This window comes from Benincasa hispida, chromosome 2 (genome assembly GCF_027475165.1).
Source record: "Benincasa hispida cultivar pf3 chromosome 2, pf3_genome.v1.1, whole genome shotgun sequence".
Taxonomy (NCBI): Eukaryota; Viridiplantae; Streptophyta; class Magnoliopsida; order Cucurbitales; family Cucurbitaceae; genus Benincasa; species Benincasa hispida.
The window spans coordinates 67,170,566-67,242,654 of NC_143479.1; the positions used below are offsets into that span (position 1 = coordinate 67,170,566).

Below are 72,089 nucleotides of genomic sequence, written 5' to 3' on the forward strand. Positions count from 1 at the left end.
GAATTTGCATGTTTTGGGGCCCAATTTTATAGTTATATAAGATGGCAAGAACTAAGTATGAAACCACCTGTTTGATTCATCTCTTATATTCTTTTGCATATTAAACAACACAACTTTTTGAACAATATATCTGTCAACAATTCTAATTAGCACGAATCAATATAATCGAAAGAGAAAGGTCAATTTGAACAAAAATCAAATGGTCAAAACATTAGTATCTTTCTTTATAGGTTAAAGCTTTAAATTTCACTCTCAAGAAGGGGTACAACAAACACAAAATACATTTGATTCTTCTTTTTCCTTTCAACTTGCAACTTCCTTGTCTCACAGTTTTGAAATTACAAAACTCAAAGGACCAACATATAAACAAATTGGATTATACAAGGAGGGAACCCATTTCACCATACATTTGAAGATTCAACAGAGAAACTTAGGCAACTTGAACTATTGCCTATTTAACAGAGAATCTCTCCCTCTCTCTCTCTCTCTCTTTCTATATACAACAACAAATGGATACAAAAATAGGAAAACAAAAATGAGGAAGAATCAATTCATGAACAAACTCCATCACACAATACTCATTTAGTATTGCCACCCCTTCTCTTCCCCCCCTCAACCGGAACGAACTGTTTGCCCGTCTTAGGCACCTGTTGGGCAACTCCAGCTTGCGGTTTCCGTGACGGTGGAGGAATCAATGATGGAATGAAGCTCCTAGTTTAAAAGATATTCGAATACATCAATCTTGTGTAGCAAACATGGGGATAAAGTATGATTGACTGAGGGTTTAATTTCAATGTGCATTACAAAAGGCATACTTGACTCTTAAATAGCAAATATTCTGATATAAGTGGTAATGAAAAACCACTTTGATGTTTGGTTCTACACATTCCGATAAACACTTGAATCGAACACATTCTGCATTCTGCAAGTGCTTTCTCACAAAGAACTTTTGAGTGCTCGACTTTTTCCAAGGTTACTATAAATCACTACTAAACATGATATTTTGAGTTGAAAGTTCTTTTGCACGGGACTCGGTAGCAGGTTTTGGATAGAAAGAGAAAAATGATCTTCTATGTAGACCAAAGAGCAGTAAGAAATGTAGAGATTGACTAATTACCTGATTTCTGGGCTCTTGGCTGGCTTAGGATTAGCTGTTTTCTTAGTCTTTGATACCAAACCATTTGGAATGGTTGAAGCCTTTGGAATTGGAAGGCTTGACTGCCAAATTACTTCTGGTTCTGATGTTTCACTATTTGTAGCCTCATGATCATCAGAATCATCAGTGCTGGCCATCTCATACTGGTTCCTCTGCACATCAAATTCTTGGTTTTCCTTCTTGTTCACTGAATAATTGTTGAACGGGCTTTCAGGGTACACCTTTGAGGGTTCTACAAGAATATTCTGATGAAATGTCTCAGACAACTTGTTTACATCCCAAGGTCCTGTAAGTTCATTCTTGTTAATGACAACTTTGTCATCCCAATCACTCGAAACAGATTCTTTGTCGTCTTCCCTCGCTTTAGCAAGTGTTGCGCCCAATGGTGGCCATGGAGAATTCCGTAACATGTCTCGGGGATCTAGGCTTCTTCTTTTGAGCTTTTGGTTAGCTTTGTTTTGAGCCTGTTAGCGAAAGAGCATGTATGAGCAAAGATGTGTTTCGGTGACCGATCAAGATTTTTACTAACATCCAAGTGAAAGTGGTTTGAGCTGCATACAATATTGAACTTGAGAAGAGATATGATCCCTACATAAGGATTGTTTATCATTCGCCTTGTCTCTAATTTTGATATAACTTTCATGCTACATATTTTGTTATCAAGTTAAGCTGTCATATCTTTGGTTGAAAAGTAATAGCTTTATTTGTTTTTCAATACAATTCGTACCTCAGCAGCATTACGAACGTCTTCCAATGAGTTTGTTCTGTTAACAGACATCTCTACGACACTTTTATAGCTAGGAAGTGAAGGGGATGACAAGAAGGTTTTCATCCTACTTTTTTCTGGAGTGTTTGATCGAGAATGTTGCTCCGTTTCACCATCCTTCTTCACTAAGGCTGCTTTAAGGCTAGCTATCTGATAATAAGAAACAAAGTTGTCACGTAAAAATATGAGAGACAAGGTATACCATTACTTTTCTTTTTGGTACTGATCAAAAGCATATACAAACATGCAAACAAAAGAACTTTTTAATTGCCTTGTGGAAGAAAAAGACCAACAACTAATGAATCAAGTAGAATTTGCAGTGACAACAGATGAAAAAGTGAAAAACAAGAGACAATAAGCCTAAAGGGTCTTCCAAATCTTATCAACCAAATAATAGACAATAAAAAGAACAAAACCTGTTCCTTGAGCTCTTTCGCATCGGAACCATCTTTGTTAACCCGAGCAGCCCCAAGCTCAACAGTTGAAACCCTTTCGGCAAACTTTAAAGTACTCAATGTTTCTCCAAGAGCTTCAGGCTCTGGACTTATGTGAACAAACATGAGTGTCTTTGCTTGACCTCCTGAAAGCATATTAAAGCAAAATGTGGTTAGCCAGAATATTACAGCCAAAAAGGAGTCCATGGTTTTCAGAGCCACACATACCAAGTGAATCTTGGAGCAATTGTGTGAGTTTACTGTTCCTGTAAGGAACATGTGCATTCTTTTGAGCAAGAGAGGAAATAACATCTCCTAATGCAGAAAGAGACTTGTTGATATGTTGTGCTTCTTTCAATCTATCTCCTATAACCTCAGACTTATCAACCCTTTCACTTCCTGCCAAGTCAACAAGATGCATACACCCACGAAGAATCGCCCCGGATGTCAAATCTCTTCCTTGAACATGAACAGTTAAGCAGCTGCAATTGTTGCAATAATAGTTAATGCACATTAAAAGGAGACTTGTGACCCTCTTTGGAAGGTACGAAAGATGCAAAGCACAAAGCAATGAATAATTAGATTATATGAGATCATGAGTCATGCCTAAATCTTCATACTAAATTGATTTAAGAGTTTGCTTCTCAGTTAATAGCAAATGTACCTATGAGAACGACTGCTCCGATCATTCATGGCAGTAGAGCTCACTGCACGATTCTTTTGACCCAGATTCATCAGATTTATAACATCTGATGTTGATGACACGGGTACAAGACATGCATCCGGTACGTTAATCCCATTTTGAGAACTGTTACGAACTTCTAATGTAATTACTAGTTAAGTATATGAAATATAGTAAGGGCTTCATTATATGAAATAGAATAAAGAAATATAGAAGGAAATCCAGAAGAAAAAAAAGAAAAGGATATCTTCGATTAGTGGAATCTGTCACAAGGAGATCCCTAATTTGGTCATTGTAAATCTCAAGCATCTGAACGGATATGTCATAGGAAATGGTCTGTTTCCTTTGTTGTGAAAGAACAAACAAATCGCTCAATGCCCTGTAGTTTACACCTAAAGTGGCCTCAGTGAGCTCATTTGGTCCTGACTGGATTTTACAAATGAGATATAATCAATAACACCACCGGAAAAAAGCACAAAAACTTATGGAAGTAATCACATAATTTATATATTTGATGCTTAATCCCCTACCATGGTGTAGGTTTTTCCTGATCCAGTTTGGCCATAAGCAAATATGCAAACATTATAACCATCGAGCACGGAACGAATCAGAGGTTGAGTGTCCGAAAATACTTCCCCTGCGTAGAGAGAATGTAGGTGCTCAATATTCATAATGCAGAAAAGTTATATGATAAGACCATGAAAAGCAGTTGAACCTTGGGTCGCAGAAGGCCCAAATACTTTGTTAAAACTGAATGTTTTCCTTCCTTCCTTGCCGTATTTCGATGGTGTCACAATGCTCATATTCCCTTCATCAATGCGATCGACAGTAGAAGGTCGATTTGAGTGCCCACCAAGGAATGGTCGAACTCTACAATATACTCTGATATTTCCTGATAGATGAATGCAATTTATGAACATTATTATATTTAGAAGACTGGTACTACTACAAAGCCAAATTAGAGCCAAAATTTATGAGGAAGTTCAAATTACAATAAGCCACTGCAAATGTTACCTTTCAGGTCTTGAACTTGGTTATATAGTTTTCGATTTTCTTCAAGAACTTTTCGGTATTCTGAAGCAGCATAAGCCACGCCATGCATGTGCTTACCTAATTTAGGCAGCTAGCAATTAGACTGAGAATGCATTTGAAGGTACAAGCTAGAAGAATGATAAAAGAGTTTAAATCAATTAGTAATTTATACCTAGATTGTTGAATTCCTCTTGGTACTTCATTTGCAGACTCTGCATTCCTGCCTTGGTCTCATCAAGAGCACCCTTCAACAGCTACAGAAGAAAACCAACTTTGAAGTTGTATGTACCAGAAAAGCAATTAGCTACTAGCTATTACACTAGAACACCATCTACCTCTATGTTTCTCTGTTGCTCTTCAAGCAGCATCTGTCTTCTCAAGATTTTGCGTTCCAATTCCTCATCACGCTGATCATTAAACTCACAGTTTTCAATTTTTGTTTCGGAACAACTTTCTGTTTCATGGCAACTTTCTGTTTCATGACAACTTTCTGCTTCAGGATAACTGTCTGCCTCAAGACAACTTGTTTCCTCTGCCTCTGGACTATCTTTTGGACTATTTATCTCTTCAGGAAAACTTGTTGCTTCTGGACTACTTATTTCTTCAGGAGAACTAGTTGTTTCCTCTTCCATCTTAATCTCTCAAAAAAATAAAATATATTAGCATCCCATCCAGCTTAAGAAGAAATTGTCTTGAACTATTAACTTTGTGCCAAAATATTTTCATAAGATATAAATTCACAGCTTACCGTTTCATCAGCAGAAGTGATTTGTGGAGGAGATTTCTCAGATACAGATTCTGCCACATCTTCTGCATTAGTTTTCATCTATCAAATGGGCAGAATGGAATGTCATAAGCATAGAACCAATAGAGAAAATACAGAGATGGAGTGATTGTTAAATCACCATCGAATCCAAAAGTTTAAGCTAGCTGATGAGTTACGATAAATTTAATCTTTTATCAATATTTTAGCAGTTCACACTCTCCCTCAATTATTTGAATGGAAATGAGAACTTGAAACATCCAAATCTAGTACCATGTTATATCATCATTAAATGCAAAAGATTAAGTTGATGGGCTATAGTATTTAACTATATTGGTTTAACTATCCATGATCAAGACAATTAGATTAGTTGATAAAAGATTGTTATCAAAACAGAATTCCAGAGGCTAACTCATTCAGTAATCACTCTTGAGGTGAAGGGATAAACCATGTATTTCAGCAACAACTAAATAACGATTCCTAACGTAAAACATAGTGGGAAATAGAAAGTATACCATATTGTTATGAGTTGCTAGCCGATGCTCAAACTCTTCCATGACTTTACCAATCATACATTCCACGATCTATAGATTCATTAGGAAAAAAAGAAAAGAAAAAAAAGTAGAGTACAAGTTATGAAATGAAGGGAGAAGAAAAGAAAACTCATCTCAACATCTACATGTTTCTAAGAAGATGGTCTATATAACTTGAGAATTAAAAGCCAACACTTACACTGGGGATTTCGTCAAGCTGTTTATTAGAAAGAAGTTGAGAAAGTAGCATATGTAAAGGACGGGGCGATCCCTGCAGTTGAAATTTGTAAAAAGCCTGAGATGTCTTAAACCAACTCAATCAACAATGTAACCCAAGAAGCACGAACACTTTAGCTTGGTTAGTGTATTCGTGTCTGACACTTGTTAGACACGTATCAGATACTTGTTAGTGCAACAAATGTGTTAGACAAGCATAGAACCCTTGTTGAGTAGAGTAAAAAAACACATATACGACAATAATAATAAATTTTGAGTGCAAAATACATCAAACTATTTTTTTAAGCATATAAATGCATCAACACATTTACTTTAAATTTTCTTCTAGTATAATGATATATATCTTCTAGAATAAAAATGATATATATTTTTAAAAATATACATTTTAATAAATGTACCATCGCTGTATCGTGTCCTAGATTTAAAAAAATGACATATTGTCGTGCCCCTGTCTCGTATCCGTATCTGTACTTCTTAGAATGTAACCAAAGGTAGAAATGGGAAGAAAATAAAAGAAGGATGAAAAGCTCACTAACTGCTTCATTGCTATTATCACCACTTGAAGACGATTCAAGAGAAAAACTATCACCAGTAGATGAGGTTTTTGAAAAAGACTTCATGAATGGTTCTGAATTTTTTAGCACCACATTTTTCCGTGATGTCGGTGATTTAGCTGTCCCACCATATTTCCACACCCCGTTTCCGCCTCCTTGTTTCCAGGTGCTGTATGACTTGAGTGCCAGAACAGAGTTCACAACCCTTGTAGATTTTCCTCCCTAACATAGCCATAAATTCGCAATAGATCAATACAATCAGAAGAAAGATTAATCTGGTTCACTTCAAGTTACCAAAAAAAGGTCCAAAACTACCAAACTTACCTGTTCTAGATCAGACGCTTCAAAAGTTGGCAACCCCATTTCCTCTATGGCCACCAGAAAATTTCTTACATTCTCAAAGTATTGGTATGCAGATAAGGGTGCCCCATCAGGAATGATTACAGAATCACATGGGCCTTCAACAACCTACACAAGGACAGGAATTGAATGACCATAACATTAGATATACTCAATGATAGAGACAAAAAAGGGAAAAATGTTTACATTCCAACTTTCTAGATATATACACAATCTTTTGAAACCAAAAACTATGAGGGCATCGCCGTAAGATGGAATGGTAACTTAGAATAAGGGGAAAAATTATGAACTATATATACCTTTGACACTGCTCCAGGTTGAACCTTATTGAGGACATTGCAAAGAATAATTCCACTTCTTAATCCAAGCCTAAATTCCTCTTCAGAAGGCTCAGCTGGTAAGTCTTTACCACCAACAACTCCAACAGTTTTCCTTAGCCACCCAGCCGCTTCATACCTTCTCAAGGCTTCAAAGTAAAATGAGGAACATTCAATTTCATTTTCACGTCAACCAAATCCCTTCATTAAACTCACATAGATTTCTGTACTTGAATGGGGTAACATAATCAGAACTTCCCAATTTCCCCTCATCTCATGCTATTAAAATCCAAAATTAATCTGATTTTCTAACTGAAAAATGGGATTGAATTCAAAATAGCTAATATGTTCATATAAATCAAATGAAAAAACAAATAATATGTTTCTTAAGAAATGAGAAAAAGGGAATGGCCATCAAGAGGTGATGTTTCTCAGAATCCAACAAGAAACATGAACATTACCAAACGACTCACGAGCTCACAAAATACATATTACAACACCAGAAATGGGAATCACATCAATCAACAAATCATATCATTCAACAGTCATTATGTAAACAAAAGGAAGAAGAAAAATCGATGGATTGTCAAAATGCAAAGCCCAGAAAACAAGAAAACGAAGAACATACAGTCTTCTTCAGACTTCTTCGAAGCCAAATCGATATTTCGTGGACGAACTCCATGCTGTTGAAGAACATCTTCAACCACAGAAGCAACAGAAAACGGAAAAACTTGCTCTGTCGCCATCATTAAGCCCTCAAGAATCCACAGAAATCAAATAAAAATCCCTAATCTATTCCAAACAATCCCAATTTTCCCAGAAAACAAATTGGGTGTTAGAATAGAAATGATTTTGAAAAAGGGTCGAAAGAAGAGCTCAGGAGAAGGGAATTTTCGATTCTGGGTGAAGGATCATTGCAAAAATTGAAGAAAAACAGGAAGAGGGAGAGAATGTCTTGCCCTTTTATTAGTGGGTCGAGTCGTTTTTCTTCATTATAAGGATTTTTCTCTGTGTTTATCGAAAATCTTTGATGGGTCTTTCAGTTTTATGTGTTCGTCCAAATTTTGTTGGAGAAAATGGGACCGAAGCTAGTTCCGAGCCTCCCGCGAACAAGATGGCTTAACGGTTTGTGTTCAACGGGTGAGAAAATTTAAAACCAAATATATTTGTCCGAATTAGTTAAATCTTTTTTAAATTCAAATTTGTTTTTTTTTTATTTGGCGAAATTATCATTTCACCCTTATAATTATCCTTTTCTTTTCTTTTCTTTTCATTTCTTCTCTATAATTTTTCCTCGTTTCATACGAATCTCAAGAAAACACGTATTTCTAATTCTAAATTCAAAATCAAGTTTTTGAAAATTATAAGTACAAATAGCCTTTACATCTTAATTTTAAAAAATCAAATGGTTAAATAGTCAAAGTCCTCCACTTTATTATTATTTTTTAAAATTTATATTTGTTTTATCCTAATTTTCTATCAGTTTTGTATTTCTTAAAAAGACATTTGAATTTTTATCTAATTTTAAAAAATGAAAACAAATTTTTAAGGTCTTATTTGGTAACCATTTGGTTTTTTGTTTTTGTTTTTGCTTTTAAAGCTTAAACCTATTTCATCCACATTTCTTAGAATAATTTGTATCTTTCTTAACTACAATGGTTGAAGACTTAGCAAAATTCCAAAAACAAAAACAACTTTTTGAAAGTTAATTTTTTTAGTTTTCAAAATTTGGCTTGGTTTTTTAAATAATTGATGAAAAGTAAATAATAAAAGAAGAAATTTAGATGTGAAATTAATGTCTATAAACTTAATTTTCAAAAATAAAAATAAAAATAAAAAACAAAATGGTTATAAAAAAGGCCTAAAAATTAATTTTCTAAAAGTTGGGTTGATTTTTTGAAACAATAATATAAAATATGTATCAAAATAATTTATTGGCTTAAATTTTAAAATCTATATTCCAAAACCAAGTAGACATCACATATAGCCTAAAATAACAACTATGAAATGTTAGGCTCTCTTTTTAATAAAAAGAAAAGAAATTATTTTTATTGTTATTATAAAAATCTAAGTTTTCTCCTTTTCTTTTTCCCATATTTTTCTCTGCCTCTCTCCTATACTATAATTCTTTGGTCCCCAGTTACTTATCATTTCCTTCCTAACTTTATCCTTTAAAAATATTTCAGGTTTAATAGGAGGTTGAGTATAATCTTTACCTTAAAAAGTTATCGTTCTACTTTCTAATTATTTAATTTATATATTTTATGACATTATATATAAAGAGATTTTGAAAAATAGAAAAATGAGAAAACTATTTACACAAAATAACAAAATTTTAATTTTTTTTGATAGAGGTTGAAACTTATTAGTGTCTATAGAAACTTATATAAATCTATCATTAATAAATGTTGATAGATGGTCTATCAATATCTATCTGTATTTCTTTTACTATTTTTGTAAATAGTTTGAATTTCTCTTCTTTATATATATATATTCTAAATTTGAAGCATGTGTCAACTAAATTTGGTGATGTCTACTTGGTTTTGGATCATAGATTTTAGAGTATCTATAAAAAACAGGTTGGTATTGACATAGTTGATCTGTTTTCTCTTTTTTCTTTTTTCTTTTTTTTTTTTGTAGGAAAAAAAAGAAATATGGAAAAAGATATAGTATGATGGTGAGAAGGAATCTAAAAGATTCACTTAAGGAGAAGAAGGAGAAAAGAAAGAAAAAAAGAAAGAAAAAAAGAAAAAAAAAGAAAAAAAAAGAAAAAAAAAAGAAAATAGATGGAAAAAAACAATATTGTAGTTAGATAGTGTTTCCTATTCTAATTTTGGTGTTGATGTAACAAAAAGAAATTGTTATTGGTGTGATCTAATGATCCAAACATCAATGTTTTTTTAGTTAAATAGTTAAAAGTATAGCATCAAGATATATCTACATAAGGTAAGCTTAGAAATCAAGATTTGGTATCCAAACTTTTGAAAGAAAATTTTGATATTGAAATATTTATATTATTATTCATAAGATAGAAAAAAAAAATTGTATTAAATTGAAGGGATGATTTTAGTAGAATAAGTGGGAATATATGAGATTTCAATCTCTAACATTAAGAGAAGGAGTACATATTAATTACGGTTGAATTTTGCTATTTTAATTGACAATAAATGGGTCAATATATAACCGTTTAAATTTTTAAATATGGTTTGAAAGAAAATATAAAATTAACAACTTGAGAGATGATGTAGCTATTTCACTAACATGGAAGACGATAAGTTTTTCTTCCAATAATTTGTATATTTAACCCTTTAATTTTCATAAAATCGAAAAATTAATCACATTTTGAGATATCACATCATCATTTAAAGAAATTAATTCCATGGAATATAGTTTACTTTTTTTTAATCAAAGTACTCATATTTAAGCTACTTACGAATGGATTAAAATAATATTAATTACTAACTTTGAAAATTCTTATAAATAGAAAATTTCAAAAATATTTATCTCTTATAGTAAAATATTTACATATTTGAATATCTCATATATCGATTTTTTTAGTTATATATATATTTTAAAAAAATTGAATTCTAAGAAAAATAATTAGAGTATAGTTGAATTCACATACGAATGTATTAATATATAATTACGAGGTTCACTTACCCCAATTGTACTAATAATAATAATAATAATAATAATAATAATAATAATAATAATAATAATAATAATAATGTGGACAGTTATTATTTGAAAAGTGTTATATTTTGAAGGTTTTTCTCTCTCTCGTCTCTATTCCATTCTTATTTTTGGATCTAGATTTTTGTTTACCGCTATATATTTTCTTCAAATTTTATTTTGTTTTGATTTTTAAACTTTTAATCCATAAAATTGTTCAAGCTTATTTTAAAGTGATTTTATTTTCTGTTTGAGAATTTGAAAAAAAAAAAATCATTTCCATTTATTAGATGATGGAACGTCTTCAATATGTTATTTGACATTTTAAACGATCAAGTACGTCCAGAGATTACCTCCCAAACCTAAGTTGAACTTGGATTTGACATATTTAATTATTTACAATTTATTTACGATTATGACCTTAGGATTTAGAAAAATGCATTATATACACTTCTCTAATCTTAAAGGTGCCACTATTCTATATTCCGTAACATTATCTTTAATAACATTGTTTCTCCTTTGCTCTGTGGACATAATTGACACACAGTTAGTGAATCACATAAATCTGTATATCGATATTCTACTATTTTACATTTTGTGCATTCTTTGTTTGTCGATTTCTAACGGATTAGTTAATATTTATGATTAAAACAAACATTATTGGGAAAGTCATAGGAAAAAAAAAAAAGAACAAACTTAAATTAATTAACTAAAATATATACTTTTGAGGGTATATAGGATTAGTATAGTAATTTTGAAAGCAAATCAATTGAAATGAGAAATAAACCCTTTTAAGACCATAAGTGATAAATTAAAATTTGTCAATTAAAGTATCTAAAAAAAATGTCAATTAAAAAATTGGGCAATAAATAAAACTATTAAATGGTTTTGTTTAAAAGTAATTTAATATGGGCGAAAGAAGGAGAGTGTTAATTATTTTAGGTTCCTCTTTTCCCTTCATAGGTACATCCTCTCATTCATGAAACAATAACAATGATCAGTTAGCTTTTGCTTGAATTCTACACATCATATGTTTGCTTTATTGCCTCAAACAATATAAACATATAACATTTAAATTTAGTTCATTTTATTTTGTTACTTTGTTTGATTTTATTTTTCATTGTTCGTAAATCTAAATGTTAAAAGTGATTTTGATGATAAATTTAAGTTACATGACATAATATTTAATATGGATACTAAAATTGAACAAAATTAAAGTATGGAGACCAAGATGATAACTCTTTTTTTTTAGATGAATTTTTTTTTCTCATTTAAATATTACCAGTTTACAAAACATAAGTTAGCGATCAATACTTTAACCTTCAATCATGATGAAACATGAAAGAAAAAGAAAATACAGGATTAAACATATATTAAAAAAAATAGCCATTAAGAAATTTTTATTGTTTTCTTTTACATACCCCAATTATTTAATTGGTTAGAAATTAAGCTTTTAACCCATTTATTTTATACTTTCTCTCTCTCATGATTAAGCCCACTTAAAATTTTCATTTGTAATTAAGAATGTTATGGCATGCTTTAGCTCGTAGATGCTTAGTTTTAAATAAGTACTGATAATACATATAAGAGGTTCTTTGCAATGGGAACATTTGATCAATTTTTTCTATACATATTTATGTATACATATATATATATATATTAAGAAGTTAACAATATCATATCCCCACAATGGAAGCATCCAAGAACGAAGAACAATATAGAAATATTAGATCGAATATCTAGACGAATCACTTGGAGAGGGCATAAAGCTGATATATGCTTTGTTTTTGTTCAACTTCAAGAGTTTATTTAATAAAAATAAATCAAAATATTAAAGTACAATTTGATTAACTAATTAAATTATTAAGTAGGCGTGAGATAACAAAATCATTTTATACTATGAGCAAAAGTTTATTAGTTTATCCATGGGTTTGATTAGAGGTAATCAGACGTAAATATGATTTTTTTTCCCCCAAAAGTAATACATTGCTGAAAGATAGGGGAACTTAATAGTATAAGGTCAAGCACAAACAAAACACAACAAATGAGAATTGAAAGAAGAAAAAAACTAATAATAAAAGCACAATGCAAAAGCTCACACAACTCAAGAAGGTTTCAAGGCGAAGATGAAGTCCCTTTAGAACCTCATAAGAGAAACTCAATCCACTGAGAATAACAAACAAAAATTTTAGATCGAACCATCAGACTAACCACCGAGGGGGGATGCACGTTGCACCATAGACTCGCAAATTATGCTCGTGCCAAATATTGTAAATAACTGTACACCAATCAATTTTACAAACTTGATGCATCAATCATATCGCTTTCGAGAGTACTAAATTGATAGATCCAAATAAACTATGTATCTCAATGAAAAATCTTTTGGGAACACCAACCCCACAAAAACATGACACTCTAGATAACTTTATTAAAAGAGCAGTAAAAGAATAAATGATCCCCAAAATCAATTCCACCATCACACAGAACATAGTCACTAAGGATATCAAACCACCATCATAAATATGAATCATTATAAATTACGATAGAAGTGATTCAAATCTTAACATATGGTAGCGAAGATATGACTAATTGTTTGAAAATCAAGTCTAGCTAATAACTTAATATGATCCAAATTGAGACATTTAAAAGAATTAATAAAAAACAATATTTACATATAATTTTAAATAACTTTTTTTTCTTCCGCGTATATAATTTTGTCAATTTTTTTTTTTTTTAAATTTTTGAATGTTTCATTTTATCTTTTAAACTTTCTTTTCGTCTTATAATTTTGATTCTTGAATTTATGAAAATTTATCATCATATCTCATGAAAATGACGAACATATAGTAAATATAAATCGATGCTAAATAATCACCTTTTTCACATTTTTATTAACTTTAAAATAAGAATCTCATTGAAAGAATTAAATAAAAAAAAATTTATTTAGTTTTTAAAATATTAGTAAAAATGTTAAAAATGGACTAAAAAAAAAAGAATATATATTAAAACTTAACTATATAATACATAAAAATTTTATTCATTTCTTAAAAAGTATATTTAACCACTTTGAAGATCTTCATAATTACTCAAAGATTTATAGACAATAAAATTATATATGTGTGTATATATATAAATTCACCTTGGATATGATATAATGATTCAATTTGTCAACCACATATGAAAAGGTATAATCATTTTTGCAATTATTTAGTAAATCTTTTATGGGTAATTTTTGTAAGAAATAAGAAAAAAGGGTTAAAATTTCATGGGTGGTCCTAATAAATCTAATGAAGAAAAAAATGAAAAAATCACCTCAATAATTAGACCTAGTGCTTCTATCTTATTCTTATTTTCTCCTTTTTCCTTTTAGTTTTATATTTTCATATACTATAAACTAATACTCAAATACCATTTCCCTTCTTTCACAGATTCATTGGAGAAATTTTATTTGGTCAAACTTCTAAGTTTGTTTCATATTTTGATTCCAAACACTCTGTTTAGTAACACATTTCATTTTTCATTTTTTGTTTTTGAAAATTAAGTCTATTTACTATCTATTTTTACCATGACTTGCATATTTCTTAAATACAATAACTGGATTCTTAGTCAAATTTAAAAAACAAAAACAAATTTTTAAAAGCTATTTTTTAGTTTTCAAATATTGACTTGTTTTTTAAACTATTGTTAAAAAACAGATAACAAAGAAAGAAATTTGAGGGTGAAAAGTAGTATCTATAGGTTTAATTTTCAAAAATAAAAACAAAAAACAAAATTATTATCAAATGAGACTTAAACTTTTAGGTTTGTTCTATTTTATCTTTAAATTTTTAAAATATATATTTAAATATATATTTCAATTTTTAAATTTATTAGAAAATAATCCTTTTGATCTTTGCTATATATACCCACACTATCCACTTGCCAAATGCTTGCCTTTACCTTTATGTGACTTGAAATCATGTTACATTAAGTATGTCATTAAGCCAAAATAAACATAAGAACCAAAATTGTTATTCATTAAGTTTAAAATAGAATATTATAAAAGTAAAGGATAATAAATTTTACAAAAAAAAATTGTTAAGCTTTGGATTTAGTTTTCATTTCGTCCCTAGATATCAAATTGTTACAGTTTTATTCCTTAAATTTTAAGTTTATTCAATTCAATCCCTAAAATTTAAAGATTGATAATTAGTATTTAGTAAAAAATTAAGGTAAAAAGTATAACGTTTTGAAATTCAAAAACTAAATTGAAATTAAACTCAAAACTTAACAATTAAATATGCAACATTTTGAAACTTAAAAACCACATGAAACTGACTCAAAACTTAAGAACTAATAAAATATTTTTCTTCCTCGTTTTTACTAATTTTGAGAGATTTTCAATGTCTTTAACTAATTAATCTATGTTGTCAATAACTTAAATATATCATACAAACATAAAGATGATAAATCGACATAATTATAATAACTTTAAATGTGTCCTAATATGTTAATTTTTTTTAAAAAAATTTGAAATATAAATGGAGTAGGAATTGGAATTATTGTTGAAAGAGTAAGGGTATTAAGGTCAATTAAGAAACCAGGTTTCCCTCCAAGCAGAAACTACTACCCGAGTATTCAAAACGCGCGACTTTGGTTCGGAAACGGACCACGTAGCTTCGGTAACTGTAATTTATTTGTGTATATATTAAGAACATGTAGGACCGCGCCAAAAACACGATTCCGGCCGGCAAGGTAAGTCTAGACGAAGAGGATGTAAGAGCCGCCGCCGGCCGGCCGGCCTGAGAAAATGTTTCAAAAAGGTTTCCAATTCAATAATGGTTAAATTATACAAAGCTACCTCTAAATTTTGTATTTTGTATTAAAAAATGCTCTTAAACTTTTAAATATTTCAGACATACTTTTAAACTTCCAAATCGAGTTCATCCTAAGTTTTTGGAGAAAAACCATGAGGGTTTTGTATAAAAAATAGGCACGAACTTCCAAAAATTTAAAAAATACTCTTAAACTTAAAAAAATTACAAAAATACAATCTTATTGTTAAATGAACAAAAACCATTAAATAGGGTCTTACTTCTCTATTTTTCTCTTTTTTCTCCTCTTCTCCATTATCCTCTTACTCCTCTTTTTGTCAACTATTTGACATTTATTTATTTCAAACAAAAAAAATAAAGAATAAACAAAATTGTCAATTTTAATTAAGGTATATGTGAAAAGATTGAAATTCCTTGTAATGGAAGCAATTGGATGCATCAATCTCTAAATTTTGTTTTACAGAATACGTAGAATTCAGAGTAATGAAAACAATGGAAAAACATAAACCTAAACATGTTTTTTACAGTTCAAATAGAGAGAAAGGAATTAAGAAATTACATATCCTTGAAGACCAAATCTTCACGTTCCTCTCCAATCCAAGTCATCTTTTCCCAATCTCACATACTCGACATCCATTAACTCAACGAACAGTAACAGATACCATCAAGGGGTCTTCCCCGTTATTCTCAGGGATGAGAATCGTATAGAGGTGTAGGCTTGCACTCAATCTTGGCGTGAGGGAAGGAGAAGATAACTGAGAGTTTTTTTATTCTCTATGAAATTCACAGAAAGAAGGAGGACTAGAGAGAGAACCTACTCTCTCTTCCATAATTGTTACAGAGAGAGATTAAGGGGTGAGTGAGTTATAACTCCTTCACCTTTTATTTTTAATAAATACAAATTCAAAAATTTGAATTTAATATCTATATTAACCACTTAATATATATTTAAACTATATGTTATATTACATATAACACATAACCTATATTTAATATTATATCATATATAACATAAACTATAGTTTATCATTCTCTCAAATAACCTGAGGTATTAATATATCAAATTCATATTAATTTTAACCTATAGCTTTTATATGAATCACATTCATATAAATAATAATTCAATCAAATTCAAATTATAACACCTTTCAGTAAAATATATAATTTTAATATGAATCATATTCATATCAACATATAGTTTCTATATGAATCATACTCATATGATTAATATTTGAATCATATTCAAACATTTATTTCTCTCATAAAACTATATAAATTTAATATGAATCATATTCACATTAAATTTTAACATCTAGTTTTTATATGAATCATATTCATATAATTAATATTTGAATCATATTCAAATATTTATTTCTCTCACAAAAATGTATCAAACATACATTATATTATATAATGTATCAATATATATTATTTAACTATATCTTATACAATTAATTCCCTTTAATTAATTTGAACAATTCAAATCACACCAAAATTAATTTGATTCTCATTAGTCCTCGTTGAGTTAATGAAGGGACCTTATGGTCCTATAGATTGAAGCTCCAATAGTACAAGATTAATTGATTAAACTCTTTTAATCAAATTAATCAACATTAATTAACTGTCGGTCACTCCATTAAAGACCAATAATTGAATTCTTCGCACTATAGATATATTCATGTGTCCATTGGATATAACCAATCAGTAGTGAGTTGACTCTTCACAAACTACTTGTAAGCACACCTGGGCGTTTTATCCCTGTAGTTACATCTAACTCCTTAGGTACCGTTGATCCCTCTAATAAACAATTAGTCACAGTTTAACTATGACCAACCCCTTTCGGGCCATGAGAGGGTGAGGTGCCTCATTATTCAAGTCCCAGAATCAGCCCTTAAGGGAGTAATTTATCTTTTTACCTTAACTATCGAAAATGAGTGAATTTCTTCTTGTGCAGCTTGTTAGGGTTGATGCCCTAAAGTCTTGAGTCCTGTAGTTTGTAAACAGTTTGTACGAACGCTTGTGTTGTATAATATATGATATTTACTTCACATCTTGTTTTTTGCTCAGTTGCATGTTTTATTTGCTTTACCACAAACCAATAAACATAAAATCCATGGTTATCTGTATGTAACTTAAGCATGTATATGATGACATACAAGTGGATCATGTCTTGAGTGATAACCAAAATGGTCTGTAGTATATGTATATAGGGGGGAAACCTTATCCTGGTAACATTATGGATGTGGCCCGCTTTGTGGAATGGTCACAAGTGTTGTGACTTGTCCCAGATGGTATGATCCTGATCATTCGTGTTGGGGACATGCGAGCGGGGGCGTCCTATACAAAAAATTTGTATAAGACTTGATCATGAAGTGTTAACGTCTCGTTATATAACACCGTTCATGACAGAGACTTCACTTCACTAGGATGACCATAGGTAACATGACCTCAATCCTGAGTGAGTTGGGAACTTCTGCCATTGAGGGTAGTCCTTTGATTTATATGGGTGTGAGTGGCCAGGTCGCTGATTCAAACTTACTATTTTGGGGATTCGTCTGATTTGAGAGCTGGGAACTCAGCTACACAAAATGGAATTCACTCCTTCCCCAAAATAGGGGCAAGTAGATAGATAATTCCCTTAAGGGCCGATTCCAGGGCTTGAACGATGTGGCGTCACACACCTTCTCTTGGCCCGAGAGGTGTTCACACATAGTTGGCCTATGTTATATTGTTCATTAGAGGAATCAATGGTACTTAAGGAGTGAGAAGTAACTATAGGGCAAAACGGTAAATTGGCCCAGCTGTACTTACGAGCATTTGTGAAGGGTCATCGTACTCATGATTGGTTATATCCGATGGACACAAAAATATATCTGTGATAAGAAGAGTTCAGCTGTTAATCTTTAGTGGAATGTCTGGCAGTTAACAGATGGTGGATCTCGTGGCTAAAGAGTTTAGTCAGCTATTCACGTACCGTTGGAGCTTCGAGCCACAGGTCTATAAGGTCCCCTAGGTAGCTTGGATAAAGTCGAGAATTAGTTTTTGGGTCAGCTTGAAATGTTCAAATTGACAAGAGGGAGTTCGATTATATATGATATAATTGGTCTGGTTAATTATATGATAAGTGATATCAAATTATATGGTAAGAATATAATATGATTATATTCATTAATTATTAAATTGTTTAATTATATGATAATTGACCTAAAATTTCTCTCGGATGTGCGTTAGTGGGAGGAGCCTTATTCGGTTATGGTAACCGGTGAATAAAATGAAAATTTGTTTCATTTTGCAAAAGTTCGAAAAAATTGGCATCGGTGTGGAAACGTAAACGATCGTATAGTCAAGAGCCTATACGATAGTCACTCAGTGCCTAAATGATCGCATAGTGTGTTGTGTTTTCTAAATGATCGTCTACCATTTACTAAATGATCGCTTAGTAAAACCTACACGATCATGTAGCTTCTTCTAAACGATAAGCACTTAGCTATACGATAGCTCATTTTCTTTCCCACTTACTTATCGTCTACATGATTAGTTCTTTCTTCAACCTTTACCAAACTTGCCAAAGACCACACTTTGGATTCTCACTCTGAGAATACCAATGGCTCCATTTTGATGGTGTCGTCCCCGCTGCATTCACTTGTTCATGACTGATCGTGCTGTTGTAGCCGACGCATTTGCTGGGCGATAGAGTTCGTGTAGAGGTCTTCCGTTGCGTATGAGTTCCAAAGCTTGAAGAGCGTCTTCAACTGGTATGAGAACTATTCTCTTGTATTTTTATTGTTCGAAGCATGCCTTTAATTAGTGTAAATTGCATAACTGTCTGTTATAATGTATATGTTGTATTTCAGTCACGGTGAAATCAGAAAGATCCGAACGTGCTCTTGGATGCTCTTCATTAAGAGATCCTTTACAGCTGTGTTCCCAGCTCCCCAATCAGACGAATCCCCAAAATCGTAGGCTTATTGAGTCAACGAATTTATCCATTCTCACCCACTTCATAGACAGGAGTTCATAACTCACTCAAGATTAAGGTCAAGTCACCTATGGTCATCCTGATGAAATGTAAGTCTCTTCTAGCAATGACGTTATAAAGAACAGCTTAACATTTCGTGGTCCGATCTTTATATAAACTCTTTTATATAAGATACCCCTTCTCACATGTCTCCACAAGAATGATTAGGATCAGATCATTTGTAGTGTTGGTTTAAAGAAACACACAAAGGAAGAAAACAGGATCATTAAGCATTCTAATTCCTCAATTTTGACATCAAATTAAGCATGTTCAAAGGCGATCAAGAGGGTTTCATTAAATACCTTTGAAGATCCTCTTCTTCAATGAAATACAGCTGCAATCTTCTCCAATTCAGGCTGTGGACCACCACTAAAGCTTTCCTACTATTCTTTAGGAGCCTTAGATTGAGTTGTGGGACTCAAAACAAGCCTGAACTTAAGAAAATTTGAGGAAATGTTTTCTGGTTTTTCAGCTTGTTGAAGAATAACTTCTTCAATTTTAAAAAATTCAACAATTCAGCAATTGCATGTCCTTTTCAACTGAAGCCCTTTTGTATTTTAGACCGTCAACCCACCACCAACTTGGTGGAATTAGTGGATTATGGTGATTAAGGTGCTTTGAAGTTGAGTGGAAAAATCCCACTTTGTGGGTTTTTCCAAATTTTCAATTTTTTCCATTTTGAGTTTTGAGTTCAATTTCAAAATCAAAATCAAAATCAATTTTCAATTTTAATTCTTTAAAAATTGAAATTTTATTAATTTTACAAAAAATAATTCAATAATTAGTTTTTCTCATAAAATTAATAATTAATAACTAATTAAACAATTTAGTTAATTCTATTAATTTAATATCAAATATTAAATTAATTTGTTACCAAATCCATCACTATTAATCCCTATTCATAACATTAGTATTTAAATCATATTTAAATATTAATCGATTCTCCAATTTTATTTAATTCCAAATTAAACGTGTAATTATATCACATATAATTACTAATTTCCTTAATTCGAATTTGACTGTTTCAAATTAACTTATCACACTATTCTAAGGTTAATTCCGTCTGTGAGCTAGTAAGGGGGCTTAATGGACCTACAGATTATAGGCTCCAATGTTATGAGATTAATTGACTAAATTCTTTACAATTAATCCACATTCATTAACTACCGGGTCACTCCACTAAAGCCCAATAGTTGCACTCCCCTCACTGCAGATATATTGTGTCCACTCGATATAACCATAATTAGTAAGTTAACCCTTTAAAGATTGTTCGTAATAACGGTTGAGTTAAATGACTGTTTTACCCCCGAGATTACCTATTGGTTCTTAAGTTCCGCTGATCCTCTAATGAACAATTTGTTTGTGATCTAATCAACAAACAAAGTCCTTCTCGGGCCAATGAGAGGTTGGGGCCCATGTTCAAGACCCGGAATCAGCACTGAAGGGAACAATCTCTCTACTATCCTTGAAAGTGGGTAGGAGTGAATTCTGTCTTACACCCTAACTATCTACCAGGTTTTATCCTAGCAATAGAAGGCTTATTGAGCCGGCGTTGTTGAGCCAACCCTCACCCATGCAAATCTAAGATAATTTCGAATAAACAGGAGTTCATAGTTAGCTCAGGATTAAGGTCAAGTCACCTAGGTCATCGTCTTGAAATAGTCAGTCTTAAACAGTAAACAACGTTATAAAGTAAGAGTGATTTATTTTTTGGTCTGATCTTATGCAAACTCATTACACAGGACGCCCCCACTCCTCATGTCATCACATGAACGAATCAGGATAACTTCATTTGTAGCACTTTACAACTCCTTGTAACAACTACAGAGTGAGCCACATCCAATAGTGTTACCAGAATAAGGCACCCAATCTTATATGTACTATAGATCATTTTGACTATTTAATCAAATCTGATCCATTCTTATATTTGCACATAAAGTTGAAGTACTCATGTAATAGTCATGGATCTTTTAGTTTATTGTATTTATTAAAACGAAAAATAAGCAATTCATATATTCAATAACAACTTTATCAATTTACAAAATAAGTTTACTGTTTACAAACCACGAATTTTAAGACATAAAACTCCACATGTAGTACTTTACAACAATTGTAACAACTAGAAAGTGAGTTGTATCAGTAGTGTCACCAAGATAAGGCATCCAACCTTATCCATATACTACAAACCATTTAGGTTATCACTTAAATATGATCCACTTGTATGTTTCCACATCTATATTTAAGTTACATCAGATAACCTTGGATCTTAGGTTAATGGACTTTTGCACAAGTAATATAAAATCATTCAACCATTGGTTCAACTAACATAAAACTGATAACTTGTAAGAAATAAGTTATTGTATCTCTTATATGTAAAAAATAAGAGAAAGGCAAGAAGCTTCAACATTCTTTACCAAAGAATTTATACAAAAAATAGAGTATGCGATCACACACTCTCAATATCTAACACATCTAAATTTCAGACTGATATTGCTATCTTTGTGCAGAATACCTTTCAGCACAACCAGATGAACGCATGATCACATAAGCCAAGTACCCACTGATGCGATCAAATAAGAACTGCTAGAAAAGCAGATGATCGCGTTGCTATAAGTGATGGGGCTTGACATGACATGGGTGGTGGGAGTCAAATCACAGACTGTGTTGGTAGCTGGCAACTTTGTGAAGATTCAATGAACCCCTGACACGTTGCAAATGACGCGACATGATATGGAATTTAATGCGCCCCATCAATGCAATCATGATAAAGATAAAATAAAAAGAAGAAGAAAAGCATCCTCGAACGCCTATAAATACCCATGCATTTTTCATGTAGAAACAACAATAGTAGGAGAAGAGAAAATTCTGAGAGGAAACTCTACTAAAAAACCTTCCTATATTTTCATAGAAATTCCCTAGTGAGAGAGCATAGGATTCCTGTGAGAGAGGAAGAAGGATACAATGGTTTAATGTTCTAAGTGAAGCAGTCGTTAAAGGAGCCGTAAAAGAGCACGAAATTTCAAACCACGACTTGATTCTATACTCTTTTCTTTTCCGCATTGTACTTTTTTTATTGACAATTTTAGACTGTATAATATGAATACATGTTCATCTTATCTTCTGTCCATTTCTATCAATATCATGTGTAACTAATTTGTTAATGGGTTGAGAAGTGTGCAACTGGCACTACTAAATAACAAAAGAATCAGACGATCAACTTGTCTTATGCATGCTTATATGACTTGCTTGAATCAATTGAGAGAATGTTCAAAGTAAATTTAATCTAAGTTTGAAAGACCTTAGATTTGGATCTCATAAAATAAGAGAAAGTATTTCTTAGAAATAAGTATATCATCTTCACATTGCACTCATCGCATGCATCTTAGAAATAAGATAATGTGGCTAGATACACTGAGAAATGTTGGACGTAACATTGAGTGCATTGCTTGATCACATAATCCACTTAGATGTTTAAGAAGTGTTAGTGATAATTATTCTCAACCCTTACTGAATTCACACTGTTTCATTTAGACATAATTTTCATTTCTTAGTACTTAGATTCAAAATAGCTCATTCACTCAACCATTTCGAACATTTCAATTTGCACTACGATCGTATTTTTAGTTTCACCGCACATTAGGGAGTAATCCCTGCATTCGACCCTGGACTCACCAGGACTCTGGTTGAATTTGCACTTGGGTTTGACCCTATAAAACTAAGCGTTAAACCACAATAGTCTTATCAATCCATCGCATGTTATTAACGCATCAAAAACTACGGAGCTTTAGGGCATACACCCCAACAATATGGACTATAATAATAATAAAAAGAATAATTGAAGCATAAAGGGTTTTTAGGACATGCTTATCCCAGATGAAACTTAATTCATCAATGATAATTTGAAAAGTGAGCTCCATTTAATTATGCTTGTTGTTATTTATCTGTGTTTTGTTATCGTAATGAAATGTGGTGTACACTGTTAAATCTATAGTCAACAAACACAATTTGATTGCAGAGCTAAAGGTGATTAATCTAATTGCGTTTGAAAATTATGTGAGATCCACTAGCTTTCTTCAGATACTTTAGAATGACTTTCCAATTTTTGCCTTCAGATATCGTTATTGTTATCGTTACATTATATATACTGTTACTGTTATAGTAGGTGAATTATAAATCTTTCTCTGTTTCTATTACTTTTACCGATTGACCCAAGCAATAAAGGTAAAGGTAACGATAAGAAGAAAATGCAAAGTAAACGACTTCAATCACAATCAGATTACTTTTGCAAAATGCCTACGTAAATGTAATCAAAAGCAATCTAATTACGTTTGTCATTGAGGCCTATTACAATTGGTCCATCAATAAAATCTCATTGCAATTACATCAATTTTGATTACAGATTGGTAATTTATGTGACCTCAAATGTTTTTATCAATTGTACGTTAGTAGTTGGGTGTGTATTAATAGCCAAAATACATTTTTTCTATTTGACTATTTATTGTTTTTGTATGGTTTGAGGGAGGATTTTGATTATAAAATTTTGTGAGATTTTATGTTTTAACTTAAAATTTTGGTTTTTATTTTAATTAATTGCTGAGAAAATTGATGTGCTAATTAAAAAATATGAGAAAAATGAGAGCATCTATATGAAAAAGAGGATATCTGTATAATTTATTTTAAATTTGATTCTTTTCGAACTAAAAAAACTTCAAACAAATTGATCACCATACTAACTGTAGGAGCGTTCTTAAACGTTTTTTCTTTTCTTTTCTTTTTTTAAAAACTTTACATTTATTTTTACAACGAAGTATTAATGGTTTTTGTTCATATACTAATAGTGAGGGTATTTTTGAACTTTTTTTTCCTAGTTTAAGGGCACTTTTGAATATTTTGGAAGTTTTGAAAGTTCAAGTATTTTTTTAAAAACAAAACATTAATAATTTCCATTTAAAACTAACGTATCCCTGATCCCATTGATAACGAATGAGAGTATTTCTGAACTCTTTTTTAAAAATTCAAGAATATTTTTGAATATTTTAAAAGTTCAAAGTATTTTTGGAGCAAAGTATAAAGTTTAATAGTATTATTTAAATATAATTTAGCGTTCAATAAATAACCACACCGACTCCCATTTTTTCTTTTTTCAATACATACATCGATGCTTCTCAAGCAAAAACAAAAACATTCCCAAACATTGGAAAATTGCTAAAAACTATTCTGAAAAATACAAAAAACTTTATATATATATATATATTTTTTTAAAATCTTTTTGAGTAGTCAATTTATCATTTTACTCTTGAATTAAAACAATATCGAATGGGCAATAAACTTCTCCCTAATTAGGTCATAAAGGTGTTTCAATTTTTTTACTCTTCACTATAATTAATAAATTTAATGTTATTTTGCACATTTAATATCTATTAAATTTCTAATATAAATATAATATTTTGTGATAGTGTTGCCATGACAAATCTCACAAAATTAGAATTTTCCGCCCTTGATATTAACGACAATAATTATTTGTCATGGGTGTTTGATGCTAAAATCTATCTGGATACTATGAATCTTGGAGAGACTATTAAAGAATGAAATACGACATCCAGTCAGAATAAAGAAAAAGCTATGATTTTCCTTCCTTATCATCTCTACGAGGGATTGAAAATGAATATCTTATAATAAAAGATCCCTGTATCTTGTGAAAAAAAATTTGAAAGAGAGGTATGATCATCAGAAAACAGTTATTCTTCCTAAAGCTCGTTATAGTGGATGTACTTGAGGCTACAAGATTTCAAATCAGTAAGTGATTTCCACATTATTTAAAATCAGTTCGAAATTGTTGTTATGCAGAGAGAAAATTACTGATGCTAATATGTTAGAAAAGACATTTTCTACATTTCATGTCACTAATATGTTCATGAAGCAACAATATCGAGAGAAAGGTGTCAAATAGTATTATTAACTAATTTCATGTCTTCTTGTGGCCAAACAAAATAATGAGTTATTGATGAAAAACCATGAATCACGACCAACCGAAACAACACCATTCTCTGAAGTGAATGCTGTGAATTTGAATAATAATCGTGGTCGAGACCGTGACCATGACAGAGGAAGAAATAATTATTATTTTTGTGGTGATCGTTCTAATCATTCAAATTTCAAAAGAACCACACAAAATGATGATCACAAAGGAAAAGTTTCACAAGATAAGAGTTCAAAAAGTGTTGAAAATAAATGCTTCTGATGCGATGATTGGGCATTGGTCACGTACTTGTCGTACGTCAAAATACTTAGTTGATCTCTATCAAGCATCCTTGAAGGAAAAAGAGAAAAGTGTGGAAGTAAATTTTGCATATCAGGATGCCATATTTGACCCATCCCATATGACAAATTTAGATGTGGTGGACTTTGAATCTCTTAAAGAGAAAATTGGCAGAATTAATGGAACATCAAATGTTTCCTTTAATTTTGAAAATATCTAGATTTAATATATTTTTTTAATCTTCATGTTTTCTTTTCTCAGAGTAGATGTTAACCTTTGTATATTCCAAATGTTGTTTTTCTTATTGTAATTATTTTCTTTCAATGAAGAAATATAGATCATTTTCATATGTCGGGTGACTAAAAAAATGAGTAAAGAAGATCTATGTCTGGTAGACAGTGCAACTACACATACAATACTTACAAGTAGAAAATATTTTTCCAAACTAACAATGTTGGAAGCAAAAGTCAATACAATATCAGGTTCTACAAATCTAATTGAAGGATTTGGAAAAACAAATATTATTTTTCCTATTTACAATTGACAATGCATTGTAAATTTGCCAGGAACTGCTGAAACAACCTCACTAGTACCAACTCGAAGAGTATCTCTCCCTGTGGCAACATTTGCCAGGAACCGAATCCTTGGTAAGAGGAACTGACGTGATTAGTAGCACCCGAATCAAGGATCCAAGCAGAATCATCATTCTCTACCAAACAGGTCTCCAAAACCAATAAATCACATTTACTATTTTTAGACATCCTTCTCTTTTGGAGAGTAGTGAGATCTGTATCAGGACCTAAATAAGCTTCAAGTTGCATTTTAGAGAACACTTCTCGTCGATGAACGTCAACAGAGTTAGAAACACTTGCTTTCTCTCCATGGAGTTTAACTTGAGAACTGACATTACTGATTTTGTCATCCATCCCTTTGTGCTCAAAATGTAAGAACCGATGTTCAAACAAATCTTACAACGAGTTCATGATCTCACGTGCAATGACCATGTTCTTAACCCTTTTGGACAAAGCATCAGGTATGCTAGCCAATATGTGAAGTCGGGCCAATGAATTAACCTTCATCCACACCTCATATGTATTACGAACAATTCGCAATGCATCAAGGGTCGGGACTTGAGGACATTCCTCAATCATGACAAATTCGAGGTCGTTTACCATGAAATATGTTTTACAAGACTCTTTCCACTGTATATAATTGGTCAAATTAGAGAAAATAAACGAAAAAACAAACATGTTGCTGAAAACAAAAACACATTGACCTACATTAGGTTTTATGTTAAGTTTTAAGCAAATACCCGTTGAAAAAATACAACATCCAATAAGGTTTAGAAAACTAACATGAACCCCGTGTGACATCTAGTTTCGCAATGACGCTTCAAAGGTTTAGGACAAAAGCCGCTGAAGGGAGGTCAATTATCCTCCTTTGAATTGAGAAATTCTCAACCAGTCATTAATACCAAAACACTCTTGCTCTTATAATAACTAGCCATCATTGATTTGGTCAAGAAATCATTAACTTACTTAACAATTTCTCGTAAGTGTGATCCGTCATTTTAGGCACTAGAATTCTGCCCCAAGTAGCCAATTCGAAGGGAAAAAATTTGATTAGGATAAAAACTAAAGTGACCCTATCCATTTCTGGAATTCACCTTGATCTTGACTAATTGCACAAAACTCATCCGAAGGGAGACGCTCCCAAGGTGCCAAGAGGGAGTACAGAATGATCTCATGGTACGAACCAATGATAGAGACCGTAGGATGTGTTGACACACCCTTCACCCACTTACTATAAACACTCTCTCCGTCCACCTTGATATTGATTCATGCAAACACCATCTAAAGGGGGATGCTTCCAGGGCACCACGAGGCTAAGAATGAATCTCACGGCGTGAACATTCAGGGAGAAACGTGAGTGGAATAATTGATATATCAGATATATCTCTTTCTCCCACTGATTATTTTATAACCTAGGGTTTAGTTACTTAGAAAAAACACGGCTAAGAATTTTAACTAAGTGACTTTTTAGGTTTTTCCAAAAGTAACTTTTACCTTAGATAGTTTAAACAACTTTTGATCATCATCCATTAAACTCTTTAATGGAGTATTTGACCAACTATCGCATGCTTGCAGAAAATCTATCTAATTCATCTTTCCAGGTAGGTTCCCAGGTAGGGGTGTTCCATTTCCATCAGCTTAAGTACCCCAGCCTAGACAGAACCTGCCTTAGACAAAAGGTTCCTTATAGATAGATTTAATACAATTTTAATCTTTTATGCCAATCAATTTAATCCTAAAATGATTTAAAAAGATTAAATTAGAACCTTTGAACTTAGGTTTATCTCAATCCAATTTTAAAACCCTTTTAAAACATGAGTTCACCCTAAGTCCGCATGCAACTCTTTCTTATCGATTTTAGTTCTAATTTCTATTATAAAACTTATAACAGAAACAACCAAAATCAACCACAACAAACAACCTAAGTGTCATGCTCCATGCATTGTCATTCATTGCTACTTTTTATATAACATTTATACAAACAAGCAACGAACCAAGCAAAACATGCTTCCATTCACTCTTATACTATAACGCTTATAATATAAAGATGATGCATGGATATACTCATTGCATACATAAATATAACTCTTATATTTTCATGATGCATGTGCATGCTTTCTTGTAATTTCATCATGCCATATTATAACACTTATAATACATGATGCATGAATAATTGTATAACCTAAGGTGGGTTTCAAATCTGTATGTCATATATTATGCCATATAAACCACATACATCTTATGTATAATAACCAAAAGTTGATGAATCGGGAAAAATTGCCTCAAATCATCAAAAAAAAAAAAAAAAAAAAGCTAACTATTACAAAAACAAGGAGTCTCTGGTTCAAACAGGTGAACCAAATCTTGAACCGTTTGGTCGAAGTCCGGGTCTCCACTAATCGTGCACCAAACTTTCTCGCGATCGTCTACACGAAAGAGCAAACGCTTTATTCAATCGTTTACCTACATTTCCAGAGCTAAACGATCATGTACCTTTTACTATGTGATGAAGCATGAGGTACGCGATCGTGCAATGCACTTCGCAATGCAAGCTTTATACGATTGTTTAAATGACAACGATGTAGTGAAACACTATCATTTAAATGATCGCTGAGCGAGCATCTAAGTATCGTATACTGTGTGATCGTGCAGACAGTAACTATACGATGAGGCATGCTAACTACACGATCATTTAGCATGTGCCTTTTATTGAACGATGAGCATCAAATGCTCCCACTCGATTGTTTACCTCCAGCGTCTACACGATCGGACAACCAACGCTACGCGATAGAGTAAACGATTTACCTCATCGTTTAGCATTAGCTAAACGATCGTTTAGTAAATACTACACAATCGCATAGAAAAATCTACAAAATCGTTTAGTTAAATCCCAACGATTGTTTACCTGAGGCTACACGACACGACCAACTCTTGGTCTTCTTCTTTGTTGAGAACCGCATCTCCATGCTTCGAAACTTCATCATGAACGACTCGACAAACTCAAACACTTTGAATTACAGACTCGATTGCATGTTAATTATGCCTAAAAAACACAGGGGCCCTTACAAACACTTTGTAATTTAAAGAAAGCTTTAAACAGAGGCAATTAAACCCGTAAACATTCATCAATGCCATCCACAACCGTTTTTAACAATTAAACACAATGCAGAAAACCCACCATGACTATAAAAGAAGTTCAAACCAGAAGTAAAATTTGGAATATCAGAATAACCTGGATCTGATACCAATTGAAGGAAATCAAACATGAGGATTTCCATAGCAGCGGAATGATCGTTCCAAATTATATTCATATTTGAACATAAACAATTACAATCAAGAAACAGAAACTAACTGGTCATGCAATATACGAAATTACAGCATGCTTTTACAAGATAATCAAGGGCATGATTACACATACCTTTGAATACTCATCTTCAACCTCCCTCGATCACGAACGCTCGTTCACTAGCAACACAACAATCACGAACGCTCAAACACTTTGATCACAAAACAGCATGATCACAACGACCACCACACGAACACCAAGAACTCAACAAACGGCCTCCAAAAACCTCGAACTATGTCGAGTTGAGTTTGACACCACCATAATGGCTCCTTGGTATTCTCGGTGTGAGAATCTAGAAGTGTGGGCTCCGTGTGGACTTGGTTAGAGGAAGAGACCAGAGGAAGAACAATCATGTAAACATTGAGCAACTAGGAGATGACAGAGATCTATCGTATAGACGATGCCCAATCGTTTAACAAATTTCGTGCGATCGTTTAGCAAAAGCTCCACGATCGTTTAGCTAAAGGCCAGCTAAGTGAACTATCGTGTAGTCTCACTCCACAATCATTTAGTCTTTCTTCAACCATCGTTTAGTGAATCTAATCCACTTGATAGCATTTGCGTGAGAACTTCCGAGAATAAAAACTCTCAATTCAACTACTAAATTTAGGAAAACATTTTTTCTTTTATCTCGTGGTTACCATGAAACCACCAGTAACCTCTCACTCAATTGGTTATTAGAGAAAAAGATATAATTAACCAATAATTAATATTATTATAAATAATATGATAACCAACTTACCATATTATATTTATAACCTATAGTTTTAATATTTCATCTCATGAAACATATAAACGATAACTTTTTTTTCTATTTCATGGTCCTTAATGTAAATCTCATTTACATTAATCATCCACTTGATATATCTCATACATCACACCGATCATATCATATATAATCGAATTTTTTCTTGTCAATTTGAACATTTCAAATCAACATAAAAAATTGATTCTCAACTTGAATTCATTGAGCTACCAAGGGGACTTTATGGACCTGTGGAACGAAAATTGAAAAGTTATTTAGGGGTTCTTGTGAATTGAGTCTAATTACTTGAATTTCATCCAGTAAAATGGAAGAATTATAAATCGCCAAAATAATAGATAAAAATATCACAAATAGACCCATCGCGACACCCATCAAAGGTGTAGTTCTCCATCAAGGAGCCATTTTACCATATTCCGAATTCAGGATCTCATTCGAATATGTGTCAGTACACTACTTCGAATTTCTTCTTCAATTTCTCAATCTGCAAGAGTGAAGGATCAAAAGGGTCTCACACTTTATCGGGAAAAACTATAAGAACTTAGTTTTAGGGCAGTTTTAGAATTCTACTGATCCCAAGTACTCCATCTCCATCATTGTATATGCTATCGAATATGCTAGGACCAAGTCTAGGGCTTAAATAATCTTGCTTAGAGATAAGAGTCCCGTGCCAAACTCTCATCCCTCTCGCTGATGTTCAAGCAACTATCGTCCCTTGCGCTTAAGAGGAATGGTTGAAACAGCCCTTACAACAACTGAACTTGAAAGTCATGACCGAATAGCTTATTGTTAGAATGTTTAGTAAGGATTGATAAAGCCAGAAGAGTTTTTTTTATGCTATTTCAAATTACATCAGTAGGATCAACTATAAGTATTGGAAATTGGTAAAGCATGACCGACGTCCTCAATCCGTCAATCTGATCAATACCACTTCCCCTCTTTTATTCAATTCAGACCTATTACCGATACTAAATAACAGCAAAAAATTTGTATCCATTTTTCATGATATTATGCATGGATCAGATATATCATGGTGAATTCTGGAGAAAAAATTGTCTCGACTTTCGAAATTGGCCAAACCCTTGAAGGTCCTACGAAGCTTGTCTCATGCCTCCCTCTCATAATAAAGCTAGGGTTTGGTAGAAATCTATCTTCTCAAGGAAAACCTCCCAAATCGTGTTTTAATTGGATCGACTTTGTATGTATGAATCTCTAGCAATAAATCATTTCTTCCTGAGAAGTCGAGCAAGAAGTACTCTCACGCTCTCGAGCGGTAAGCGGTTGAGCAAGATGAGCCAACTTGTTTTCCAAAAGTGATCGGGGGACAGGTTCCCCTGATCCTCCTGGGGGGGGGGGGGGAGGAGTCTCAATTCGAGATCGAGAGAGATCCCCTCCGTTATCTCCTAGGAACGATCAACATGGGTTTATCTTATTCAAATAAATCAAATTTTGATCTAGTTGGTTATGCAGATTGTGGATATTTATCTGATCCACATAAAGCTAGATTTCAAACATATTATCTATTCACATGTGGGAGAACCGTTATATCGTGGCAGTTAGTGAAATAGACTATAATGGCTACTTCCTCAAATCATTCTGAAATTCTTGCAATTCACGAAGCTAGTTGAGAATGTGTATGGCTAAGATTAATGACTTAGCACATTTGTGGAATATGTGGTTTGTCTTCTAGTAAAAATCTTCCAACGATATTATACGAAGACAACATTTCCAGGTCGGGGTATTCCTTTCACCTTTCCAGATAGATTCCTAGGTAGGGGTGTTCTGTTTCTGTTAGCTTAAGTACCCCAGTCTAGACAGAACCCGCCTTAGACAAAAGATCCCTTATAGATAGATTTAATACAAATTTAATCTTTTATGGAAATCAATTTAATCATATTAAACCGATTTAAAAGATTAAACTTAGGTTTCTAATCTCATTAGTACCTTGAACTTAGGTCTATCTCAATCCAATTTTAAAACCCTTTTAAAACATGAGTTCACCTAAGTCTGCATGCAACTCTTTCTTATTGATTTTAGTTCTAATTTCCATTGTAACACTTATAATAGGAAACAACTAAAACCAACACAATGCGAAGCTACACATACAAGGCATTCATAACTTTTATAAATTAGCTTAAGTGTCATGCTCCATGCATTGTTCATTTATTGCTACTTTTATATAACACTTATATAACCAAGCAACGACCCAAGCACACATGCTTCCATTCACCCTTATACTATAGCTCTTATAATATAAAGATGATGCATGAATATGCTTACTGCATACATAAATATAACTCTTATATTTCATGATGCATGGGTATGCTTTCTTGTAATTTCATTATGCCAAAAGCATATTATAATAGTCATAATATATGATGCATGAATAATTGCATAAACTAAGGTAGGTTTCAAAACCATACACTATGGCATATAAACCAACATACATCACATATCAACTGGGATAATCAGCCTAAAATCCTAAAAAAAAAAAAAAAAAAAAAACTAAGCTAACTATTACAAATAACAATGAGTCTCTGGTTCAAACAAGAGAACTGGGTCTTGAACCATCCGGGCGAAGAAATGCGTCTCCTTGATCGTGTACCGAATTCCTTGTGATCGCCTACACGAAAGAGTAAATGCTTTACTCAATCGTTTACCAATGCTTCTTGAGCTAAATGATCGTGTACCTTGATTATGCGATGAAGCATGAGGTTATGCGATTGTGCAGTGCGCAATATACAATGCAAGTCTTAAACGATCATCTAAACGACAATGATGTTGTGAAGTACAATCTTCTAAACGATCGTTGAGCAAGCACGAGGTATCGGAGACCAGGTGATCATGTAGTCAGTGACTATGTGATGAAGCATGCTAACTACACGATCGTTTAGTGTGCACACCTTTTATTAAATGATGAGCATCAAATGCTCCACGTGATCGTTTACTTCCAGCATCCATGCGATCGAGCAACCAATGCTACACGATAGAGCAAACACTTTACCCCATGCTAAACGATCGTTTAGTTAATACTACACGATCGTGTAGAACTTTTCTACACGATTGTTTAGCCAAATCTCAACGATGGTTTACCTTAGGCTACATGATACGACCAACCCTTGGTCTTCTTCCTCGATGAGATCCGCATCTCCATGCTTCAAAACTTCATCACGAACGACTCAACAAACTTAAACACTTTGAATTATAGACTTGATTGCTCGTTAATTATGCCCAAAAACGCAGGGGCCTTTACAAATTAACACTTTGTAATCGAAAAGAAAGCTTTAAATAGAGGCAATTCTCCCATAAACATTCATCAACATCCATCCAGAAACGCATTTAACACTTAAACGCAATGCAGAAACCCCACCACGACTGTAAAAGAAGTTCAAAATAGACATGGTAATTTGGAATGTCAGAACAACCTGGCTCTGATACCAATTGAAGGAAATCAAGCATAAGGATTTCCATGAGCAGTAGAAGGATCGTTCCAAATTCCATTCGAAATTGAACATAAATAATTACAGTACAAGAACAGAAACTAATAGGTCATGTTAGGCCTAAATTTGACCTTTTGAAGGAGATCATAATGGCTCTGTCTTAGTTGACTTTCCAACAAGAAATTACAGCATGCTAACAAGAGTATCAAAGGATAGAATATGCATACCTTTGAAGAACCATTCTTCAAACTCCCTCGAACAATCTCCAAGCATCCACAACAACACGGCCTCGAATGCAACCGGTGCACAGCACGATCAACAGTTCGAACACCACAAATAGCCAACGGCTCCTCAAAACCAATCAAGTTGAGTGAGGATACCACCACAATGGTTACCTTGGTATTCTCGGTGTGAGAATCTAGGAGTTATGGGCTTTGTATGATCTTGGCTTGAGGAAGTGACTAGAGGACAACAATCGTGTAGACGATCGAGCAAGTGGGAAATAAAAAGCGTCTATCGTATAGACAATGTGCCCGATTGTGTAGTAAATGGCAGTCTATCGTATAGACAAAGCCACATGATCGTTTAGTTATGATCAACTGATGAACTATCATGTAGTCAAAGCTCCACGATCGTTTAGTCAACTAATGAACTATTGCTTAGTGAAATACTTTCACTCGATAACTTTCTCCGTGAGTTCTTTCCGAAAGTGGCAACTCCCTAATTTAGGAAAATATTTTTCTTTTTATCTCACGGTTACCATAAAACCACCAATAACCTCCCACTTAATCAGTTATTAGAGAAAAAGAAACTAATTATCATATAATTGATATATTATAAATAAATATGATAACAAATTTACCATATTATATTTATAACATATAGTTTTAGTATTTCATCTCATGAAACATACAAACTATAGTTCTTTTTCTATTTTATGGTACTTTATGTAAATCATATTTACATTAATCCTCCACTTGATGTATCTCATACATCACACCAATTATATCATATATAATTGAATTTCCTCATGTTAATTTGAACACTTCAAACTAACCCCAAGAATTGATTCTCAACTTGAATCCATTGAGCTACCAAAGGGAGCTTATGGACTTGTAGCTTGAAGCTCCAACGGTACGTGAATAACTGACTAAACTCTTTAGTCACGAGATCCACCATTCGTTATCTGTCGGACACTCCACTCAAGATCGACAGCTGCACTCTTCTCACTACAGATATATTCCTATGTCCATATCAACCAATCAACAGTGCGATAACCCTTCACAGATCGCTCATAAGTACAACTGGGCCAATTTATCGTTTTGCCCCTGTAGTTACATCTAACTCCTTAAGTACCACTGATTCCTCTAATGAACAATAAGTCATAGTCCTATTATGACTGGGTCCCCTCTTCCAAAGAAAAGATGTGGCCACTATGTTCAAGACCCGGACTCATACCTTAAAGGAGCAATCTATCTACTTACCACTGCTTTAGGGAAGGAGTGAATTCTGTCTTATGTATCTGAGTTTCCAGCTCCCCAATCAGACAAATCCCAAAAAAGGTAGGTTTGTTGAGTTGGCAATCTGGCCACTCTCACCCATACAAATCAAAGGAGTGCCCTCAAAGACAAAAGTTCTCAAAACACTCAGGATTAAGATCATGCCACCAATGATCGTTTAGGTGAGATGTAAGTCTTAAGTATCAACGACGTTATATAAAGAGACTAATCATTTTATGGTCCAGTCTTATAGAAACTCTTTGTATAGGACACCCTCACTCGCATGTCTCCACATGAATAGTTAGAATCAGACCATCTGTAGTAGTTCACAACACTTGTAAACCTCTACAAAGCGGGCCGTATCCATAGTGTCATCAGGATACGACATCCTTCCTTAATTCTTATACTATAAACCTTTTAGGTTATTACTTAAGGCATAATCCACTTATATATCTCATATACATGCTTAAGTTTACATACAATAACCACGTTTCTTTATTTATTGAATATGAGTAAATACAAATAAAATAACTCTTATTTTATTCATAATAGTGTGTACAAAGTTTACAAACTACGAGACTCCGAGAGAATTAGGACACCAATCCTAACAAACATAGTATGCATATCCAAAATCAAAGGAGGATATATTAAAGGAGATAGAGATAGAACAAAGCATATTTTACCAAAACTTTTCTATACTCATGATCTTGAAGAAAAGGGTGACATCACTGTACAACAAATTTGCTCGAAGGATAACTTGGCAGACTTATTTACAAAATCATTACCAACCGCAACCTTTGAAAAATTGGTGCACAATATTGTAATGCAGCGACTCAGAGATTTCAAGCGATGTTTCCATGAGGAGAAATAAATATACTGTATTTTTTTTAAGAGTATCAAATTATATAAAATATGTAATCTTTTTCCTTCACTAGGATTTTTTCCCCATAGGTTTTTTCTTAGTAAGATTTTAACGAGGTATATTTCATATATAATGGGCATCTAAGGGAGAGTATTATAAATATGTTAAACTAGGTGTAATTAGATGCCCATTATTAATGTCCATTGGCCAAGTGTCACTTATCCATTACCCCATGTGTTGTCCATGTATCTGAAGATTACACACTATTATTACCATGTAATCTACCTCATGCTTGCCAAATTGCCTATAAATAGTGGCATTTGGTGAGTTTTAGAAGACACACGTATTGGTGATCAATCCAAAAAGATTGGAGAAAGTGGAGAAATTCATCTTTTGTTGTTTTATTTATTTTATTATATTTTATATTATATTATATTATATTATATTTTATTGGTATCCATGTTCCTATTGTGCTGCTGAAGTTCACAACACTTCCTCTTTTTTTCTTTTTCACCTCTTTCTTCTTCTACTTCTACTTCTCCTCCTCATTCTCCTTTCTCATCTTACCATAGCTTCAACACTAGAACTCAAAATATTAAACATGCTGAAGAAAGACATTGTGTAATCTAAATTGATAAGTTGATTAACATGCGAGATGGAGATTTGAACTTCTAATCTTAGAGTTTTGAATATATTTTTTAACCAATTAAGCTTACTACACTCAGTTAGGTAGTTTTTTTTCTTCTATAAAAGCTATCTTTTACACTATTTTCGAATAAATTAACTTAAGCATGAAATAAATTACTAGGTTTTTTAGGGAATAAGTTTAAATTTGTATGAATTTTTTGATGATTGTTACTGCATTTTGATTGGCTAACTTAAACATATCTTGCATCTTGTTCTCTATGTAGATTCTATTTGGAGATATTTTCCAAATTTGTCAAAGCGAGAGGTGTAGTTGTTGTAGGAACCGCTTTCGTTTTTATTGGACAAAAGACTTTTCTGTCCTTGAAAATCTTTTCAAAGCAGCACCATATTTATAGTGTGGGTTTGTTCTGGTTAGGGCTAGCCTTTTTGAATTCCTGGGTTATTATGTTTTGTTACAGAGATTTTTGTATAGAGCTTTTTGATGTACTGCTAGAATATTTTGTGAATGTCACTGTTGAGGGTGTTCTCGAATGTCATCCAGACGAGGATGAAGTGTGTTCATCTACTATCTTCCAGTGTGAGTGAAAAATGGTTTTCCTTACACTTAATAAGAGCTTAAATTTTATTGTATTGATGGGATCTTATACTTAACTTGAGAGAAACTATCTCAAAAAGGTGATAGGAGGGGAACTCATGCTTAAGGGGAGCCTAAATAAGTTTGTTTGAAAGGATCTCAAACAAAGTTTGGAAGAAGCTAAGGGGATCTCAAACTGAGGGTGAGCCTAAGCTGAAACTAAATAGTGAGCCATTTATCAGTCATTATAGAGAGAGTCTAATAGATAAGTACTCGTAATTGTAATGGCTTAACTCTTTTGATAGTAAAAGTTTTTCCATCGAGTACACTGCTTCCAAAGTAGGTGTCATTATGCACAGAAACTGGGTTACCGATCTCCGTATCTCATTATATCTTGTTTAATTTGTCTCTAATCTGATTATTTATTATCCGATCTTTCTATTTGTTGTTTATTTTGTAACAACATCGTAGTTGTGTGTATTACATCCATTTTAAAATTTCAACAACTAAAGTATTATGTTGTTCTAGACCATTTTCTTATAAAATTAATAATAAAAATATTGTGTATCTCGGTCCAAACTTTCATGTAGAAGAATTATTAACTTAAATTCATTAATTAAATTAATTCAAAACGATAAATTTGCCACTTCAATTAACAATTGAATTTGATATTTTTGGCGCTATCCATGGACAACTTTATTAGATCCCATCATGCCAAATTAATAACTTTTTGACCAATTAAATATATTCTATATTCAACCTCACTCATTTTGAAGGAAAAAGTATGGAAAATAATATTTTCTTTCAACATTGTTAAGTATATAATTTCTTGGTTACTTATCTAATAATTGTGCTTAAGCAATGCATGCACCCATAGAATAAATAACACACTTTAATTTTCTATCAACTATTATAATTTTTTTTTCCTTAATTTTAAAAAGAGGACCTTCTCAAAGGGCAAGTTGGGTTGAAGCTTCTTTTGGTGTGGTAAGGTATAAGATGAGAGGACCCTTAATCCCTTCCTTAATAAGAAACTTGATAACTAAAGCTATTGTAGGGCACTCCACCCTTAATAAATTAATTAAGAGATACACCTTTTGCATAAAACACATGCATATATGCTTAGAAAAGCTAAGTCAATTTTTTTAGAGACCCTACCCTTCACATCTCTCTCTTTTGTTTCTTTTTTTCCCCCTCTCCATCTCTATAAACAATAATTGTCAAAAGTGTAGGGTATACTACCCTAGTTCTTAATTAAATGCTAAAAATATTGTCCAAAACTTTTGAGAGAGAGATTCTTTGTATATTAATGAGTATGGACAATAGGAATTATAAGATTGTGTGTCGAAGGAAAATTTGCCTTTATAAACTTTTTTTTTTTTTTTTTTTTTTTTTTGTATAATTACAATACTTTATTATTTTGGTTCTCAAAATGGTTTTCAATCTAGTTAAAGTGGTCTAGGGTTTTTAGACCCCCTATATATTAATTCCCAATTAGAAAATATCAAGACTTGAAATTATGAAAGAAGGGAAGGTATATGAGTATGACCAAAGAGACTTGTAATTGAAGGCTAGTAGTTAGTTGATTGGTTGAAAATTTAAGAGTTGTTAAAAGAAAGAGTTGGGTTAGCAAAACTCCATATATTGCTACCAATAATGGCTGGCCTAGCTACCTTTGACCAACCCAAATTAATGATTTTTTCATACACATATTTTCTTTTTCTTTATTAAAATATTATTTTGATCCCACTATTTTAGCTTCCATTTCATTTTAATACTTTGAATTGGGTATAAATTTAGTCTTAATTTATAAATCATTCAAAATTTATTTCGAATTGAAAATGGATCCCATCATAACCATAATTTTTAGAAAAAAAAAAAGACACCATGTGAATATATTTTAAAAATTTATAAAGAGAATATTATTTTAGACTATTTTTTTTTTTTTTTTAAAAAAATCAATAACAAACTAACTTTATGGACTATAAATTCTTAATATTTGTTGAAACTTTTCTAAAAAAAATTATTAAAATTACATTGACTAAATTTAGACATTTGAAAATTTAGAGACTAAAATAGACCAAAATTCAAAGTATGGAGACTAAAATGACATTTCACTCTTCTTTCCTTTGAGTTTCATAGTGTTTTATTCGCTGAACTATATGTTCGAATTGGCTCATTTATACACGCAAGTGTAAATCGAAATTAATGAGATCTTAAAGGACAAAAGAAATTTATCAAACATGACTCAATTGTTAGATCATGAAGTTTCATATCTACGGTCTATATCACACTACTTCAACTTGAATAATTGTAACGTACAAAAGATGTGATTATCTGTTCAATATATCTCCACCATAATATTGAGATATTTCATTTCTATGTCTAGATCACGCTCCTACATGAAAGGATAAAGAAAGTGTGTTTGTTTGTTCAATATATCTTAAACGTTAGATTGTGATGTTTAGTATCAATGGTCTAGACCACACACTCTTACATAAAATGATATGCCACTTCGATCCAAACGATTGTAATGAATGATCAAATAAAAATTACTAAAAAAATGTACGAATAGTCTCATTTATATATTATATAATATAGATTAAAGACAATAGTTAAACTAGCTATATAGTTTAACGGATTTTTAAACAATAAATTATTCTGTCTTATTTTTTAAAATCAATGTTCATATAATAATGAATAGAAAGCAAGGCATATGATGGCATATGTTGTGGTTTATGAAGATCAATTATGGCTCATTTCTTCACATATTTATCCCTCCTTAGTGCTCACATAGGTTAGGGCTGTCTTCATCTTTAGCACCATTCGGAATCCTACTTTTTCTTTCTTTCATTACATAGCCAAAAGGATTTTCTTTCACTTCATTAACCTAAAAATACTTTCAAACCTTTTTTTAACAGTAAATTAACTTTTTGTCTATGTGGTTCCCAAGGTGTTTTGGTTGGATTGTTAAAAAAATTTTCTATGCTGTATAGAGTACTGAGTTGTTTTCATATGTTCGTAAAATTTATGTCGGTGGTGTTTATATGTTTGTATTTGGGATGCAGAGTTATTTTGTCTTAGTTAGGATATTAGGAATGTTGAGTTGAGTTCATATGTTCAGTTTTTTTTCGACATAAATGATATGTTTTTATAGTGATTATATTTGTTTCAAACTTTTTCATTCAATAATTTACCAACCTTTTTTAGTAAACTATGGTTTGCATTTTATTTTATTGTTTTTTAAAAAGTACACATATATTGTTGAGAGTTTTAGGAAATGAGGTTTATGATTTACTTTTAGATCATACATTTCAATTTTCTTTTTTGAATTTAAGCAATCATTTTTTAAATTTGTGTATGTGATGTTTCTAATTAAGTTGAACAAAATTATATTAGATTCATTGGAATAAAATAAATTTGAATTTATATTATGTAAGTAAAATATCCTCAAAATGTAATTGTACTATAATGACCCATTAAGGGTCATGTTACATGGTTGACTCAAAAAATATGTGACAAATAGCGACATTCTCCGACCTAGTTATATGATATAAAAAAAAAAATTATATATAATATGGGCCAACAAATGATCAAGTTCACTTGCACAAAAAGATTATGTAAACGTCCATCCAAACTCTCTACCTGATAGATATGTTCGACAACTTTCTTTCACCTCCTAGACTCCAATTCATACTTATCTTTTGTCATAATATAAGCTTCTGTTAGGATCAAAAGTATTTTTATAAGAAAGTTTGTTTGGTTTGTTATATAATAAAAATATATGTTTACTATAAAGGATGACTATAAAATACTATGAACTAATAATTTAAAATGTTAGTGGTCAAAGTTGGTAGAGGTACCACTGGCGGAGGTTGCAGGAGTTGACCAACGATAGTGATAGTTGAATGTGACCTGAGTTTGCCACTATCAGAAGTCACCGGAGTTGGTGGTTAGAGTTGGCTACCAGAGGTAATGGTCAGAGTGGCAACAGGGGCATCAATGGTGACAAGGACTAAGTGCACTGTTACCAAGTTAGTGGACATGGATATAAAGTATGATGACATACAAAATTAGGCTTCAGTGGTAGCAATTCATACACTTACCCCAAACACCCCCTTTATTTGATAACCATTTTGTATTTGGATTTTATATTTTATTTGAATTAAAAATTTGGTTAGTTTCTAGAGTTATTATCCACTAAAAATTCACTCATTTTCCACTTTTATTTGGTTTCAACTCTAAATTTTATTGAAATGTCTCGAATTTGTAATCTGATACTTCAAATGATTAAGTATGGAATCTTGCTGTCCGGTTAGTGAATCTGGGTCTAAGGTGACACATTACCCCCGAAATTGTATTTGTAATTATGTTATTTACATTTTTGGCTTAGGATTTAGAGGAGTACGTGATATTTACTCTCTAACCCTAGAGACACATCTCTAATATAAAATTTGATACATACATACATACGTAATACGTACATACATACATACATACATACATATACATACATACATACATACATATATACATATATACATATATATATTATATTTATATATATTATTTATATATATATATATATTATATATAATATATATATATATATATATATATTTATTTATTTATTTCTACTAATGAAATTTCTCTCTCCCTCTATTCGTGGATATAGGTAAGACACTGTTAGTGAATCACGTAAGCGTTTTATCGGTTCTCTATTATTTACGTTTTCTCTTTATCTTAAGTTGTCGATTTCTTAACAATTTTATTGAACCAATCTCATAGGTAGCCAAATGCTATAAAAAATTGCCTAGTTACCAACTGTCCATAAGTATATGTCCTGGCAAAGCTTCGAACACTTGTCCATTATTTTCATCCCATCAGTTCTAATTTCGACATAATATAATGGGTACGTTTTGTACTACGTACTATACACTACAAGAAATAAAGGTAACGAAAAAGCTATAAAAGACCTTTTATAGCCTTTTTCGAAGGTTCTGACAACCAATGTTATTAAAAGTTTGGGACTTTTTATAGTGTTTTTATTGAGTTATATTGGATGCTATTATAAAGTATGAAGATACAACTTATATATGATGCTATAAAAACATTTGATAGCATTTTTTTATTAAAGCTATAATATGTTTATATAGCTAAAATAATGTGCTATTTTAACCTATAATAGCTTTTTTCCAATACTATAATATAGTATTTATAGCTGTAATTGTATGCTATAGTAATGTTATTTAATTCATTCTAATTATTATTATTATAATAATAACTTTTTAATAGCATTTCATTCTTGCTATATAAATCTTTCTATAGCTTTAACTCATGACTATAAAAGAGTTAACTTTTTTTTTCAAAAATAATTTTTTTAATTAATTAGATTTTGATAAATTTTAGCTCAAGTACTCAATTTTAGTGAAAATATACACACATAATATACTTCATAACATAATAAATATTAATAACTTCCATTCATAATCTATTAACATTACAAAATAAAATATTCAATAATTTCCTAGAATAAAGTTGTGTCTAAATGATACAAGGTAGATAAAGTATTTAGTGACCACACCAACAACATAAGTTAGCCCTCAAAATACAAAGTGTTCAAAATTCACCAAGTGTTCAAAATACAAAGTGTTTCAAAATCCACCAAGTGTTCAAAAATACGTAGTTAAGTTGTCATCGTTGGTTCTCTTTTCCTCTAGTAAGGCATCATGTCATTCACCTACATAAATTTATAAAATCTATATCAATGTACGATTTTGTATACACCAATAATAGTGAATATTAAATAAATATAGTAAATCTTTTAATAAATGTAGATAAATAAGCTTAGAAAATAACATACCAATAATTACTTTATCAGATGGCCATGCAACTGTACTGCCCAAAGTTTTTTCAATACATGTCATCTCAGATGTAGGCCTCCACAAATATGCGTTGGGTTTCTTTGATACATCAACCCATACTCTAACTGCATGTAGACCAATAGGAATGTGATGAACAAGAGTAGCTGGATCATTAGAAGACCATCGTCCTTTTGCAACAATCTCTTATGAGTCATACCAATCTAATAACTTGCACTTAATTTGACTATTTTTATTGATACTCTATCAAAAGAAAAATATGAGATATTAAAATAAGATAATAATAAATTCAAGAATAATTCTCATCACATTACAAATAAATTTACCAATGGAGATAATATTAGAAAAGTTGAAGGAATATTTGTTGCCTTAGGTACACTTGCAGTAGCATTTGAAAGTACCTCACTTGGTTCAACCTATGATAATTTCATATGAAACAAAAAAGTCAACTAATTATAAGAGAAAAAAATGAACATAAGTGATTTAAAGAAAAAAGATTACCTGTTTCTTTATAAAACATGACATAATTGCTTTTATTTCTATCATTTCATCTTTCATTGCTTTCATTTCTATCATTTCTTCCTTCATCTTCAAATATTCTTTTTCAAGAACCTTGTACTTGTTATCTTATTGAGACAAGAGAGATAGTTTTGTACGAGTCACACCAAACCCAAATCCTCTTACATGACCACAGTCAGGACCAAGAACTTTACTCAAAGCATCATCAACCACGTTAGTTGTTGAAGTTGTCATCTCAGCCTCAATTTGTTCAATGCGCTCCTTGCAATAAGTATATGCAAAATTATATAATACAAACCCCACATTTTCGTCTATCCTTTGCCAACAAAGTCGATGCTCTTAAACTTTCTCAACCCTCCCCCCTCCCAAAAAAAAAAAAAAAAAAAAAACACAGTACATTTCAATCAAGTCATTCTTCAATTGAATAAGTCACAAACTCCAGAAGCTAATTATACCAATAAAGTATATTCTTAACAATCTTTTAAGAAAAAGAACATAGTAATATTTAAAGATATCACTTTCAAACAAGTTTCACATACTCTATAAGCACAATATCCTAACAAATTCAATGCCCCCCCCAAAACATACACTTCAATTAAATCATTCTTCAATAGAAGTTCACAATCTCCATAAACTGATTATACCAACAAAGATTATTCTTAACAACCTTTCAAGAAAAAGAACATAGTAATGTTACTTTCAAACAAATTTCACATACTCTATAAACACAATATCCCAAAAAAGTCAATGCTCATAAACTTTTTCAAGGAACCGATTTATCTACTCCTTTATGTAGATGATATATTGCTGACCGGAAGTTCCAAAGAAGAGTTGAGGCAGGTTAAAATGCCTCTAAAGAAAGAGTTTAATATGAAAGACCTAGGGGAATCTAGAAGGATTCTAGGCATTGAGATTGACAGAGAAAGAAGAAATAACAGATTGCATGTGAGTCAATCAGAATTCTGTGGGAAAATATTGCAGAGGTTCAAAATGGAGGGTGCTAAACTAGATGACATTCCATTTGCACCTCATTTCAAGCTTTTAGCTGCAAACAATCCAAAAAGTTTAGATGAAGATCACATAAACCATATGAAGGTTGTTCCCTATTCCTAAGCAGTGGGATCTCTAATGTACTTAATGACTTCAACCAGACCAGATCTGTCTTATGCTACAAGTATGGTCAGTAGGTACATGGAAAACCTTGGTAAACGACATTGGGAAGCAGTCAAATGGATACTGAGGTATCTCTGTTCATCAAAGGAAGTAAGGATCTCATATAGACAAAATGAGCCTTCCAATGACGAAATGTATGACTATGTTGATGCTGATTATGCAGGGGATTTGGATAGGAGACGCTCACTGTCTGGCTATTTTTTCCTATGGAGAAACAATTTGATAAGTTGGAAGGCTAGTTTGTAGTCTGTTGTAGCCCTTTTCACAGTAGAGGTTGAGTTTATAGCACTATTTGAAGCTGTGAAAGAAGGTTTGTGGCTGAAAGGTTTACTAAACGATTTCGGTATTACACAAACAAAGGTCAGAATATATTGTGACAACCAGAGTACAATCTACTTATCTAAAAGCCAACAGTTTTACAGCAGAACCAAGCACATTGACATCAAATACCATTTTATCAGACAGGATATTGAGAAAGGGGAAGTTGAGGTAGTAAAGATACATACCTTAGACAATGTTGTTGATATGCTGACCAAAATAGTTCCACTAAGCAAGCTTAGTAGATGCTTGGACCTCCTCGGGTTCGAGATACCTAAAAAAGGTTAGCTCAAGCCAGCTCAACAAGCAAAGAGGGAAAGGTACTCTGGATGTTTACAAAGGTGGAGATTGTTATAGAAAGAACCAAAGACAAGAAACGAAGTTGCAGGCAGTTGAATGTTGTCGTCTTCTTTCTATTATATTGTTGTAACCACCAGAGCTTCTTTGTTGACCATGAGCGCTTGTGTATAAAAAGAAAACGAATGAGAGAAGAACAAGATAGAGAGAGCAAGATATTCATTATGTAATAATTTTGAAGAAGAAGTAATAAAAGAGGCCCTCTCGATTTGCACAGTGGACGCATGTATTTGGCCGAACCACCTAAACACTTGTGTTCTTTCTTTCATTCTCTACGATTGTCTAGCATTTATTTAAGTATCGTGTACATGATCGTTTAGTTCCTATCGTATCATCTGCACGATCGTTTAGTTCTGCATCGCATCGTCTAGCTCTTCAGCTGTCGTCTATACGATCGTTTAGTTCTTCACTACTATCACCTACACGATCGTTTAGTGTTTCGTACTATCGTTTACATAATTAAACTATTGTCTAGCTCATTGAAGCTTCGTCTACACGATTTTACTGCCTTCAAGTAAATGATAGAAGAGTTTTGAAGCGTTAAGCATACAGTCTCCCCTAAGTTTTGAAGTGTACTTTACCGTTAATTCTGAGTAGTTTGTGACTACAAACGAGAAGATCATACTTATTTGGGACAATATATCCCATATCCTTCATTATTGTATATTGTTTTTTACTCGTTGTAATGATGGTTATTCACTCGAGTGATTTTGAAGCCTTTTGTAAAATTTGTTCATTAGCACTGGGCTAATTATTAAAGAAGAATACTTGTTTATATCTTTAAGAAAAAAAGAAAAAAGAATACTTGTTTCTCAAATTAACAAATGTTACAATGTTACTGCAGTTTTTATAGGAGAGATATGGGTCAACCACTATGGAACTTTTGACAAGGTACTATTTAGGTTAATTACTAAAGACACGAAAAAATCCCTTAAAAACTACTTAAAACTATGATTACACAATCAACTTTAACTATCCAACACGAATACAAAATTCTCAATAAACAGAAACATGAAGACTACATCATATAACGTCTCAAAGATTGGTCTTCCATATTTGTAAAAGGACTAGATGAAAACCTCCTTCCAATGGAATGTAGATCTATCTTTGAATTGTGGTAGCGGCCACAGAGGTTTTGATTGGATATTTTTTAAAAGTATTATTGTCTAGTTCTAATCACACAATTGAGGGCACATGAAATGAAACAACCAAAATGGGATGTTTGGTTGTGAATTAGATTGAAAATCAACCGTTTGGTAACAAAAATAATTTTTTTAAAAAATTATTCAAATCCAATAAAACACCCATATATAGAATCCTTAGGAGCTATCTCACAACATTCAAAAGAACACAAAATCCCCCCGAAAAGAAGAAGTAATTGAAATTTACCTTTGGTAATGGCGAGCTTCATCTTACGAATGAAGGAACTAGGGCAAGTTTGAACGAGATTGCGCTTGGGGAAGGAGATCTATGCTAGGTCAACGAGTTTGAACGAAGGAGAAGTCGAAGGATCAGATTTGCACTAGGGCAAGTCTGCGTGAGGAGAGATGAACGGCGAATGAGTCAAAGCGAGATCTGAGAAGGAGTTGAACGATCAGTTTGAACGATAGATGAACATCACGTGTTTTCCAATTTCCCTAACGTGAATTTTCCATTTCTCTCGCGTGTTTTCAATTTTCCTTTATAAAAAGTTTTTCATTTCCCTTCCCTTTATTTTCATTTTATTTCATAGCTTATTTTGAAAAGAGTTATTCCCAAAGGCTATAAAAATGCCTTTTTCTTGTAGTGATATGATTTCATATAAAAATGTCCATGATATATTTCAGTTAAATATCATTCAAGATTTGAATTCATATACTGCAATATACTTGTATATACCATAAATTTCTTTATATAATAAAGTCAATTAGTGAACTATTCCATATCTTTGTTATAATTCCTATAAAACATGTATATGCTTCATAGTCATATTTAAATATATTTTTATGTACATTACATAATCTTTTGTGTATAGATTCATTTAATTGGATATATACAATATATTAACTAATATATATTGATTCATCTCTATAGGCAGCACTATTATTGCACCCATCGATCCTATATGACAAATATTTGAAGGGAGGGATAATTATTTCTATTACGAAGGTTCATGGATTACAAAGTGTCATTTAAGTTACAACAATGTCTAATAGAACTGTGGGTTATCAAAATATTCTTCCTCAGCATAACTCTTCTCACTTATTCCGGGTACTTTAACGCGTTAAACACATTGAAAGCAAGTCATTTTTGCAAGGAGAGGGTTTTTTTGGAGAGTAGAATAATAGGACCTTTAGAAGATTAAGAGGTGTCTTAGTGATTTTTGGATCTTTGTTAAGTTTTGTATAACAATATTCATATGCGCACATTCTCAACTAATTCATATAGCAAAACCAAGACAACTCAATATTTTCTTAGAGAAATATTGTTTTTGACCCTACATAAGCTTTGTTCAAGGTTTAATGCAAACCAACCGCTTGTTCTTTATACTATATTGTATGCATGTGGAATCCATCATTATGAGTTATCAGATACATCTATATATCCATCACAAAAGCATTTTGAGTGTGAGTGATCACTTAATCTAATATGGATTTCATTCCATTAATGATTTATAGGGTGTTTGGGGGTGGCATAATGAGCTCCAAAGATATATGAAGTTTAAGGAGTTATTTATTTCTATAACCTATAATGCAAGAAGTTGATAAGATATAAAATTGATGTTTTTTAGTAGTGGGACCCACAAACTTTTGGGACAAAAAAAGAGTGGAGTTCACAACTCTTAAGGCCTATTTGATAACGTTCTGTACTTTTTCCTAATATTTTTTTTCTTATTTTATAGTTTAAACACAATTTAATTATGTAAAAAAAATATATAGCATGTATTAAATTAAAAAAATAATTATAAAATATTTACATTATCAGATATACATAAGTCTCAATGCAAAGTTAATAACTATCATATAATTGTTTCTATTATTCATATGTCGCAAAAATTTGATTTTGAATATTATTTCTCACTTAATTCGTTTGTCTTAAATGATGTTAACTCAAATTCAACTCAATTATATTATTATGTAAATGTCATGGTTATAAAATATCAAAGAAAACCTAATTGAATGTCTTAGTAAACAAAATTTATATATTACAAAATTCTAGCCAATTTCGAATGTATTAAAAATAATAATTTTAAATTTACAATAATATATAAATTCAAAATTAAAAAAATATTTGAATATAGAAATTTGCAATTTGAAAATAAAAATAATATATAAATCTAAATATCGGAAGATTCAACATTCAAAATTAAATTTAAAGTATAAATATAAAAAAGTTAATAAAGAAGAAATGTAAAATAAAGAAAGAAAGAAATGTAAAAGAAAAAATATAAAACAAAGAAAGAAATGTAAAGGGATAAAATTTACATAAAAAAGAATGAAATATAAAAAAGTAAAAAAAAAAAAAAATTGTATTCATTAAGAATCGAACCTAGGACATAAAAGTAGTCCATGAAAAAGGATTAGGTGTGCTTCACTACCAACCATCCAAGCTAGTGCATTAAATAAATGGAAATGAAAATAAGAAAACAAAACAGAGAGAAATTACTTTTTTTTTTAAACATTTCCCAAATTTTAGAAACAAGAAATGAAAACAGTTATCAAATATATCAGTTTCTTAAAAAGTGAGAACAGAAATAGAAAATAAGAAATGGAAACGTTATCAAACAGATCTTACTTTCTAATTTTTACTTCTCAACCTCTCGGATCAAACACACTTTTGAGAGTGGTTGCTGTTTAGAATACATGAGTAGAGCTCATCATTTCATTTCATATTACTTCCTTCCAATAATTTGGATAAATGAAAGAAAGAAAATCATTTGGCCCAAGGGATTTTTAAGGGCTGGATTAGTTTAAAGCTCTTTTCACTTTATCTACTTGAAAAATTTCCACAATTGGATTTATGCTTCTATTGAAAAGTTTGGTTCCACATGGTCCAAAATTTGTTTAATAGCATCCTCATCAATTTCAGACTTTTAGTTGATGATCAAAATAAAGACACCATTTCTATGAAACTAGTGTCTATGATGATGGCTACTTTCTCTATATGGACCTTAAGAGACAAACTAGAGGTATGGGTAGTATTAGATATCCTAATAATATAGCCTTAAATGAGATGAATAGTGGGTGTTGTGAGAGTGATTTTATTATGTCATGTTCAAAATTATTCTGATTATGCATTTAAATGTTCAAATTCAATTCAGTATTTAATTTTACACTATATAATTTTTGTAGCATCAAAATTAATCTTTCCATAATTAAAAAAAGAGATTTTTGAATATGACGTAATAAATGATTTAAAACAATTTAAGGGATATATTTGAGAGCGATTTTGAAATGGTTACAATTACTTTTATCATTTTTAAAAGGAAAATTGCATTGTATGACAAATACATTTTAAAAAACCAAAGTCATGACTTCAACTTTTTTGTAATTGTAGATGTGGCAATCACATAGCAATCACATAGAAATTAGATAACAATCACATAACAATCATATAAAAATCAGATAACAATCAAATTTCTGGTGAAAGTTTTTTGACATGTTTGTAAAAAAACAAAACCTAGGGACATACACCCAATTTTTATTTTTATTTTTTTTTATTGAAGTTGTAATTGCCCATTTTTAAAATCACTTTGAAACATTTCTAAGTATTTCAAGTCAATTTAATGTTTGATTTTAAATACTTAAAATATGCTTCAAAATGATTCTAAAAATGAGCAAAGTGCTTTTAACTATTTTAAAATTACTCCAAACACGTTCCAACTATTTTAGCTCGTGTTACAAGATATTGGTACAACATTGAAGTCTCTCTATATACCAAGGTTTCCTTCTTTTGTTTCATCATCATTATTATAATATTGAACTTGTAATTGTTCAACCTTCCTTCTCTTTGATACTACAATTAGCTAGTGATCTTGATCTTTCTCCATGTGATCCATTTGAAGATTAGTTGGGGTACCTTACCTTTTAGTATAGCAATTTGAGATCGGAGGAATACAAACTTTTGATCCTCTTGGTCAACAGTGTATTTCTTATGTTAGTTGAACTATGCTTAGTAATATTGGATGATAAATAAACAATAGATTTCCTAGTTACAGGATCAATCATTATATTCGTTCGAATGCCTTAAATTTGATATCTGGCACTTTAAGCGATCAAGTATAGGATCTCGTTGCCCGATTAGGAAGTTGGAGGTCCAGTATGACGCGCCTTGGTATGAGTTCGAGTTTAGTTGAATTCACATTTGTCATATTTATGTTATTTAAGATTTTGACTCTGGAGTTTAGAGAATTGTGCTACATAAATTCTCTAATCCTAGAGGTGCATTGGATCTATATTCTGAATTTTCTCTCTAATAAAATTATTCTCTCTCTTTGTCCGAAAAAAAATACATTGTTAACAAATTACGTAAATCTGTATGTTGATTCTCTTTTGTTGTACGTTTTCTGTTTTTTTATTTTAGATTCAATAACTATATTTGTTACCAATAAGAAGTTCTCTCATCTAAAATTGAGAATTACGTGATTGAATTTTCCCCAATAAAAACCATAAATTTGATCACAATAAACAAATATAATAAATCTTCCTTTAGTAGGGACCCACAATAATTAGGGCAAAAAGTCCCCATTTTAGTTGATGGGATGAGGAAAATTTTTCTTCTACATATAATTTTGGAACAAGGACAGGTATTGTATTCCCAGCCCCAACCAAAAGCTAGTTCTCTTCTTACATGGATAAAATAACTAAACATTTGTATGAAGCTAATTTTTAGGAAATAATAAATAATTTGGAATACACATTTATCTCAGTTTTAACTTAAATTTGAATTATATATATATATTACTAATACTTTTATCATATTTTAGTTCAAAAGCTAGAAAGGATTTAGAAAGGGAAAAATACTCTCAAACTTTTGAAGTTACATTAGTAAAAACTAAACTAATTGTATCAATAAAAATTTTAAACTTTCATAAGTATACCAATTTATATCTTTCATTATATTTCATTAGGAAAAATGCTAATTTACACCCGTGGAGACTTATTATTGTATTAGTCTATAAATTTTTATACATAAGGGCATGTTCAAATAACTTTTTAAATACTTCAAAAAACTATTTTGAAGTGAAAAAAAGGGGAAAAAAAGGTTTTTAAGTAATGGAAAATTCATTCCAAATATGTCTAACAATTTAGACTATCTTTTAATTTTTTTTGTCAATGCATCAATTTTCAACATTTGTGTTTGACTTCTTTAATTGCCGAATGAACAAAACAAGTGGTTTTGCATCTTTATCTTCTTTATTTTCTTCTCTACCTTTTCAAAATACATTTTCTTTTTGCTTCGTTCATCAGGTTTTTGGAACTATTCATTAAGTAAGAATGAGATTGATTTAAAATGTAATAAGTGAAAAAAAAATTAATCTTTCAAGATCAAACAAATGATCAATCAAGTCTCAAGTAGCTAGTTTTTCTTCATAATCACAATAAACAAAGTGTTGGAAAAAAAACCTCTCACTATTACAAGCAAAAAAATAACAAAGAAATTAAAAGCAAGCAATAAAATTGGAGACACAAAAATTAACGTGAAAAAACTCCAAACCAAAGAAAAATCAAGGATCAGAAAATTTCACTATGTGAAAAATTATTACAATCACACAGAATAATTCTCTAATCTGACCCAATTACAAGAGCACTCTCTCAAAGCTTTTGTACCACTCACACTCTTCAATCTCACTCTCAAACTAGAGAATACAAAACAGGAATTAGCTAGAGTTAATACACATAAACATAAAGTGTTTTTAACTGAGATGATTTGAAACTAAAGAAATAGGCTCATTTTATAGTGTTTAGAACCCATCATTTCTTTAACCTTCTTCAATACGGGGCAAGTGCACTTCTAATATTTTGCCAAAACTCAACAAATTCCACTTTTATAAGATATTTGAAGAATCTACAATTTCTACTACATCCATTGTCTTCACTGACAATCATAATTTTTCAGTTCAAAGAATTATAACCCATTCCACCATAAAGAGTAGACCACTTGAAATACCACTTTCCAAGATTTCCTTTTTTCATCACATGCTGATAAACATTATTGAAACTTATAGTGCAACTTCTACCTACATAGCTCACCTGGACATTCTTTAGCCATTGACATAACTTCCATGATACACCTTGCATAACCGCCAAGTAAATGCCTATGTGCAAACTTGTGGAACCGCTAACATCATTTCCTTTATCATGGTAAAGAAGAGATACCATAAGGATGAATATTGTCTTTCTTTAGAAGAACAAATTGTCATTTTTTGTGATGATGTAGACAATGTTAGTATCCAACTCAGAGACCTTTGGTGAACCTACTATGCTAGAAATTTTTTTTTCATGTGTCTAGACTGCCTAAATTCTTAGTAGCCTTTTTTTTTGCACAAACTCTTTCTTCTTCTTCTTCCAATTTTTAGCTATCAGTATTGAATCCTCCTATGAAGTATGCCATTCACTCTTCAGACTTCTTTTCGTTGACAAAAATTTACTAATAGCCAGCAAAATTTAAGTTTCCTTCCCGTACATCAAGATTGGCTTCATGTGTTCATAAGAAGGGGGAAGTGATAAGATGAGTATGAGTTGTCTTATCTTCATCATCTATCTTCACTATTATTACCTCTAGCTCAGACACAATACCATTGAGAATACCTAGATTGTAATTCAAACCTTTTGACTAAAAACACCCACAATGCTCAAAACTGTTGGATTTCATGCCATAAACTCATAGATAGTAAATGTAATTAATTGACCGTCATCAATAAAGAGTTATCGATGTTAATTATTTCAATAAATGTTATTGATTGTGTTGTTTTCTATTTTATCTTAATAACCATAAATTTAATAAACTAATATCCTAGACTGTTTTATGAGTCTTGAACTATATGTGGAGACATATAGGGATCAATGTTCAAAATACAACCTAAAGGGTCTATAGTATAGGGATAAAGTTGATATCTTATCCTGATGACACTATGGATATGACCCACTTTGTATTTGATACAAACATCATGATCCAACATGTTCGTATAGGTGACATGTGTATCGGGGTATCCTATGCAATGAGTTTGCATAAGATCAGATTGCGAAATAGTAACCACTAGATGTAACACCATTGACTAGTTAGATTTCTATTTTAATAAGATGACCTAGGTAACTTAGTCTTAATCATGTATTATGAACTCTTATTCACGAGAGATTTTCTTTTGATTTGTATGGGTGAGAATGGCTAGTTTGCAAACTCAATAGGCCTACCATTTTGGGACAATACCGAGTGGGAAGTTGAGAAAATAATATTACAAGATGGATTTCACTCCTTCCTGAATTTAGGGTAAGTAGATGAGTGTTCCCTTGAGTGGTTTCTTTAGGATTTGAATAAGGGCCTTACCTTCTCGCTAGACTGAGAAGGGTTTCTATTTAATGGTTAGACCATAAACAGGTTGTTCATTAGAGGAGCACCGATACTTAAGGATACAGAGTTAACTCAAGGGTAAAACAGTAATTTGACCCCACTGGTATTACGAACACTCGTGAAGGACTAACTTGCTGTTATTGGTCTATATCTATGGACACAGAAATATATCTACAGTGAGAAGAGTGTAGTTGTAGGTAGTGAAGTATACCCACAATTAACGTATATTGATTAATTTGGTTAATGAGTTTAGCCAATTAATATCATATTGTTGGAGCTTCTGATATACAGTTCAGTAGGTCCCCTTGTTAGCTCACTAAAGGATATTAATGAGGAATGATTTGAATTGTTCAAATCAATTGAGAAAATTATATATTAATGTGATTAATATATAATTACAGATGTGATCTATAACTCAAATTATGTTAGAGAGAAATGTTTGAATGAGATTCAAATATTTAATTCATGTGAATTAGATTCATGAAGAATTAATTAATTATAATGATAGAGAGGTGGAACATATAAAAATGTGATGCTTATATACATTAATAAAATAACCATATATTAAATCTAATTTAATATATGGTTAATTAATTAATGTGTAATTAATTAAATAAGAACATCAAGGGTGAAAAAGAAAACCCTTCTTCATATAAATTCATCCTATTAGCCCAGTTAGGGCAAACATTCATTTATGCAAAAATATACCTTAGCCTCCAAGATAATTCCTCTCTACACTCTCTCTACCTCTTCCTCTTCCAAGTGTTGGACACTACTCATCCAACTCTTGGAATCCTAGAGAATAACAAGGTTATTCTTGTGAAGGTGTCGATGATTGTTGAGAAGAAGTTCATGTGAAGAACAAGAAGAATTTCGAGAAGTTTGGAAATCTACAAAAGTAAGAATCGTTCATCTTTTTTGTTTCTCCTTTATAATGAATGCTTATTATGATGTTTATCCTCTTCTATTCTGTTTTAGTTTGTTGTATTTTGTTTCTTTAAAATCAAATTTCAAAATGCAAGACATTCTCATGCTTCTGCTCGGGATTCAATCCCTACAAAAACTACATGACTTAACGTGGAAGAAAAAAAAACTAGTCTCATGGCTCTATCTCGGATTTCCTCGTCATACGCCTCGATCGTTCTTTACATTTACTTGAAAAACATGTTAAAGAAAGATTATATAAAAAATACTCAGTAAATAATCCCACTACCAAGGCCAAGCTATACAATCACATACAATCATGAATTTGAAAATCATTTCAATTAGTGAAACGTAAAAGTTAGACAAATCCAACCAAAACTGTGTCATGTGCCACTTCATAGCACTTCTTTTCAAATTAATCATGTCACGTGCCTTATTTTAGTCGAGTGTGTCATGTGCCCTGATGATGAGTTGTGTTGTGTGCCTTTTCATGCAAATCGTGTCATCTCTGCATGGAAGGTGAATCGTGTCATAGTTTCTTATATTTGAGAATTCATGTAACGTAAACATATAGGCCCTATATAAAATCACTATCATAGTTCATGCTTAACTGGTGTATATGGTGTACATGCTTGTCAATAAAAAACTGTCATATTTAATCACATAAAAGGACATGCTTGACTAACATAATTTTTGCCTAGCTCAAAGGCATTTCAGTAGTAGAGTAATTGAACTCTTCTATCGTTTATCCGATGGTAGCTCAATCGGGTAGACGAAGCTCAAAAAACTAAATAATAGTTCAATTATGTAAATGATAGGATGAAGCGTTAGATGATTGTGTAGACAACTATTGATTGGAGCTAAACAATCATATAGACAACCGCTGAAGAAGTAGACGATTATCCGTGAAACTAAACGATCGAGTACACGATATGATAGGAACTACACGATCGTGAACAATACTTCAGTAAATGCTAATCAATCGTAGAGTTAGAAAGAAAGAACACAGGAGTTTAAGTGGTTCGGCCAAAGGCCTATGCCCACTATGAAAATGTCTCTTTTATAACGAATGCCTTGCTCTCTTTCCTTTTCTTACTATGTTATTCTCACATTCATTTTCTTTATATACATAGGCGCAATGGGCTGCCTGCAATCTTTATTTTCTTGTCTTAGGTTCTTTCTGTAAGAATTACTTCAAAATTAAGTTATTATACAAAGGAAAAAAACTAGTCTTCTTTTCAACTTTGAGTAATAAATCTTGAATAAAACCCCAACACATGCTTTGCTCCAAAATCACTTCTAATCTTAGCACAAAATACAAATAAAAAAATGTGTTGAAACAACCTTAATCTCGATGAACAACACCTTGAAATTCTCCAAAAACTTCAATCTAGCTAACAACAAAATTCCAATAAGCCACAACGGGGGCAGCGACGAAGGCAAGAGATGATGACATTGAGCAGTTGGCCAACGACGACTAGGGCTGCGGTGGCTTGATTGACAAGCAACAAACAGGGTGCGGCGAAGGACTTGTGGGCTCATCGATTGCATATGGTTGACTATCGATCGAAGACGACAACAAGGCATTGGGTGGCGGTCGACGATGACTAGCCAACTAGAGGTGTTGGCACTGTTGTTGCGTGATCGGAGACGTGATGGTCGGCGAACTTCTACTTCGCAAAGAAGAAGATGACCAACCCGGGGGAGGGGGGAGGGGTGAGGGTGTCTGTGCGGTTCTGGGTTAAAGAATAAAATTTTTTTATAATTTTTCTTCATCTCATGTATATATATTATACAACTTAACCTAATTTTATGTTTGACCTAAGTCAATATTTTGTTTTTTACCTTCCTAAATTTCAAATCTTTTATTAACCTAAATCAATAAATTTCAAATCTGCTATTGTAAAATCCGAACCCTAATTACTTTAAGTAAGAGTAAGTAATGTGATGTTTTCTAATGAGTTAAATGAAGCCATGTTTTAGGAGGGATAGAGGATGAAATCAAGAAGAAATAAGCTCTTGTGTAGCTAAGTATAAACCCCGAATTCTAAGTTTCCTATACAAGTATGTTTAGCCAAAGGAATGACATATTAAATATTTAATAAGTGAAAATCCACGTTAATTATAGGAGTTGTGGAGAAAGGAAAAGAAAAATATATTAAATAAGGAAGCCCATTTATTGGCTTGGGCTGGGGGCACTAAATGTAGGGTGACGTGGCGGTTAATCCTTGAACTCGGGAGGTGGCAGGAGGATTAAAAGAAAGATAAACTTCGAAAGCTTGGTTTCGGTAATCCACATGTGCAAATTTAGTGAAATTGGTGCTATTCGAAAGCTGGGAGAATCTAGTTTCCGAGGTGGTCTTGCCGGAGAAAGATTGCAGGAGGAGAAGAACAAGAAGTGAATAAAGTGTAGAGGAGGCAGAATCTCGGGTTAATCAGGGCCCGAGGAGAAGATTGGAATCTCTAGGCCAAACTATAAAGAATTTTTGGCTGAAATTTTAAGATAAAAAAGTTACTCAATTCTAAACATGTTTGTAGAAGGAAGTTTCTTCAAAAGAGGGCTGGATTTTGAGTTATGAATTTTTGAAGTTGTAACAGAGAATCTGTACATAAGCAGACAGCTGCTTGAGAAGAACAAGCAAACAGCTCATAAGGAGAATGAGGATCTCGCTTATGAAAGAAATCTCGCTAATTTTGTGCTGAGGATCTCGCTCTAGAAGGAAATCTCGCTAGAAATTGGACTGAATATCGTTGGTATGGTGAGTATCGCTAGGATGGAAGTTTGTTAAAGAAAAGCATGAGGATCTCGCTCATGAGGATCTCGCTCATGAGAATGAATTCACTCATGATGAGTATCTCGCTAGTAAAGCTATCTTTGATGATGAAAGTTCCATTAGTAAATGAATTATTTGAGGTATTTTGCTAAGAATTCTAAATATTTTAACCGGGAATTATGTCCTTTCAGGCCAAGAAGAGCTAGGAGAGGCGTATAACCTGTTAAGAGGCCAACAAGCTGTGAGTGACTATGTGATAATTTAATGCTTTAATAATTTAGAAACCATGATTTCTTTGAAGTTATTTATCATGCTAAGTGTTTATATGAAGTGCTAAGCAACATATGTTTGAAACTATTTCTCATGCTAAGTAAAGCATGTTTTCCATGGAAATTGACATGATTTAAATATGTTATCTTGTCCAAATACTTTTAGCATGTTTAAGTCACTCCATTTTTATGATAAACCAGTATGATGGATGAACTAGTATGATGATTTGAGCACTAAGCCTTAGTGTTCAACTAAATGTTTATGACTAGTTATATGACAGATACTGAAGGATAATGAGAAGGTATCCTAAGGATACTGAAGGACAATGAGGAGGTATCCTAAGGATACTGAAGGATAATAAGAAGGTATCCTAATCAAGTAACTAAGGTATGACGGTACTCAGTTATAACCATGTGCACATAGGTAATATGACGTCGAGGGATTGAGCAAAAGGGTTCTCCCCGACTAAGGTTGACATTGAGGGGTAGATCTAATAGTTCACTCTCAACTAAGGATAAAGGCAGCCATATCTTCTCCTAGGCTAGAAGGATAGTTTGGAATTGCTAATGCTTACGAATGTTTATCAACGCATGATGTTACTAATGTATGAGTTTTCCCTACATATCTAACACATGCTAATAGTTTTTACAAGCTAGTTGAACATGATTTAAGCCAACTTATTTTACAAAGTATGAAGCATGCATTAGGGTTAAAGCTAAAGTTGAATGAAGCTTGATGTATTATGTTTTAAATACCTAAGATTGTCAAAGTACATGCGCTGGTATTCCTAAACATAATGAAAAGGGATACTGAAGGTAGGGAAGGTATCCTAAAGAGTTTACTATGCTATATTTGAGAACTATTCTTTTAATGCTCTTCGAGAACTCGATAGCTTAAGTGAACTGGATACTGAAGGTAAGGAAGGTATCTGAATAAATGTACCTAAGGTGTTGACGGTACATAGAAAACTCCACGTGCCGTAGGTAGTTCTGAATGAGAGGCCGAAGTATGGGTCTCCTAGGCTATATACCAGCAAAGGGAGGCCGAAGTATGGGCCTCTTGGCCGGTAATAGACGTTGGGAGCTAGAGTGATGTATGCTCGTTCTCAACTAAGTAATAATGATGTTTAATGGTGGTTTTAAAGGTTTTATGTACACGTTTGCTTGGTATAATTTAGTTTCAGTATTATGTTTTCAAGCTTTCGGTTTAAAACATGAGATTTATATTTTTATTAAGTCACTCACTGGGCTTCTAGCTCATGTTTTCAAATGTTTTTCTTTTTCAGGTAGCAGTCAATTCCCAAAAGACTTTTCTGTTGCTGCTCTGCCACTCAAAGAAACAGGTTGAAGTAAGCGTAATTGAAGACCTATGTTAGTTAGTACACATGTGTCTGTCTAGTGACTAGTATTCTTGATGAGACTCACTAGGTTGTAATATCCATATATGAATAATGTTGCGAAACCCTCTAATATAAATGTGTTAAGTTCTGAGTTATTTTGTATGTATTCAAGGTTTGAGCAATATTTAACAGGTAAGATAGGCAGTAAGTGCCAGCAAAAGGGTTAGTAACTGTTGCAATTACCATTCCATCTAGGTTAGGAGGTTAATCTGGTGCGGGGTGTCACAACTATCATATTAAATTTAAATAAAATTCAAATCGTTAATCAATTAAATTCAAGTTAACCTTCCACCAATTGACACAGAAATTTATCTAATGTGCACATAAATTTATTTATAGTACGAAGAGTACAATTGTCGATCTTTAATGGAGTGACTAAAAGTTAATAAAAGTTGATTAATTCAATTAAAGAATTTAATTAATTAATCAAGTACCATTGGAACTTCAATCTATAGATCTCCTTATTAGCTCAATTGGAATTAAAGAGAATCGAATTAATTTTGATTAATTTGAATTATTCAAATTAATAAATAGAATTAATTAGATAAGATATAATGAATATAAAATTATTTATATGAGATACAATAGTAAATAGTTTTATTTGAGAGAAAATGAATATTTGAATATGGTTCAAATATTAAAATTAATATGAATTTGATTCATGTTAAATAATAAGTTAAAAGAGAGAATATTAAACTATAGGTTATTATATGTGATATAATATAAACTATAGGTTATATGTTATATTAGATATAACATATGTTTATTTTAATATAGGAAAATTAGTTTTTGTTTAATGAACTAATTTAGTTATTAGGGAAGTGTGTTATTTGATAACTCTTCCCCTTCCCTATTATTCTCTCATTAACTAATGAAAGTGGGAAGAGTTGAATTTTTCATCTTCACCTTCTATTCTAGTATAAATATAGGTTGCATTGCTCTCCCGAGAAATATAATTTTATCCTTTACAGATTGATCTTGAAGCCCATAAACTCTTACCAGTTCCTTATCCTTCGAGAATATCGAGGTTTCCGTGTGGTTGTGTATAGAACTTAGAGATACATTGCTGCGTTTTTTTTGGTTGTTCAAGACTTTGAAGGGAATTAAAAAAAATTCGTCACTTCAAGAAGAACGTGAAGAGTATGAGTCTTCGAAGGTGAGTGATTTTCTGATCTCTTCTTCCTCTTCTTTTTCCATGTGATGGAATGCTAAATTATATTGAATGTTTATGTTTCCGTTTTCTGTCTATTTATATGTTCTGTAAAATAATTTTGGGATACCGATCTTTTCCGCCCAGAGTGTCATCTAATCTTTCAGTTCTCCTTCAGGTACAACCAATTTAAGATATTCTTCGCTTGATACATTGCTTCAAGTTTCTTCCAAAACATTTTGGCTGTCGAAATTCCATGCACATTCGCAGTAATATTTTTAGCCAAATTTAGTTTGATTGCACTTGTAGCTCTCAAATCCATTTCCTCCCAATCTTCATTGCTCATGTTTAACTATCACCATCATTGTTTAACTCGTTGGAAGCACCACTGCTTGGGCTTTCCTTTAAGACCTTGTGTAACCCCAATTGTATCAGCACATGCTTGACTTGCACTTGTTACATATTGAAGTTCATCAGGCAATCAAATTTCTCTACATCAAACTTTATTGAACTCATAAAGCTTGACATATTTGCTTCGCTCCTAATAAATATGCAAATAATGAGCAACCCATACTATTCACAATACCGCAACTCGTTTCAAGATTTTTTTTTTTTTTGATGTAGAAGTTCAGACGATGTTGCAACCACAGATCATACTTAGAAATTCAACAGGACTATGGACCTAAAGCTTTGATATCACTTGTTGGGAAAAACCTCCAACTACTACCACATGAATAAGTAGAAAAAGAATATAGAAATTAAAAGAAAATAATAAAACTAAAAAATGCAAGAATTAATGTGAAAAACTCCAAACTAGAAAAAATCATGGACCAGAAAAATTTCACTATGTAAAAAATTATTACAATCACACAGAATAATGATCTCTCTTAGCTTAATTACAAGAGCACTCTCTCAAAGTTCTTGTACCACTTGCACCCTTTCAATCCCACTCTCAAACTAGAGAATACAAAAAGGGAATTTAATTAGAGTTTGCATACGTAACCGTAAAGTGTTTCTAAATAAAACAAAATTTGAAACCAAAGACGTAGACTTCTTTTATAATACTTGGAGCCCATTACTTCCTTAAACTTTTTCAATGTGGGTTAACTGTAATTCTAATATTTTGCCAAAACTCAACACAATTTTAAATTCAAATCCAGATTTCAACTAACGATAACTATTTTATTATGTAAAAGTGAATTTATTTTGACAATAATGCATGTGATATTTTCTCTAAGGTCAAAGGTTTGAATCTTATCTACTACCCTTCTTGTAATAAAAAAATGTGAGAAATGGAAAAAGAAAAAAAGAAAAGAAAAGAAAACTACCCTACTGTGAATTTTCATACCTATTCTAGCCCATCAAATGCGCCCTCTTCATTTAACTTTTTTTTTTTTTTTTTTTCATTTCTCCCACTTGTTAGGTTTCGGAAAAATAACAGAAGAGTGGTTGTTTCACATCGAAAATGTTCAAGGAAGTAATGAGCTCTAAACTCTATAAAAGGAGTCTACCTTTAACTTCAAATTTATTTAGTTAGAAATAATTTAAGCTTGGGTATGCTAACTCTAGTTAAATTTCATTTTGTATTCTTTAATTTGAGAGTGTGATTAAAGGGTGTGAGTTGTACAAAAGAATTGAGAGTGTGCTCTAGTAATTGGGATCAAGAAGAAAAATATTCTGTGTCATTACTTTTTCACTTAGTGAATCTATTTTTGATGGGTTATGGTTGTTTTCTGAATTTGGAGTTTTCACGTAAATTTTTGTGTTTTTTAGTTTTGTTATTTTCTTTTACTTTCTCAATTATTTTTTTATTTTTAAATTAGTAGTAGTGGGAGGTTTTCTTGCACGCTTGTTACACATATTAAACCATACATGGACCAAAAATACTAATATATTTAATATTTAAAATATTATTTAGCTCCAAAAAACCTTGGGTGCAGTTCTCTTTGTGTAGCATGAAGTTTCATGCAGCCGGTTTTAAAAAAATAAAAAATAATTCAAATTTTCTTTTAAAAAAATCTGCCACGTGGTAGACTGCACAACAATAAAAGTATGCTATGTGACAGGATTTAGAAAAAAAGATTGAATTACTTTTTTCATGGAATTAGTTATAGCCTAATCTGTACTTAATCATTCATTAATTTTATTTTTTGGATTTTAATAAATCATGCTCATTTAAGAAAACCAAATCATTTTTTATTTTTCAGATCCAAAAAATAAAAAGTTCAAGTACATGTAGAAATTTTAGAAATAGAAAAATGCAACCCCATTCGATAATCATTGGATTTTTTGTTTTTTAATTTTTGAAAATTAAGTCTATAAACATTCATTCAATATCTATTTTTTTTTTATTTTGTACATCTATTTTGTAACAATATTTTAAAAAACCAAGCCAGATTTTGAAAACTAAAAAAAAAAAACGTAGTTTTTAAAAACTTATTTTTATTTTTTGAATTTGACTAAAAATACAACTTTATTATTTGAGAAATATGAAATTGAAATTAACTAAATGAAATATGCTTAGTTTTAAAAAACTAAACGATTACTAAATAGGATCATAGTTTTTATTTTGGTTAAAAAACATGTTAGAATGTGGTTTTAAATTTCTAACTTTTTTGTCAATAATATAGTTTAAGCTAATAAAAAACTTTAGGCCCTGTTTGCTAATAAATTCGTTTTTAGTTTTCTATTTTTTAGATTTATGTTTGTTTCCTTCAAATTTTTCAATTATGATTTTCATTTATCTTAAAGAAACACTTGAATTCATAGTTAAATTTTAAAAACAAAAACTATTTTTTGAAACTACTTTTTTTATTATCTAAAGTTTGACTTAATTTTTGATAATATGAGTAAAAAGTGTATAATGAAACATACAAATTTATTTATTTATTTTAGTAATGGTAGGGTGGGAATGCACCTGATGTGCCCTATATGATTTCTCTTAGTTCAATTATGTGATTCTCATGTTATTTTCCTTTTTTTTTTTCCTCTTAATTTTGTTTCTAGTATTTTAATGTACAATTTTAATTTCATGCAAATATATCTTGGTATGGGGCAGATGAAGTGAGGTAAATCTGTGGGAGTTGTGGTGAAAACATATGGAAGGTGGGTGAAATTAGTGCAGTCCTTTTTAATTATCATCCAAATTGGTTAGAGATTGTACCGTTGAAAATACCCCAAATATTTAAACCATAAACTACAAGTAAAAAACCTCTAGTGTCCAATAAGAAAAAGAAATACCATAATATTTAATTATAAGCACATGATCATACAAACTAATATATTTCTAATAGATCGTAAAATAACGGAAAAAAAATCTTAAAATATAAGACCTTTTTTAAAATATCTATAAATATGAAAATTTTGATCTGTTAATTTTTGAATTTTTTCTAATTTTCATTGTCTTGTTGCTTGTCTTTTTCTTCTGTTTCTTTTTTATTTTTTCCTTTCCTTTTCTCACTTCTTTATTTTCTTTCCTATCTCCGGTTTTTTTATTTTTTATTTTTCTTTCCTAACTTCGGTTTTTAATTGTTTTTTTTTTCCTTTGAGTTTTTTAATAAATTTATTTTCTTTCAAATTTTTTAAAATTTTTTTTCCCTTTTTTTGATTTTTTAATTTTTTAATTTTCTTTTCTTTTCTTTTCTTTTCTTTCTTCCGTTTTTGCTTCTATCTTCCCAATCTCCTCACCTCTCCAAATATTTCTCTGTCCCTCATCTTCCCATTTCCCACTAGAAATATTGAAAAAAAATTATGAGACTGAGTTTCAAACCCAAGACTTGAAAATACTTAATTCATAATTGACTTAGCACCAACAAACCAATCATCAAATTTGATTATTATAATAAAATATAAAATATAAATAACAAATGAAAAAGGATTGGAAAGAAACTTCTTTTTTTAATCCTCAAATTTGCACCATTTCTTAAAGTTTGAAATAAGAAATGATAATGGTGTTAAACAAGTTTATTTCTAACAAAATATGAAATGAGAACTTTATCAAACAGGCCAATAGAAAATCTATCAGTGATAACCACTAATATTTTCTATCATCAATATATTAATCTTTGATGATTTTCTTTCATGGTTACTAGCCACTTATAGAAGTTTATCGTTGATAGCCAACTTAATGAATTTAATTAATTAATAAAGTTGAATCTTGAACTAAAGTGTAAGTGAGATTCCTAGAAGTAATCAATAATAGCATATATTATCAGTTATAGAAACCATCAATGACAACATGATATTTGATGGTAAAAAGGATTGACAGAAGTTATCTTTGATGACATGTTATCAGTGATAGAAGATATGATCGATAATCATGATATAAGTGATAATAGTGACATTAGTAATAGAACTTAGGTGATATCCATATATCGATGATATCAATGATATAAAAAGCCGATTACGTTTGATGAAAGTCTACCATTGATAACCACTACTAAAAGCTATCGGTGATAGCCACGGATAGAGGCTATTAGTGATATTCACTAATAGAAGCAATCAATGATATTTGTATATTAGTGAAATGACTTAGTTATATATCAATTAAATTAATGATAGTAATGATATTGGTGCCATCGACTGAAGCATTGCAATGCTAGGTTGGAGTATCACGACGGGTGTCACGCACATGTGTAGTTGGCTTCCAAATCATGGGTTCAAGCCTTAGAAGCAGTTTTTGCTTTAATTTTGTTTTTTTTAATATGATTTATTAATTTTTTTAATTAATTAAATTAATATAAATATTATAGTTATTTAATTAATTTTAGAGGTGCCAAAATTTGGTCTATTTTTCTATTTATTTAATTTTGCATGTGATGTATGATTAAATTAATGTTTTAATTATATATTACATAATATATGCTATATAGTTTAAAACCCCACCTTAGAATAGTTTATATGGTTGCATGTTATAATAAGCATGTCATGTAGTTTTCTTATTAATATAAGTGTTATATTATATGCTAGCATGCTTATTATTATTTTCATTAATAAGTTATATTAATTAATGAAAATACATGATCCTGCATCATATTTAAATATAATTATTATATTTATAATTTATGTTAATTCCTAAAGAATGTACATGATTTACTATATAGTTTGCATGTTTATAATATAAGTGTTATATTATCTGTTTCATTTTGATAAAACATGCTTAATTATATAGTAATTCATTAACATTAATATAAGAGTTATATTGTGTATGTTGATGAATGTGATATGCATGAGATATGGTTTTATTAGTTAGTTTATAATTGTTATATTTAATTAATGATACCGTGAGATGCATATTGTTCAATTACATGCTAGCTTAATGTGATTAGGATAAGGTTAATTAATTTATTTTAAATGGTTTAAAACTATTTTAATTAATCTTCAAATTTTATTTCTAATAAGATTAGATTTAAATACATCTATTGTTTTTCACTTAATAGGATTAAAATGAGAAAATAAAAGATTAAATTTATAAAGCATTTAATCTATAAGAGACCTTTGTCTAAGGAACGTTATGTCTAGGATTGGGATATTTAAGCTGACGGAAATGAAACATCTTTACTTGGGAACCAACTTGGAAGACGAATTAGTCAAATGTTTTATAAGCAAACAATAAATGATTAAAAATTTATTAAAGTATTTAATAAATGATAATCATACATTGTTAAACTATCAAATATAAGAGTTATATTGGGTACATTTAACAAGATTTAGATAAATTTCTTAGCCTAATTTACCTAAGTAAGGAACCTTTAATAAAAAAAATACTTAGTGAAAGGAAAAATGATATATATATATATATAATTCTCATACGTTATCGGGTAATTTACACCATGAGATTCATGTTTCGCCTCGAGGCGCCTTGATACGACCCCCTACAGATGGTGTTTGCATGAGTCGATATCAAGGTGAATTAGAGAATGTATTTATAGTAAGTGGGTGAGAGACGTGTGTCAACACATCCCGCGATCTCCTTCATTAGTTGGCAACATGAGATTCATGTTTGGCCTCGAGATGCCTTCAATGTATCCCCCTACTGGAGGTGTATGGGTCAATATCTGGGTTAACTCTTGAAAAAGATAGGATTATAGTCTTTTACTCTTAGTATTGTTCTTCCTTATGACATACTTGTTAGGGAAAATATTATAAATTCCAAAATGATGAGTTACACTTACAAGAATTCATTAAGGTGGTTGATGAAATTTTGACCAAAATTATGGTAACTAAATTTATAGGAATAAGAGTTATTCCGGTATAATATTTGGTTGAGAATGTCTCAATCTAGTGAAGGAGTAACTGGTTGCCCTACGGTGAATTTTATTCTAATTCACTAGAATATCATAGCAATAGAAATTCTCAATTAATATGAATGAGATTCATATTAAATCTATTGATTTCATTTTTAATTTCTATGCTGAATTAGAATGGGTAAAAGATTGCATATGTTTAAATAACATATTTTATATATTCAAAGTTATGTCATTTTCTCTCAGGGTTTCAATTTTTTTTTTTAATTACCGGTATAAGTTAAAAGGTTGATAAATATGTCACTTGAAAAAATATCATCGACACATAATGGCAGTGTAATTTTAAATTTGTCTTCAATTTGAGAAATGTTTTCAAAAGGGTGTTGCCAGTTCATGAAATGTTCATGAATTATATTTGAAGTGATAGCTTATTTTTATCATGTAGATACCATATGATGTTTCTAGATTCTAAGAAAAAGTCATGATTAAAACATATTGTATGTTGAAGTCATGGGAAGCGAAGTGACCTCCAATGTTAAGTATTATTTGAGTCCAAGAAAAAATTATGTGGCAAGAGCTGATAAAGAAAATGTTTCTTAATTAGCTTGGAATGTCACATGATGAGGAATTTTGGAAATACCTCAAAAAGAAGAAAAATAAGAATAAGTAAATTTGATTTACTAAGTTTTTGGTGGGAATACAGATTCCCAACTTGAATAAGGATTCACTATCAAAATTTTTCTTTATTACAATTAAATTGAATTTCTTGTCAAATATTTAATTCAGATTCAGTTTTACTAGTTGGGAAATGGAAAGCTCACCTCAGTTAAAATAGTGGGAGATATTAAAATGTCATTTATTTATGTGGAATATGGTCTTTATTTCTAAATAATTCATAAAGTATGAATGGTTTTAGTGATAAGGCATGTTTTCAAAAGTTATTTAAAAATATGTTCAACTTTCTGTGTGTTAAAAGTGAATACATCTAATACTAAACTATGAGAGAGTAAGGATTATTGAATCCAGAAAAAAACACAAATTCTTTTCTCCTAAAAGGATACTTGTCTTTGGCATTTTATGATAGTTACAGGTAGCTTTCTAAGAGCTAGAGCTAAATTATTATTACCCATAAAAAAATCTTGTGTTTTATGCAAGAGTATTGATACTGCTTAAATCATACTATTTCTTAGGTATTTAATATTTTATTTAGTGTTTTTTTTATTTTTTTTATTTACAGATAAATGAGTAGAGGACACCATTGGGATGAATTGGATGCACTTTAGGTTGAAATGGAGCAAATAGGGAGCAAAATTATAATTTTTCCCCTGGAGGGTACAGGGCTACCCACGCTCAAAGGCAATAGCTATGTAGTGGCAAGAGCATCGTTGCATTGCCCTAGAGTGCAGTAGTGCTCCGGATGTTGATGGACACCCTAGCACACATGCAACATGCACGAAGAAGAAGCACCCTTTGAGCAAAGTAGCGTTGTGCGCTGCGCTTGGCCAAAAAGGTAGAGTGCAACAGTGCTCCTATGGCATCGCAGTTGCGCTTCACCAGCCCCTTATATATTTTCTTTTATTTTTTTAGTGTTATCTTTAATTATGAATGGATAATGATTAGGATGTAATGCAAATTTGTATAAAGGTTGGGGAGAGACAAAAAATCCTCTCCTCTTCCTTTATCTTTTAGGCATTATTTGTTGGGGTTGATACCCTAAAATCTCGTGTCCTGTAGTTTGTAAACATATGTACAAATGCTTGTGTTGTTAATATATGATATTTACTTCACATCTTGTATTTTTGCTTATTTACTTTTTTTATTTGTTTTACCACAAACCAATAAACATAAAATCCCTGATTATTTGTATGTGACTCAAGCATGTATGTGGTGGCATACAAGTGGATCATGTCTTGAGTGATAACCAAAATGGTCTGTAGTATATGGATATAGGAGAGAAACCTTATTCTGGTAACGTTACGGATGCAACCCGCTTTGTTGAATGGTCACAAGTGTTGTGGCTTGTCACTGATGGTCTGATCCTAATCATTTGTGTTGGGGACATGCGAGCGGAGGCGTCCTATACAAAGAGTTTGTATAAGACCTGGCCACGAAGTGTTAACGTCTCATTATATAACACCGTCTATGAAAGAGACTTCACTTCACTAGGATGACTATAGGTAACATGACCTCAATCCTGAGTGAGTTAGGAACTCTTGCCATTGAGAGTGGTCCTTTGATTTGTATGGGTGCGAGTGGCCAGTTCGCCGATTCAAACATATCATTTTGGGGATTCGTTTGATTTGGGAGGTGGGAACTCAACTACACAAGATGGAATTCACTCCTTCCTCGAGGTAGGGATAAGTAGATAGATAGCTCCCTTAAGGGCTAATTCCGGGGCTTGAACGATGTGGCGCCATACACCTTCTCTTGGCCTGAGAGATGTTTACATATAGTAGGACTATGTTGTATTGTTCATTAGAGGAATCAGTGGTACTTAAGGAGTGAGATGTAACTACAGGGGCAAAATGGTAATTTGGCCCAGCTGAACTTACGAGCATCTGTGAAGGGTCATTGTACTCATGATTATTATATCTGATGGACACAGAAATATATCTATGGTAAGAAGAGTTCAACTGTTGGTCTTTAGTGGAATGTCTGACAGTTAACGAATGGTGGATCTCGTAGTTAAAGAGTTTAGTCAGCTATTTACGGACAGTTGGAGCTTTGAGTCATAGGTCCATTAGGTCCCCTGGGTAGCTTGGATAAAGTCGAGAACCAATATTTGGGTTAATTTGAAATGTTCAAATTGGCAAAAGGAAGTTCGATTATATATGATATAATTGGACTGGTTAATTATATATGATATAATTGGCAAATGTATGAGATACATTATTTTGGAGAAAATTAGATATGAATATGATTTATATCAAGTAGAGGAGAAAATACTATAGTAGATATGTGATATCAAACTATAGGATATGAGTATAATATGATTATATTTATTAATTAATTATTTGGTTAATTATAAGATAATTATGTCAAATTTCACGTTCAGACGTGGATTAGTGGGCAATGTCAGTTATGGTAACTGATGGGTTAAAATGAAAAATGTTTTCAATTTTGAATCGTTCAATCGATCGTCTGTCATTCGCCCAAAAATATTCCGTGAAGCACACGTTGGAGAATTCTAAGCGATTGTTTAAGAAAATCGAGAGATTATACGATAGCTCTTCTTCGCCTAAACGATCGTCCACCTCACGCTAAACAATTGCACACACGATCAGATAACTTCTCTAAACGATCGTATAGTGTGTCGTTTTTACTAAACGATCATACACTTTTTCCTAAATGATCGTTCAGTAAATCCTACACGATCATGTAACTCCTCCTAAACGATAAGCACTTCTGCTATGCGATAGCGTTGTTTTCCCTCCCACTTGCTTATCGCCTACACGATTTGTGTTTTCTCTTTCCTCTACCAAATTCACCAAAGCCCACCCTTTGGGTTTTCACTCCGAGAATACCCAAGGCTTATTAGTGGTGGTGTTGTCCCTACGACGTTCCTGTGCGGTTGTTCGTGCTGCTTTTGTTGATGCTGCTGCTGGGCGTTGGTAGATTGCTTGGAGTTTCCGCTGCGTTTGAGTTCCGAAGATTGAAGATTGTCTTCAACTGGTATGGAACTCCATCTCTTTGTTAATTTTTTGTTCGTAGCATGTTGATAATTAGATTTGTTTGCATAACTATATGTGTTGAATGTATATTATTGTATTTCGGTCACGGTGAAATCGAAACGATCCGATCATGCTCATGGAACTCTACGATATGAGATCCTTCATTATTAGTTTAGTTTTACTTCGATTTTGAATTATAATTTATGGATTGAAGCTCTTCCTCTCTTATTTCTTTGTCTATGGAGAAGTTGAGGTAAGTGTTCTCGTTCTTGGGAGTAAACCTTATGTAATTTCTTTGAGGACTATTTTGTATTAATTTCATGCTTTGATTTCTACATTTTTTATTTGGATCTAATTTTTAGATATATGTTCTTCGGTTGGATTGATGCTCTCACCTTGAACTTATGTTGTATGCTAGAGATTTTAGGCTTGCTCGTTGTTTTCCATCTTTGTCTTGCTTAGATCGATTAGTAGCAATAGTTGAATCTTGCATACTAGGGTCTAATCTCGACTCTCTAAATTGCATGATTTAATTAGGATCAAGAAAACTTGGTTAATTAGGTTACGTTTTTTGATTAATTAACAACATAATAGAAACCTAGGGCTTAAAGCATATGTTAATTGATTCTTCATGAGTGCTAAGGATTCTATAGGATTAATTACATTTACATTAATTAAGGCTTTGTTGGAGTTTTATTACTTAGGTCGCTTGAATGGTTTGATCTTAGCTAGTTGTATGCCGTTGTAAAGGCTAGTTAGGTCGGATCAAACATGTTGTGTTGGGGTTGATGCCCTAAATCTCATAAGGTCCTATAGTTTGTAAATGTATTGAACAAATTCATTGTCTATTTAATAAAATATATGCTATTTTATTCCACATTTTAGTTGCATTACCTACAAACCAATAAACTAACATCCAAGGTTATCTTGTAACTTAAACATGTATGTAGAGACATACAGGTGATCATGTTTAAGTGATAACCTAAATGGTCTGTAGTATATAGATAAGGCTGGTACCTTATCTTGGTGACACTACGAGTATGGCCTGTTTTGTAGGTGTTACAATTGTTGTAAAGTGCTACAAATGATCTGATCTTGATCATTCATGTATAGACATGTATATTCTATACAAAGGAGTTTGTATAAGACCAGACCACAAAATGTTTAGTCTCATTATATAATACCGTTCATAATAGAGATTTACATTTCACCAGGATGACCATAGGTAACATGACCTAAATCCTGAGTGAGTTGTGGACTCCTGCCTATGAGGGCGGTCCTTTGATTTGTATGAGTGAGAGTGGCCAGATCATCGACTCAACAAGCCTACCATTTTGGGGATTTATCTGATTGGGGAGTTGGGAACACACCTACACAAGAAGGAATTCACTCTTTCCCCGAGGTAGAGGTAAGTAGATAAATTGCTCCCTTAAGGACTGATTCTGGAGCTTGAACAAAGTGGCCTCACACCGTCTCTTGGCTCGAGAGGGTTTAGTCATTGTTGGACTATGATCTATTGTCCATTAGAGGGATCAGTGGTACTTAAGGAGTTAAAT

At 31.7% G+C, this 72,089-nt stretch overlaps 1 protein-coding gene across 1 annotated transcript; it reads right to left on the bottom strand.

Annotated features, from left to right (window-relative positions):
- Window positions 1-263: 263 nt before the first annotated feature.
- On the bottom strand, window positions 264-7,969 carry LOC120070887 (kinesin-like protein KIN-14G). The gene is made up of 19 exons (XM_090310612.1): window positions 7,463-7,969; window positions 6,817-6,983; window positions 6,482-6,625; window positions 6,140-6,379; window positions 5,566-5,637; window positions 5,349-5,417; window positions 4,819-4,896; window positions 4,406-4,702; window positions 4,243-4,324; window positions 4,053-4,148; window positions 3,754-3,930; window positions 3,569-3,675; window positions 3,284-3,464; window positions 3,021-3,180; window positions 2,585-2,838; window positions 2,339-2,502; window positions 1,884-2,072; window positions 1,118-1,620; window positions 264-711 (listed from the first exon to the last, which is right to left on the bottom strand). The coding sequence occupies exons 1-19, from the start codon at window positions 7,581-7,583 to the stop codon at window positions 579-581; spliced, it is 3,234 nt and encodes a 1,077-aa protein (XP_090166738.1). The 5' UTR covers window positions 7,584-7,969; the 3' UTR covers window positions 264-578.
- Window positions 7,970-72,089: the final 64,120 nt, after the last annotated feature.

Excerpts from the sequence above, each read along its gene's own strand:
- LOC120070887 (XM_090310612.1), bottom strand. The coding sequence starts at position 7,583 with ATGATGGCGACAGAGCAAGTTTTTCCGTTTTCTGTTGCTTCTGTGGTT. Across the intron at positions 4,149-4,242 it reads AGAGGAATTCAACAATCTAG|GTAAGCACATGCATGGCGTG; the intron begins GTATAAATTACT and ends TGCCTAAATTAG. Across the intron at positions 3,465-3,568 it reads CAGGAAAAACCTACACCATG|TCAGGACCAAATGAGCTCAC; the intron begins GTAGGGGATTAA and ends TGTAAAATCCAG.